The sequence below is a fragment of the Dendropsophus ebraccatus genome, chromosome 8 (assembly GCF_027789765.1).
Source record: "Dendropsophus ebraccatus isolate aDenEbr1 chromosome 8, aDenEbr1.pat, whole genome shotgun sequence".
Classification (NCBI taxonomy): Eukaryota; Metazoa; Chordata; class Amphibia; order Anura; family Hylidae; genus Dendropsophus; species Dendropsophus ebraccatus.
In genome coordinates this window covers 121,600,905-121,663,157 of record NC_091461.1, presented here as the reverse complement: position 1 = coordinate 121,663,157, position 62,253 = coordinate 121,600,905, and the positions used below count along the sequence as shown (strand labels likewise).

The 62,253-nt window shown below is 47.1% G+C and overlaps 1 protein-coding gene and 1 long non-coding RNA gene across 2 annotated transcripts; one reads left to right on the top strand and one right to left on the bottom strand.

Moving 5' to 3' along the window:
- The first annotated feature begins 2,490 nt into the window (after positions 1 to 2,490).
- NRDC (nardilysin convertase) lies at positions 2,491 to 33,385 on the top strand. Its single transcript, XM_069981605.1, has 31 exons — positions 2,491 to 2,728; positions 5,791 to 6,022; positions 8,573 to 8,654; positions 8,747 to 8,900; positions 9,506 to 9,579; positions 9,775 to 9,870; positions 12,904 to 13,026; positions 13,106 to 13,163; positions 13,279 to 13,352; positions 14,285 to 14,354; positions 14,762 to 14,839; positions 16,670 to 16,790; positions 17,031 to 17,089; positions 17,189 to 17,243; positions 18,006 to 18,110; positions 18,515 to 18,638; positions 18,858 to 18,944; positions 19,616 to 19,735; positions 19,883 to 19,934; positions 22,854 to 23,004; positions 23,533 to 23,660; positions 23,825 to 23,987; positions 24,298 to 24,329; positions 25,773 to 25,911; positions 26,580 to 26,627; positions 26,842 to 26,894; positions 26,992 to 27,075; positions 30,295 to 30,385; positions 30,796 to 30,912; positions 31,617 to 31,706; positions 32,058 to 33,385. The coding sequence occupies exons 1-31, from the start codon at positions 2,583 to 2,585 to the stop codon at positions 32,256 to 32,258; spliced, it is 3,207 nt and encodes a 1,068-aa protein (XP_069837706.1). The 5' UTR covers positions 2,491 to 2,582; the 3' UTR covers positions 32,259 to 33,385.
- An 8,656-nt stretch (positions 33,386 to 42,041) lies between these two features.
- On the bottom strand, positions 42,042 to 58,486 carry LOC138798877 (uncharacterized). Its single transcript, XR_011364196.1, has 4 exons — positions 58,420 to 58,486; positions 58,108 to 58,210; positions 49,108 to 49,169; positions 42,042 to 42,265 (listed from the first exon to the last, which is right to left on the bottom strand). It is a non-coding gene; the product is annotated as an uncharacterized lncRNA (long non-coding RNA).
- Positions 58,487 to 62,253: the final 3,767 nt, after the last annotated feature.

Sequence of the window (62,253 nt, the reverse complement as noted above, 5' to 3'; positions counted from 1 at the left end):
GAATCAGCGCTGTATACTGTATCATCTACTGTTAAGTTTAGCAAGTGTTTTAGAGGTGACAGAGTCCCTTTAATGTTCCCCAACCTTATGTAAAGAACTAGAACTGCAGCTGTCAGGGCATGATGGGAGATGTAGTTGGAGAGCCCTGTCCTGGGTCCTTGCCCTCCTCCGCCCTCCTCTGCCCCCCGGCTCCAGTCCTCACCCTCCTCTGCCCCCCGGCTCCAGTCCTCACCCTCCTCTGCCCCCCGGCTCCTCGCCCTCCTCCGCCCCCCGGCTCCAGTCCTCGCCCTCCTCCGCCCCCCGGCTCCTCGCCCTCCTCCGCCCCCCGGCTCCAGTCCTCGCCCTCCTCCGCCCCCCGGCTCCAGTCCTCGCCCTCCTCCGCCCCCCGGCTCCTCGCCCTCCTCCGCCCCCCGGCTCCAGTCCTCGCCCTCCTCTGCCCCCCGGCTCCTCGCCCTCCTCCGCCCCCCGGCTCCTCACCCTCCTCCGCCCCCCGGCTCCTCACCCTCCTCCGCCCCCCGGCTCCAGTCCTCACCCTCCTCCGCCCCCGGCTCCAGTCCTCACCCTCCTCCGCCCCCGGCTCCAGTCCTCACCCTCCTCCGCCCCCCGGCTCCAGTCCTCGCCCTCCTCCGCCCCCGGCTCCAGTCCTCGCCCTCCTCCGCCCCCCGGCTCCAGTCCTCACCCTCCTCTGCCCCCCGGCTCCTCGCCCTCCTCAGCCCCCCGGCTCCAGTCCTCACCCTCCTCCGCCCCCCGGCTCCAGTCCTCACCCTCCTCCGCCCCCCGGCTCCTCACCCTCCTCCGCCCCCCGGCTCCAGTCCTCACCCTCCTCCGCCCCCCGGCTCCAGTCCTCGCCCTCCTCCGCCCCCCGGCTCCAGTCCTCGCCCTCCTCCGCCCCCCGGCTCCAGTCCTCGCCCTCCTCCGCCCCCCGGCTCCAGTCCTCGCCCTCCTCCGCCCCCCGGCTCCAGTCCTCGCCCTCCTCCGCCCCCCGGCTCCAGTCCTCGCCCTCCTCCGCCCCCCGGCTCCAGTCCTCGCCCTCCTCCGCCCCCCGGCTCCAGTCCTCACCCTCCTCCGCCCTCCTCACCCTCCTCCGCCCCCCGGCTCCAGTCCTCACCCTCCTCCGCCCCCCGGCTCCAGTCCTCGCCCTCCTCCGCCCCCCGGCTCCAGTCCTCACCCTCCTCCGCCCCCCGGCTCCAGTCCTCGCCCTTCTCCGCCCCCCGGCTCCAGTCCTCGCCCTCCTCCGCCCCCCGGCTCCAGTCCTCACCCTCCTCTGCCCCCCGGCTCCTCGCCCTCCTCAGCCCCCCGGCTCCAGTCCTCACCCTCCTCCGCCCCCCGGCTCCAGTCCTCACCCTCCTCTGCCCCCCGGCTCCTCACCCTCCTCCGCCCCCCGGCTCCAGTCCTCACCCTCCTCCGCCCCCCGGCTCCAGTCCTCGCCCTCCTCCGCCCCCCGGCTCCAGTCCTCACCCTCCTCTGCCCCCCGGCTCCTCACCCTCCTCCGCCCCCCGGCTCCAGTCCTCACCCTCCTCCGCCCCCCGGCTCCTCACCCTCCTCCGTCCCCCGGCTCCTCACCCTCCTCTGCCCCCCGGCTCCTCACCCTCCTCCGTCCCCCGGCTCCTCACCCTCCTCAGCCCCCCGACTTCAGTCCTCGCCCTCCTCAGCCCCCCGGCTCCAGTCCTCACCCTCCTCCGCCCTCCTCCGCCCCCCGGCTCCAGTCTTCACCCTCCTCCGCCCCCCGGCTCCAGTCCTCGTCCTCCTCCGTCCCCCGGCTCCTCACCCTCCTCAGCCCCCCGACTTCAGTCCTCGCCCTCCTCAGCCCCCCGGCTCCAGTCCTCACCCTCCTCCGCCCTCCTCACCCTCCTCTGCCCCCCGGCTCCAGTCTTCACCCTCCTCCGCCCCCCGGCTCCAGTCCTCGTCCTCCTCCGCCCCCCGGCTCCAGTCCTCGCCCTCCTCCGCCCCCCGGCTCCAGTCCTCGCCCTCCTCCGCCCCCCGGCTCCAGTCCTCGCCCTCCTCCGCCCCCCGGCTCCAGTCATCGCCCTCCTCCGCCCCCCGGCTCCAGTCATCGCCCTCCTCTGCCCCCCGGCTCCAGTCATCGCCCTCCTCTGCCCCCCGGCTCCAGTCCTCGCCCTCCTCTGCCCCCCGGCTCCAGTCATCGCCCTCCTCTGCCCCCCGGCTCCTCACCCTCCTCCGCCCCCCGGCTCCTCACCCTCCTCCGCCCCCCGGCTCCTCGCCCTCCTCTGCCCCCCGGCTCCTCACCCTCCTCTGTCCCACGGCTCCAGTCCTCACCCTCCTCTGCCCCCCGGCTCCAGTCCTCACCCTCCTCCACCTCCCTCATCTCATTCCCACGTGTTCCCCCTTCCACAGCCACAAACTTCCTGCAAAAACTTCACAACGTAGCAACATAGGTCGCTCTGATTGGTCGGCTACAGAAAACTCCGCCCCGCGGCTGTTTTCTCACACTTGGCAGACTGCCTGCTGTCCACGTGATCGCCGCTGTAGCTCCTGATTGGTTGGGCTGTTGATCCCCGGCTCCTGCGAGGCCTGGCACACCGGGCGGCTGGTGACTGAGTGCACCGTGTCATCTGTGCGACATGCCCGCAAGAAACCCTCACAAAGCCGCCTGCCCGTGCCCGGCCGTCCATGGCGAGAACACCGGGGGCAGGGAGGAGCCAGACACCGGGGGCAACGCTGAGGACATAGACATCATCAAGTCTCCCAGTGACCCGAAGAAATACCGGTCAGTACTGCTGCTCCCCCATACCGGCTGCCTGCCGGCTGTCACTGGGCTGTCACTGTGCTGCTGCTGTGCCTGTCTGATCCGTGCTGCCCTCTTCTGCCCCCTATCTGTGCCAGGTGCTGCCCCCTATCTGTGCCAGGTGCTGCCCCCTATCTGTGCCAGGTGCTTCCCCCTATCTGTGCCAGGTGCTGCCCCCTATCTGTGCCAGGTGCTGTCCTCTGCTGCCCCCTATCTGTGCCAGGTGCTGCCCTCTGCTTCCCCCTATCTGTGCCAGGTGCTGCCCCCTATCTGTGCCAGGAGCTGCCCTCTTCTGCCCCCTATCTGCCAGGTGCTGCCCCCTATCTGCCAGGTGCTGCCCCCTATCTGTGCCAGGAGCTGCCCTCTTCTGCCCCCTATCTGCCAGGTGCTGCCCCCTATCTGTGCCAGGTGCTGCCCCCTGCTGCCCCCTATCTGTGCCAGGTGCTGCCCCCTGCTGCCCCCTATCTGTGCCAGGTGCTGCCCCCTGCTGCCCCCTATCTGTGCCAGGTGCTGCCCCCTATCTGTGCCAGGTGCTGCCCCCTGCTGCCCCCTATCTGTGCCAGGTGCTGCCCTCTGCTTCCCCCTATCTGTGCGAGGTGCTGCCCTCTGTTGCCCCCTACCCCCTATCTGTGCCAGGTCCTGCCCTCTGCTGACCCCTATCTGTGCCAGGTGCTGTCCTCTGCTGCCCCCTATCTGTGCCAGGTGCTGCCCCCTATCTGTGCCAGGTGCTGTCCTCTGCTGCCCCCTATCTGTGCCAGGTGCTGTCCTCTGCTGCCCCCTATCTGTGCCAGGTGCTGCCCTCTGCTGACCCCTATCTGTGCCAGATGCTGCCCTTTGCTGCCCCCTATCTGTGCCAGGTGCTGTCCTCTGCTGCCCCCTATCTGTGCCAGGTGCTGCCCTCTGCCTGTGCCAGGTGCTGCCCTCTGCCTCCCCTATCTGTGCCAGGTGCTGCCCCCTATCTGTGCCAGGTGCTGCCCTCTGCTGCCCCCTATCTGTGCCAGGTGCTGCCCTCTGCTTCCCCCTATCTGTGCCAGGTGCTGCCCTCTGCTGCCCCCTATCTGTGCCAGGTGCTGCCCTCTGCTGCCCCCTATCTGTGCCAGGTGCTGCCCTCTGCTGCCCCCTATCTGTGCCAGGTGCTGCCCTCTGCTGCCCCCTATCTGTGCCAGGTGCTGCCCTCTGCTGCCCCCTATCTGTGCCAGGTGCTGCCCTCTGCTGCCCCCTATCTGTGCCAGGTGCTGCCCTCTGATGCCCCCTATCCGTGCCAGGTGCTGCCCCCTATCTGTGCCAGGTGCTGCTCTCTTTGCCCCATCGTGTCCTGATCTTCTGTGCAGGATGACTCTATATGTGCACACTCACTGACCCTCTTAGCCTGTGTTCACACCAGTATAATGCAGGAGTGGTTTTGTGCCAGTATTACAGATGTAAGTGCCGGCCCACACGGGCGTCCTGTGTCTGCATGGCACTAGTGTGACCTCAGCCTTACTGCAGCCCTGGAATCCCTATGTTAGGGGTAGGGAACCTTGGCCCTCACAACTACAACTCTCATCATGCCTGGACGCTTAAGCTTTAGATGAAGAGCCAAGGTGCCCTACCGTGCCCTATGAGCTGTTAGGGTATGTGTACACTACCGAATGGTGACGGATAACCCGTTGCGCATTCCGCAGTTTGCACCCACTCTGGACTGCGGCGGGCATGCGTGTCTCCGCCTGTGTCATAGACTCCATTTTATGCACGGGCGGATTCCGTTGCCGGTCCAGAGAATGAACATGTTCCGCTCGTGCATAGAATGGAGTGTATGACATGGGCGGAGACGTGCACGCCCGCTGCAGTCCGCAGTGCAGTTTCTGTTACTTGAGTGCACACTAGTATAGGCAGCGTGCGCTACTTTCATCTGTTTCGTGAGTGTGCAAACCCCAACATCGCAATAAGCACGTCCTCTCCCGACTCTGTGTCATGTGACCGATACAGACTCGGAATGTAAGTTTACCAGAGAGCAGGGAAAGAAGAGCTCGGCGGTGTGCTTCTCTCCCCACTTGTTCTACTGATCTGTCAGGGGAGTCGCCGCTTCTGCTCTTCTTTCTGTTCCCTCCTGTGTTTGACTCTGCTGCATTGGGATTCCAGCCTTATTCATGTAAATCTCTGCTTGCTAATTAGTCAAGTGGGCGGTCCTATTTAGTAACCGTGACAGCTATTGGGGTATTAGAGCCGTGTTACCGGGGGAATTATTGGACGTACAATCTCTATACAATGGGAGCAGTGATCAGCAAACACTCACTCATTCATTGGCTCTTCAGGTTGTCGCTGATCGTTGGCCGCATGTCACCCATGTACTGCCATGCAGATGACGGGTGATGGCAGGAAAAGACTGTTCTAGTGATGGTTCAGGCACATTTATGAACTGTGTGATAGGTTGTTTACATTGCGTCTCAGCTCCCATCTATATAGAGAGAGAAATCAATCACTGAGTAGGACCGCCCACTTGACTATTAATATTTGACAGGTTATCCTAGTAAGGGGGAGTCTCAATGTTTACAGGGGATGTGCAATGTGCTTGAGGGGAAGCTGGCTGTGTGACCCGGTACATTAGCTAAGCCAGCCGCCATCTGTATTTTTTTTTTTTTTTTTAACTCCTTTAGCCGCCATCTTTATTACTGGTAATACAGAGACGAGGGCTGGTAAGTCACACAGCCGCCCCCTTCAGTGATGTCGCTAATCAGCTGTCTCACCGGATAGGAGGCTTCTGTTCTGTCTCTGTGTTTGGGAAGAACAGACAACACCTACAGCGATCACCTGATCACCATGATGAGAAGCAGGAAGCCTCATGGCCTCCGAGCTGTGTATACAACCCTCATACAGTACTGAGTATACAGCCAGCAGGAAGGCAGGGGTTGTAAGGACTGTATTACACCATCTCTCTACTGCTGACGTCCGGCTCTCCTCTCCTGTAGACTCTTACAGGGGGATCTGCGTCCAGGCCGAGAGACCTATCCTGTGATCCATCATCTTCACCATTCCTGATCTTTTCTTTCCCTCTATCCCTATAGATTTATTCAGCTGGACAATGGCCTCCGAGCCCTGCTAATCTCTGATATGGTCTCCTTGGGTCGCACTGCCAGTGAGTCCTCCGACGAAGAAGAAGATGACGACGACGATGGTGATGAGGAGTGGGACTCTGAAGAAGAGAGCGAGGATGAGTCTGAAGAAGATGAGGAGGAGGAGGATGGAGACTCTGATAGCCAGTGCGCCAAAGACAAGAAGGGCTGCACCGAGAAGCTGGTATAGGACCCTCTGCTGTAGTGATAACATCTGTGTCCCCCAAAAAACTACAACTCCCAGCATGCCCGGACAGCTGTTGGTTGTCTAGACATACTGGGAGTTGCAGCTTTGCCACAGGTGGTTGACAACTGTATTACACATAGTCAGAAGAACATTATAGGGAGTTCTCATGTCTTAAAGGGCTACTCCAGTGAAAATGGTTTTCTTTCAAATCCATTGATTTCAGAAAGTTATACAGATTTGTGATTTACTTCTATTTAAAAATCTCCAGTCTTCCAGTACTTATCAGCTGCTGTATGTCCTGCAGAAAGTGGTGTATTCTCTCCAGTCTGACACAGTGCTCTCTGCTGCCACCTCTGTCCATGTCAGGAACTGTCCAGAGCAGCAGCAAATCCCCATAGAAAACCTCTCCTGCTCTGGACAGTTCCTGACATGGACAGAGGTGGCAGCAGAGAGCACTGTGTCAGACTGGAGAGAATACACCACTTCCTGCAGGACATACAGCAGCTGATAAGTACTGGTAGACTGGAGATTTTTAAATAGAAGTAAATTACAAATCTATATAACTTTCAGAAACCAGTTAATTTGAAAGAAAAAAAAAAGTTTGTTGGAGTACCCCTTAAAGAATGTTAAAGGTGTCCTCTAGAGGAGTATGTGACCATAACATCCATCCACTTCCTCTATAGGAAGGTTCTGCGTACTAGAAACAAGCACAGGAGCAGTGGAGGAGGCTGGGGGAGGTTTGTGGTCCATAGGGGGCGATCATATAGAGGAGCAGCCGCCGGCCCAGCAGAATGAATATATAAAATAGGGCAGCACAGTATATATCGTTATATATTGGGAACTGTCACTGTTTACTGAAATTCATAAGAAGTGGCCAACGTGTCTAAGTCATTGTGAAATAGGAATCATCTGTTCTTGTTGGGAATCATGTGATTAGTCATGACAACTTGTGTAAGGGTACATTTACACAGAGATTATCTGCCAAAGATTTGAAGCCAAAGCCAGGACTGGATTTGAAAAGAGGAGAAATCTCAGGCTTTTCTTTATGACCTGATCTCTGTTTATAGTCTGTTCCTGGCTTTGGCTTCAAATCTTTGGCAGATAATCTGTCAGATAATCTTTCTGTGTAAATGGACCCTAAGGCTGCATTCTCACATTCCATGTTCCTCACGGAACACTGACGTGGATTGCCTGTAACGGACTCTCCCCTGCCCGGGCAGCATCTGTGATAAGATGCTGGGAGCGGGGGGAACTGTACAGATATGTACCACCAATGAATCAGCTGTGGGGCGCATATCTGTACAGTTCCCCCGCTCTCAGCATCTGACAGATGCTGCCCGGGCTGGGGAGAGTCCGTTACAGGCTGGTGCGTTTACACAGAGAGATTTATCTGACAGATCTTAGAAGCCAAAGCCAGGAACAGACTCGAAACAGAAAACAGGTAATAAAGGAAAGACTGAGATTTCTCCTTTTTTAAAAAATCCATTCCTGGCTTTGGCTTCAAAAATCTGTCAGATAAATCTCTCTGTGTAAAGGCACCCTAATGGTGCGTTTACACAGAGAGATTTATCTGACAGATTTTTAGGCCAAAGCCAGGAACAGACTATAAACAGGGAACTGGTCATGTCTCTTCTACTTAAATACATTCCTGGCTTTGGCTTAAAAAATCTGCACTAAACGTGCATTAGGGTGCCTTTACACAGAGAGATTTATCTGACAGATTTTTGAAGCCAAAGCCAAGAATGGATTTTAAAAAAGGAAAAATCTCAGTCTTTTCTTTATTACCTGTTTTCTGTTTCGATTGCTGTTTGCATTAGTGCTCTCCCAACTATACACTCCCCATCTGGGGTCCATGCACTGGATACCACCATACACTCCCCATCTGGGGTCCATGCACTGGATACCACCATACACTCCCCATCTGGGGTCCATGCACTGGATACCACCATACACTCCCCATCTGGGGTCCATGCACTGGATACCACCATACACTCCCCATCTGGGGTCCATGCACTGGATACCACCATACACTCCCCATCTGGGGTCCATGCACTGGATACAACCATACTCTCCCCATCTGGGGTCCATGCACTGGATACCACCATACACTCCCCATCTGGGGTCCATGCACTGGATACAACCATACTCTCCCCATCTGGGGTCCATGCACTGGATACCACCATACACTCCCCATCTGGGGTCCATGCATTGGATACCACCATACACTCCCCATCTGGGGTCCATGCGCTGGATACCACCATACTCTCCCCATCTGGGGTCCATGCACTGGATACCACCATACACTCCCCATCTGGGGTCCATGCACTGGATACCACCATACTCTCCCCATCTGGGGTCCATGCACTGGATACAACCATACTCTCCCCATCTGGGGTCCATGCACTGGATACAACCATACTCTCCCCATCTGGGGTCCATGCACTGGATACAACCATACACTCCCCATCTGGGGTCCATGCACTGGATACCACCATACACTCCTTATTGCACTGAATACCTTTTAATTGCTTGTTCTTTCCTCTACAGTCTGCGGCCGCACTTTGCATCGGAGTAGGAAGTTTCAGTGACCCCGAGGATCTGCCCGGATTAGCGCACTTCTTGGAGCACAGTGAGTATCACAGACCGAGGCGCTGAAAAAGTTTGTGCAAATTGTAAAGTATCTGAGGCCGGTGACCATATCCTCATGTCCGTCTCTTACAGTGGTGTTCATGGGCAGCGAAAAATACCCTGATGAGAACGGCTTTGATGTTTTCCTTAAGAAACATGGAGGCAGCGATAACGCCTCTACGGACTGCGAGCGCACTATCTTCCAGTTTGATGTACAGAGGAAGCATTTCAAGGAGGCGCTGGACCGGTAAGATGTCACCAACACATGTACCAGACAGGTCTGACACCACTAAAAGACTCTGTATATATATCAGGGGTTAGTGAACTCATCAGATACTTGGATATCATACTTCCCCTGGTGCTTTATATAGAATAGATTATGATATAGACATCTGTAGTAGAAAAAGATGCAATACTCGCCCCGTGGTAGTATCTTCTTATTTGCACAGTGATTAATTCGCATAAAACGGGTGATAGAAAGCTTTTAGCGCCACAGCAACAACTGTTTTGTGCTGAAGCACTTCCTCCGGCTGCAGAAGACGATACTACCACAGGGTGAGAGCCACATCTTTTTCTATTACAGATGTCCACTGGTAAGATGTCAGCTGTTAGAGAACAGCTGATCCAATGCTGCGGCCTGGTAGACGTCTCCCCCAGTCCTCAGCTTAGTGCAGGGACGTCCATAGACACCGGACCCGCACATGTTAAAGAAAGGTTGTACGAATTAGCAATTTCTGACCTCCTAAAACTCACCTGATTGACGAGGAGGAGAATGAGCAGAATGAGGTAGGAAGATGATGATGATGGGTGGGGTATGGTGGGTTTCAGCACTGCGTTCTGCTCTCTCCTCAGGTGGGCGCAGTTCTTTATCTCCCCGCTGATGGTCAGTGATGCCATAGACCGGGAGGTACAGGCTGTGGATAGCGGTAAGCTCTTTTTTTCTCTCGCGCTCTCTCTCTCTCTCTCTCTCTCTCTCTCTCTCATTCTCTCTCTCTCTCTCTCTCTCATTCTCTCTCTCTCTCTCATTCTCTCTCTCTCTCTCATTCTCTCTCTCTCTCATTCTCTCTCTCTCTCTCTGTTCTTTTTCTCACTGTAATTTTTGCCATCTGATAATATTACAGAATACGAGCTCGCTCGGCCCTCCGATTCTAACCGCAAGGAAATGCTTTTTGGGAGCCTGGCCAAACCCGGGCATCCGATGGGGAAGTTTTTCTGGGGTGAGTTTAGATGTTGGATGTTAATAACTGTTTTAGATAAAAAAAAATGTATTGTATAATTATATATATTTAGCTTAAAGTGTCACTGTCGTTTAATTTTTTATTTATTTATTTATTTTTTTGCAGAAATCAATAGTACAGGTGATTTTAAAGGGGTTGTCCGGCGATAAAAAATTATTCACAGAATAACACACATTACAAAGTTATACAACTTTGTAATGTATGTTATGTCTGTGAATGGCCCCCTTCCCCTTGTTTCCCCCCACCCACGCTAGACCCGGAAGTGTGGTGCATTATACTCACCGCATGTCGTGTCGTCCACGGTCTCCGATCGTCAGCAGTGACGTCGTCTTCGTGAGTCCGGCGGATCTTCCCGAGTGCCGGCAACCCTCTGCAGCGTCATCCGAAGCTCAGCCGCGATTGGCTGAGCATAACTGTGCTCAGCCAATCGCGGCTGAGCGGCTGATGACGCGGCCACGTCATCAGCTGCTCAGCCGCGATTGGCTGAGCACAGTTATGCTCAGCCAATCGCGGCTGAGCTTCGGATGACGCTGCAGAGGGCGGCCGGCACTCGGGAAGATCCGCCGGACTCACGAAGAAGACGTCACTGCTGACGATCGGAGACCGTGGTCGGCACGTGAGAGGTAATGTATAGCGCACCACACTTCCGGGTACACGGGTGGGGGTGGTGGGACACGGGGAAGGGGGCCATTCACAGACATAACATACATTACAAAGTTGTATAACTTTGTAATGTGTGTTATTCTGTGAATAATTTTTTATCGCCGGACAACCCCTTTAAGAAACTTTGTGATTGGGTTTATTAGCCGAAAAAATGCATTTTTATAATGAAAAAGCAGTTTGAAGCTCTCCCCCCGTCTTCATGGTTTTCTATGGAGAGGGGAGGGGTGGAGGGAGATGAGGCACCAAAACAGGACAACAAAGAGTTAATTTACAGCTACATCACTGGCTATCTCCTCTGATGTCAGAACTGACCTCTCTGACCTCTGAATACCGCCTTTCACACAGGTCCTGCTGTGTAATCATTTGCTCTCTGCTGCCAACTAATCTCCCTCCTACCCCTCCCCTCTTCATAGGTGACACAGGACTCAAGTGGTGTAAAAGAGTTGAGATTTCCTGATAATGAGCAGTGAATGAGGGGGGGGGGGACCTGGAGAAAGGCTTGTTGAATGCAGATAATGGCATATTTGCCTAATAAACCCAATTACAAAGTTTCTTAAAATCGCCTGGACTATTGAACTCTGCAAAAAAAAAAAAACATATGACAGTGATACTTTAAGGCCTCAAAACACATTAGGAGAAAGGTTTTTCAAACCATCAGATTCCACTGGTGCCGGCCGACAGTCTGTGTACAGGGAAGGGGTCTCTGACTTTTCGGTGATGGGTGTCCTGTTGGATTTCACTGCTCCCTTCTTTTATTTTGAGGGAGATAAGCCACAGCCAGAGGAGTTTGACGGCATCTTACCCCTCCCCTTAACATCCAGAACAAATAAACCCCCAGCTGAGTGTTCATGTCTATTGGGGAATTGGGAGGGATGGGGCTAGCATTCATTTGGCCTATCACTATTGCCTGTGTATAAGAGCTTCATAGAAGGCCATAACATGATCCCTCATCAGGATCAGCCTGCAGAGCAAGAACAGTTAAAATGTTCAATAATCACCTTTAAGGATCAAATTTAGAAGGATGTAATAATAAAACATACAGATATAAAGTACCAAGCATGTATTGTTGCTCTTACAATTACTTTGGATTATTATCTAGTTTATATAGTTGTTTTGAGTGTATACAAAGTATTTTCATTGATTACTGTGGTGAGGAGCTCCCCTTAGTGGCCATACAGTGGTATTACATTGTTACTCTGCTACTTGTTTATGTATAGGACATTGTACGTCTATGGTCAGTTTGGCGCTATTTATTATTGTAAATATTATTGTGATGGTGCTTGCTTACTGAATAAAAGTATCCAAAATATTCTTTATTCACAAAAATACCGCACCATGAAGGGGATGTGTGTGACTGTAATGAGGATCTACAAGCGATTACAATATTACAGCAAAAGGGGTTTACTGGGGGAAACTGTAGACCTGAAAGCACCTTATATATCTGATGCTGATCCTGGTATATCTGATGCTGATCCTGGTATATCTGATGCTGATCCTTGTATATCTGAGGCTGATCCTGGTATATCTGAGGCTGATCCTGGTATATCTGAGGCTGATCCTGGTATATCTGAGGCTGATCCTGGTATATCTGAGGCTGATCCTGGTATATCTGAGGCTGATCCTGCTATATCTGAGGCTGATCCTGCTATATCTGAGGCTGATCCTGCTATATCTGAGGCTGATCCTGCTATATCTGAGGCTGATCCTCGTATATCTGAGGCTGATCCTCGTATATCTGATGTGTGTCCTCGTATATCTGATCTGAGGCTGATCCTGGTATATCTGATGTGTGTCCTCGTATATCTGATCTGAGGCTGATCCTGGTATATGTGATGTGTATCCTTGTATATGTCATACTTATCCTTGTATATCTGATGCTTAAGGCCGTATTCCACGGAACCTTCATAAACTCGCTCCAAGGACCGCTCGTTAACGATAATCGCTTCGTGGAATTGGTGTAAACGAGCGATCGACAAAGGCGAAATCGTTATACTGTCGTTCAAAATTGTTTTTCAGCATGTCGAAAAAAAGTCGTTGATCTTTGAAAGATAATTCGCTAATCGGTTCGTAAAATTAGAAATCTTTCAGTCGTTCGTAAAAAGGTTTAAAAAAAGTAGGTGTGTCGTATGGTCATGATCACCCTGGCGAACGTTTTAAACGACAATGTAACAACCGCAAAATAATCGTTACACTACATATATCGTTCACGTTATGTGTTATCGCTCGCTAAAAAAAAATCGTTTAGTGATCGTTAACGAGCGGGCGTTGGAGCGAGTTTATGAACGATAATCGTTCGTGGAATAGGGGTATTATTCTATGTCGCATCTTATAAATCCCTGTGATTTGCAGGAAATGCTCAGACTTTAAAGTATGAACCTGAAGAGAAGAACATTGACACCCACACCCGGCTGCGAGAGTTCTACAGGACGTATTACTCCGCGCACTACATGACCCTGGCCGTGCAGTCTAACGGTATGGATACACCCCGCACAACGGTCAGTAATGGCTAGTCACAATAGTCGTCTCACTCACTGTCTTCTGATCTGTTCAGAAACTCTGGATACACTGGAAGAATGGGTGAAAGAAATATTTTGCAAGATTCCAAATAAGTAAGTGTTATGGGGGGGGGGGGGGTAGCGTTCATTTACTTACTAAGGGGTCACATGATGGGATGCGTGTTCTTCTCTGAGGCTAAAACACTAACTAAAGTATCTCTTCCCATAGCGGTTTGCAAAAACCTGACTTTAGCCACCTGAGCGACCCCTTCGACACCCCAGGATTCAATTCACTTTATAGAGGTTTGTGTTATGGACGTGAAATGGAAGGATATGGATGGATGGCACCACATGGTCTGTGGTTAAAGGGATAGTCTCATCTGTACAGGACACGGGATAACCTGCTGATCATAGTGCTGGCAGGGAATGGAGCACCAGTCACACTTGTATTCAGCTCCATTCATTCCTGGTTAGTGTTCACATCTGTTCTACATGTCAGTGAGGGTCCCAGGGGGTCAGACTCCACTGATCAGCATGCTATACCCGTCCTGTGGATATGCTGACATGGCAATACTCCTTTAGGCTATGTTCTTACAATGTACTTTTTATGAAAAGAACGGCCGTTGTTTTCAGTTTACACTACAGCCATTCTTTTCATAATGAAATGATTTGCATTCAAGTCAATGCAAACAGCGGCCGTTGTTCACGCAATGTATATGGCCGTCAAATGATTGTGACAATTATTTCCGGGCCGTTGTCCATAGACTTCAGTGCAGTTTTCATTTCAAACAGCGGCCGTTGTTTATACAGCATTTGAGCATAGACTTTAGGTGTTTTTTGTCACTTAAAATCTTTGACCTTTTAAAAGGTTTGATTGGTTGAGGTCTGGGTGTTCAGATCCCGACCGATCGCCAGAATGTGGTGGGAGAAGTGCTCTACTAGGCGCTTCTGTCAGTGGGGTCCATACACCACTAACATCCATGGAGATCAGAGCCAAGCCTATCACAGCCCCTAGCTGATCGCTCCTTTGCTTCAGACATTGGGGGAGGTCTCAGCACCCGGACCACCAACAATCAGACCTCAGATGTCAGAGCATTACTGAAACAATGGCTTCCCTCTAACCAGATAAACCTGAAGTATCGCTGTACTTCTACGCTTTGACGTTCTTTGTGTGTTAGATAAGGAGCAGAAAACACTCCACGTATTGATGTACCATCTCCTGTCTGTTTTTGTAGTTGTCCCCATTAAGAAGGTCCATGCTCTGACTATAACATGGGCGCTTCCTCCCCAGGAAAAATTTTACAAGTAAGTATCCATATAACATGAGCCAGATCAGGGGGGGGTCTGTTTTTGGCATGGGGAACGTGTCATAGGTAGATGTCACCTTACTGAGAGGGGGAAGAGTGTAGGCTGGATTTAGACTACCTGACTCCATTGTTCTCAGAGGCATAAGCCACTGTCAGAGGAGGCTGGCATTGGTTTATCCCTCCTCTTTCCATTGAGAATACATGAACTCTTGGTGAAGCCAATTGTTGACGTGTTTGGAGGGATCAGGAGGGATGGCTGACAGTGCTTAGCTATTGGGGGTGTCTGGCCCCCTTGTTCTTGCAGGTTGTCAGATCTCTGCTCAGGGTCTTGTAATAAATAGTGAGCGTAGTGGGAGAAGCTTTGGTATATCTTCTCTGATGTAAAATATTCTTTCTATTTTAAAGGGTGAAACCTCTTCACTATATTTCGTGGCTGATAGGACATGAGGGTAAAGGCAGCATCCTGTCCCTGCTGCGCAAGAAGTAAGTGCCATATACTGTGGAGGGTTGGGATGCAGCTCTGTGCAGGGAGGAGGCGGTGTTATATCTGCAGGGAGGAGGCGGTGTTATATCTGCAGGGAGGTGGCGGTGTTATATTTTCAGGGAGGTGGCGGTGTTATATCTGCAGGGAGGTGGCGGTGTTATATCTGCAGGGAGGAGGCTGCGTTATATCTGCAGGGAGGAGGCTGCGTTATATCTGCAGGGAGGAGGCTGCGTTATATCTGCAGGGAGGAGGCTGCGTTATATCTGCAGGGAGGAGGCTGCGTTATATCTGCAGGGAGGAGGCTGCGGTGTTATATCTGCAGGGAGGAGGAGGCGGTGTTATATCTGCAGGGAGGTGGCGGCGGTGTTATATCTGCAGGGAGGTGGCGGTGTTATATCTGCAAGGAGGAGGCGGTGTTATATCTGCAAGGAGGAGGCGGTGTTATATCTGCAAGGAGGAGGCGGTGTTATATCTGCAGGGAGGTGGCGGTGTTATATCTGCAAGGAGGAGGCGGTGTTATATCTGCAGGGAGGTGGCGGCATTATATCTGCAGGGAGGTGGCGGGGTTATATCTGCAGGGAGGTGGCGGGGTTATATCTGCAGGGAGGTGGCGGTGTTATATCTGCAGGGAGGTGGCGGCGTTATATCTGCAGGGAGGTGGCGGCATTATATCTGCAGGGAGGTGGCGGGGTTATATCTGCAGGGAGGTGGCGGGGTTATATCTGCAGGGAGGTGGCGGGGTTATATCTGCAGGGAGGTATATACTATTTTATAGACTATATGTGTACTTTCACACCTTGGTCAGCAATGTCATGTGACTTTGTGGAAATGGGTAATTCTTCCCAGGATTGTGGGGAGTCTTGGGTGCAGTGTTTGGGGTACAATAGGACAACAAATAGTATCACTGGGTGCACATCTCTCTGTGTAATACATGATGGGCGGCCACACCTGATTTAAGGGCTGCACAAACAAACAGTGATCGTCCGTGCGCCCCTGGCTAAATGGTAACAGCCATGTGATAGGATCAGTAAAGGCCATCTTGCGGATTTTTGCTTGTTTGCCTCCTTGCACGGCCCCATGACCATCGTGTAAAAGGAGCCCAAGTCTGCACTTTTATACAGCAGTAAACCTGGGCCAGTGAGCTGACAGGGGATGCTGGGAGATTTCTGCAAGTACAAGTTAAATAAATCAATGTATGTAAAAGTTACTCCTCTTATGTATACTACTTCTGTTTCATGTCCAGAGAACATTTGCCTAAATTCAGCAAACGGGCTGGAGCGGTGATGGTGCTGCCCCGATGGATGGTGCCATGGTCCGTACACTGCCCCCATGGGTGGCGCCATGGTCCGTACACTGCCCCCATGGGTGGCGCCATGGTCCCTGCACTGCCCCCATGGGTGGCGCCATGGTCCGTGCACTGCCCCCATGGGTGGTGCCATGGTCCGTGCACTGCCCCGATGGGTGGCGCCATGGTCCGTGCACTGCCCCCATGGGTGGCGCCATGGTCCGTACACTGCCTCCATGGGTGGCGCCATGGTCCGTACACTGCCTCCATGGGTGGCGCCATGGTCCGTACACTGCCTCCATGGGTGGCGCCATGGTCCGTACACTGCCTCCATGGGTGGTGCCATGGTCCGTACACTGCCACCATGGGTGGAGCCATGGTCCGTACACTGCCCCCATGGGTGGCGCCATGGTCCGTACACTTCCCCAGCCTGTGATGCTGCTTCATTGCTCTGTTTTTTCTCTGTTGCCTCTATGGACAGTGATGACTCGCAGATACGTTAATATTTCTGTGACACTGAAGCGTTCCTTGTTCTCCCCCTCAGGTGCTGGGCGCTCGCTCTGTTTGGAGGGAACAGTGAGACCGGCTTTGAGCAGAATACAACGTACTCGGTGTTCAGTATTTCCATCACTCTGACAGATGCCGGATATGAACACTTCTATGAGGTACGATGAGGCAGCAGGAGAAACGTGAAGGAAAACACATGTTCCCTTTAGAGAAGATTAATCTGCCCTTCTATATGCTTTATAGTGGGGGTAGGGAACCTTGGTGTTTACACCTCAGCATATCTGACTAGTCTTTAGGCAATGGCATCAGGTTTTCCCTAGAATAGATGATTGGAGTGGTCCGCCATGTAAGTTACTTACACATTTAGGAGGTAACCTATCTTACCATTTATTTCACAGGTCACTCATCTGGTATTTCAGTATCTGAAAATGTTACAGCAGCTCGGCCCACAGGAGAGGTAGGTGCTGCACCGTATAATCATATACATAGAGATAGATATATACATACAGTATATAGTAGATGATTCTGACCTCCGCTCATCTCTTTCTGTCTTCAGGATCTTCCAGGAAATTCAGAAGATTGAGGCCAATGAATTTCGCTATCAGGAGCAGGTACCAAAATTATGGAGTAATACAGCGATAACTAGTGATGGAGGTCACACAGCGGTCACTAGTGATGGGGTCACACAGCGGTCTCTAGTGATGGGGTCACACAGCAGTCTCTAGTGATGAGGTCACACAGCGGTCTCTAGTGATGAGGTCACACAGCGGTCTCTAGTGATGAGGTCACACAGCGGTCTCTAGTGATGGGGTCACACAGCGGTCTCTAGTGATGGGGTCACACAGCGGTCTCTAGTGATGGGATCACACAGCGGTCTCTAGTGATGGGGTCACACAGCGGTCTCTAGTGATGAGGTCACACAGCGGTCTCTAGTGATGGGGTCACACAGCGGTCTCTAGTGATGGGGTCACACAGCGGTCTCTAGTGATGGGGTCACACAGCGGTCTCTAGTGATGGGATCACACAGCGGTCTCTAGTGATGGGGGCACACAGCGGTCTCTAGTGATGGGGTCACACAGCGGTCTCTAGTGATAAGGGGTCACACAGCGGTCTCTAGTGATAAGGGGTCACACAGCGGTCTCTAGTGATAAGGGGTCACACAGCGGTCTCTAGTGATAAGGGGTCACACAGCGGTTTCTAGTGATAAGGGGTCACACAGCGGTCTCTAGTGATAAGGGGGCACACAGCGGTCTCTAGTGATAAGGGGGCACACAGGTTTCTATATCGGCTCTATAACCGGCTTAAATCTAACATGTCAAAATATTAACGTTTCCCCCCCCCCCCCCCCCCCCCCCCCCCCCCCCTCTTTCTAGACTGATCCTATAGAATTTGTTGAGAATATCTGTGAGAACATGCAGCTGTTCCCCAAAGAAGATTTCCTGACTGGAGATCAGCTTCTCTTCGACTACAACCCTGATGTGAGTGGTTAGCAGCCGTACATACTAGATGTGTCTGATGATTGTGATGGGAGCGGCCGAGCATCTGATGTGTATAGGGGGACTCCCAGCTCTCCCCCTAATACATGATGTCAGGGAGATGAGGATCAGGCATGTTGGGTTTTAGCTGTCCAATCCTTTGTTCTCGGGCAGATAAACCGCTGCCAGAGTAATCTTGACAGCAGCTTTCTGGGACTAGATGTGAGAACTTTGAGATTTTATGTGTGTTGTGTGGTCTGTACTGTCTGCAGGGGATGGAAATATATATAGAAATGAGATGAGATGAGGGGTTTATGAGAATTTGTGAGACTTGTTTTTTTGCATAATCGGTAAGTGACAGCTGAGTGGACCTTGACGTCGACTGATCCACATGCTTCTATGTACAGGTCATTGCTGATGCTCTTCGAGGTCTGACCCCTGAGAGAGCGAACCTACTTCTCCTGTCCCCAGAAAATGAAGGCAAATGTAACCTGAGGGAGAAGTGGTTCGGCACTCAGTATAGCACTGAAGGTAAAACTCTATACACCAGGGATGGGGAACTATCAGCCCTCCAGATGTAGCAAAACTACAATTCCCATCATGTCTGGACAGCCGTCGCTAAAGCTCTCCAGACATGATGGGAGTTGTAGTTTGGCCATAGGTGGAGGGGCGGAAGGTTCTCCATGCCTGCTATATTAGCTCTGCATGTATAACACTATGTGCAATCTATTCTGTTATATTTCTCTGCAGAGATTGATGCAAAATGGAAAGAAGTCTGGGCCACTGATTTTCCTATTAACCCCGATCTCCATCTTCCAGCTGAGAACAAGTTCATTGGTAAGTGATATAGTGAGGAGGGTTCAGTGTAATAGGACAAGCAGTCGGTGTTTAATCGTTTATTGGTTGACCGCTTCATTCATAGACTTCATGTCTCCCTGTGTATTAAAGGATGTGCGGCCAACCGTGATGGGCGCAGAGGGTGGCACAAACAATCTTAAGAGTCTTTTAAAGGGGTACTCTGGCGATTTTATATAAAGTTATACAGATTTGTAATGTACTTCTGTTTAAGAATCTCCAGTCTCCCAGTACTTATCAACTGCTGTATGTCCTGCAGGAAGTGGTGTATTCTCTCCAGTCTGACACAGTGCTCTCTGCTGCCACCTCTGTCCATGTCAGGAACTGTCCAGAGCAGGAGAGGTTTTCTATGGGGATTTGCTGTTGCTCTGGACAGTTCCTGACATGGACAGAGGTGGCAGCAGAGAGCACTGTGTCAGACTGGAGGGAATACACCACTTTCTGCAGGACATACAGCAGCTGATAAGTACTGGAAGACTGGAGATTCTTAAACAGAAGTACATTACAAATCTGTATAACTTTCTGACAACAGTTGATTTAAAAGAATTTTTTTCGCTAGAGTACCCCTTAAACCAAGTGGCAATCTTCAGGTCTGGGACTTGTTCATGTTGTGCAGGTAATAGGGCCCTTACTGTCTTCTTACCCCTTCGCAGCCACTGACTTTACCCTGAAGGCGTCTGACTATCCAGATGCAGAATATCCTGAGAAGATACAAGATGTGGAGCAGGGCTGCCTCTGGTACAAGAAAGACAACAAGTTTAAGATCCCTAAAGGTATGAGAGAGTCCCTAAAGGTACGGGATGGTCATAGAGTTCACGTTCTAGTGGAGCCGTGCTGCTGTCTGATATCTGGCTGGTGTAGTTGGACCTGGAGCTGATGCTGGTTTTGTAACTTTGAACATTTATTTTTTTTCTTTATAGCTTACATTCGCTTCCATCTGATCTCTCCATTAATCCAGCAATCACCAGAAACGTAAGTTCACAAGCTACTGGGTGCGTGGCCTGTAAGGTTCTCGGCACGCAACCTCCCCCGAGCTCATTCTCCATGTGTGTTCTAGCGATTGGTGAGGGTCTCGTCACCCAGACCGACGCATCTCTAGGACATGTGTAACGTTTCCGATGACTGTAATGTTTTGAAGGGGTTAATCGGCACTTATAAAATATTGCTGCATATAAGACAATAAATCCTATACTTACCGGTCCTTGGTGTTGTCCTCTGGTGTCTTCGGTGTCCCCCACTGACTGCAGATCCTCCGCTTCCAAGACGGAACTCGTCTCAGGAGGGACAGCCAGCTCAGCAAATCACTGACAGAGACGAGACAGCCCCATAGCCAGTGATTGGCCTAGCCGGCTGTCTGTCCTGGGATGAGTTCGTCTCGGAAGTGGAGGCTCCACAGTCAGCTGGGGGCACCAGAGGATGACACTGAGGGAGCTCGGAGAGGTAAGTATAACATAGGGCTGGGCGATATTGGCCTAAATCAATATCGCGGTTTATCGCGGTTGTAGCTGCGGTAACGATAATTGAACGATAATTATGACACGCCCCTTTTTTGCAAACCACACCCACTTGCTATGCCAAACGAGCAATATTTTAAATAAAAAAAATAAAAGTAATGTCGTCATTATTAGGGGGTCTCAGCAGAGACCTGGACGTGTATCTACAGGGGGTTACATAGGGAAAGGGGTGTATGACTGTAAAGGGAGGGTCAGATATGGGGTGTATTACTATACAGGGGGGCTGATAGCAGTGTATGTCTATATGGGGGGCTGATAGTGTATGACTATACAGGGGGCACGGACAGGGGTGTATGATATACAGGGAGGACGGACAGGGGTGTATGATATACAGGGGGCACGGACAGGGGTGTATGATATACAGGGGGGTGGATAGGGGTGTATGATATACAAGGGGCACGGACAGGGGTGTATGATATACAGGGGGCACGGACAGGGGTGTATGATATACAGGGGGGTGGATAGGGGTGTATGATATACAGGGGGGATGATAGCAGTGTATGACTATACAGGGGGGACGGACGGGTGTATGATATACGGGGGGCAGCTAGGGGTGTATGTGTATACGGGGGCTGATAGCAGTGTATGACTATACAGGGGGGACGGATGGGTGTATGACTACAGGGGGGCTGATAGTGTATGACTATACAGGGGGCACGGATAGGGGTGTATGACTATACAGGGAGGACGGATAGGGGTGTATGACTACAGGGGGGCTGATAGTGTATGACTATACAGGGAGGACGGACAGGGGTGTATGACTATACAGGGAGGACGGACAGGGGTGTATGACTATACAGGGAGGACGGATAGGGGTGTATGACTACAGGGGGGCTGATAGTGTATGACTATACAGGGAGGACGGACAGGGGTGTATGACTATACAGGGAGGACGGACAGGGGTGTATGACTATACAGGGAGGACGGATAGGGGTGTATGACTACAGGGGGGCTGATAGCAGTGTATGTCTATACGGGGGGCTGATAGCAGTGTAAGTCTATACAGGGGGGGGCTGATAGCAGTATATGACTAAACGGGGGCTGATAGGGGTGTATTACTATACGGGGGGCTGATAGGGGTGTATTACTATACGGGGGGCGGATAGGGGTGTATGACTATACGGGGGCTGATAGAGGTGTATGACTATATAGGGGGCACATAGGGGTGGATAGAGGTGTATGACTATATAGGGGGCACATAGGGGTGGATAGGGGTGTATGACTATATAGGGGGCACATAGGGGTGGATAGGGGTGTATGACTATATAGGGGGCACATAGGGATAGATGGTGGATAGGGGTGTATGACTATAGGGGGGACGATTAGGGCTTTATTACTATATAAGGGGCACATAGGGATGAGGGTATGGGAAGTACAGTGCTGCAGCTTAGGAGGAATGAATGGGCTGCAGCAGGCAGGATGCTACACACATAACTTATAGGAGACATTGCTGTGTGCTGCAGCCCATTCATTCCTCCTAAGCTGCAGCACTGTACTGTTAATGATGCTGATGGAACTACAGTACGGCAGCCTCCCAAATGCTGCTCCTCCATATCCTGCCCGTGTCCTCCCTGCACACACAGGACAACAGGTGCAGCGCTTCCCGGTCATGTGTGTGTGGTGTGAGATCGCTCGTACGGGACAGGACTGATGGGGGGGGGGGGGGGGGGGCGCTCGGACGGGACTGGGGCGGGGGCGTTCGTACGGTACTGATTCGGGAGGGGATACTGGGACGGGTGCAGGCGCATTGGTAACGGGCGGGGGGCGCTTGTACGGGCCGGGTGCAGGAGGATGGGGCACTCACACTCTCACCACTGCTGCTCCTCCTCCACCTCCCGCTCTGATATCAGTGTCCCTGCACATAACGTGCAGCGCTCACGCCGGGCCGCACGTGTGTGTGTGTGTTGGGGGACGCTCTGACAGGGGGAAGGTACTGACAAGCCGGGACTGGAGCGGGGAGGAGGCGCTCCGACAGGTCGGACAGCTCAGACCAGGAGATAAAAATACAAAAATACCGCAGATACCGTCCTGGCCAAGTTGAGGTCGGTTAACCGACGCCAGAGACGGTATCGGTATTTTTGCGGTATACCGCCCAGCCCTAGTATAACATGTTTATTGTTTTATATGCACCAGCAGCAATATATTTTTAAAAAATGCTTAACTCCAGACAACCCCTTTAAAATGTTGTTACATGTGGATTTCGTCTTCTCAATATGCAAATGAGCAGAGAAGAATCCAATGTCCATAGGAAATCACTGGATTTTGTTAATGACTATTGGTGACTTTATAAATTGCTATTAGTATTATTGAGTTGAACGTTGTCTTTTTTGATGCTCCTGTTCTGTTCTGAACGTCTGTTCTGTTCCTGCTGTTTCAGCTTGGTTCTCTTTGACATCTTTGTTAACATTTTGGCTCACACACTGGCAGAGCCGGCCTATGAAGCAGATGTGGCTCAGCTAGAATATAAGCTGGTGGCCGGAGAACATGGACTTGTTATTAAAGTGAAGGGATTCAACCACAAGCTGCCAGTAAGTATACGGCTCCTTTTTGCCACCTCCTCCTTTTCCTAAATTACTTATTAACTCCCTGTCCTGGGAGGGATAACAGACGAGCAGCTTACTGGGGGTCAGCTACATGCTTCTCTCTGCAAGTCTATGGAGAGGGGAGGCGGGAAAAGGAGGGGCTGGGGAAACCGACCGAGAGACTGCAGGAGTATTAGAGCTTGATTCACAGCTTAGACTGCTCATTACTGCTCTATATTGTCCTCCATGCTGCTATTACCTTTTAGGGTGTGTATAGAGACATAGGACAGCAGGATCTGTATGTGCAGGATATGTATGAGCATTCTGTATGTGCACAGGAACAACACAAACTTAGAGGAGAAAACAGGTGAAAAATGTCATATACATGTTATATATAATAGACAAAAATGGTGCTGCTTTTCTTCGTGTGCACACACTGAAAAGCTACTCCTTATTGCCTAATTTACACCAGGGATTGGTTCTTTGCTAAATCACCGACATCTTCCTTTACGTTCTGTTACCTCTGTATTGTAGCTACTTTTCGAGTTGATCATCGATCATCTGGCCGACTTCACGGCTTCTCTTGACGTCTATGAGATGATCACAGAACAGTTGAAGAAGACTTACTTCAACATTCTGATCAAGCCTGAGAAGCTGGGGAAGTAAGTAACAATGAGGAGGTAAATTCATTGCATAACTGCATAGTGTTATGGCCGACGGGTTTCCTGTGCCTGTGACCCATGTCTTACAGAAGGTGGCCATAACTTGCTGTGGGCACTGGCGTTCTAGCTCTGCGTCCTTATACGCTCTATTATGTCTCCTACAGGGATGTTCGGCTCCTGATCCTGGAACATAACCGCTGGTCCATGATAGAAAAGTATCACACTATCCTCAAGGGCCTGACCCTGGAACAACTACTCTCATTTGTTGAGCAGTTCAAGTCTCGGCTGTATGTAGAAGGCCTGGCCCAGGGGAACTTTACCAGCAAGGTGGGTGTATGGCGTCTGTCGTTCTTCTGAAAGCTTCTTCCATCCACCTATATCTGTGCTAAATGGATATTACACTGTGCTGCTGCTTTATATTCTAAGTCTGCAGCACATTGATCGATTCCGAGGTAAAAGAGATGTCGCTGTTCTCGGTGAAGCTGCTGAATACCAATAAGCTGCTGCCTGCGCCTCTGCATGATATGCGGATGTCTCACCCTCCACCTCAGCCCGTTCTGTCTGTGATCATATGATGTCACTGCCAATTTATGTATTTTCAGTAACGTTATTTTTTTCTTTCTTTTATGTCATCAAGGAGTCTGCAGAGTTCCTGAATTATGTTAAAAGGTGAGACCTTATATATAAGAACCTGTTCATTGTCTGGACAGTCCGCGGAATCTGCCCGCGCATAGAATGGAGTCTATTGCATGGGCGGAAATGCGTGTGGCCACGAGCTGCGGAATCCGCAATGGGGTTTAAGTCGGGATTCCGTAGTGTGCACGTACCCTAAGAGACAATGCTTCCTCCTCGGCGTCTCCTGTGCAGTAGGGACATATCAGCAGGTTAGATTCATCTCACCTGCTGATAGCTCCCCTATAACTATGATGTGTCATTCCTCAACATGTGATTTACTGCAGGCGGAAACCTGGGTAGATTAGTAAGATAATCAGGTTGGATAAGTAGATAAAGTTTTCTTGTCATGTTTAAAGGAGGAAAAATCCATAAAGGCAGAAATCCCCATAAGGGACAAAAAGCGGGTTGACAGGAGGGGTCTTCCTATTGATGTCATGCTAGAGTCACTAGTAGAGATGAGTGACCCTGGAGCAGCTGGAGTCCATCTGAACCCGATCGTTTGGCATTTGATTAGCGGTGGCTGCTGAAGTTGGATAAAGCCCTAGGGCTATGTGGAAAACATGGATATAGTCATTGGCTGTATACATGGTTTCCAGACAACCTTAGAGCTTTATCCAACTTCAGCAGCCCCGCTAATCAAATACCGAATGATCGGGTTCAGATGGACCCGAACCCGGTTCACTAATCTCTAGTCACTAGAGAATATCATTAAAAATTACCTCCCTGTAGGATCTGACAAATCCCCTCTCTACTCTTGTTGTTATAACTTGGAATACCCCTTTAAAAAAAAATCTCTTACTCACCCCCAAACTTGAAGGAGGTTATGCAGTTAGACAATCACAGCCACTTTCTTCCAGAGACAGCACTGCTCAGTTGCATTGAAGTGAATGGAGCTTGATGGCAAACCACAGCAGAAATGGGGACAAGAGCGTTTTTGTTTTTTTTTCCTCTAATGCTGGAGAACCCCTTTAACAGCACTGAGTTCAGTGGTAACTAAAAGTAATTTTTATTCTTCACAGGCCCCAGCTGGTTTGTGATCGTAGTCATTATGAAAACATTAGACATGTCCTAGAGGCAAATGAAGAAAAAGTCTGAGTGTTCAGAGCCTGGCAGATCAGTGGGATGAGCAGGGATAGGAAGCCGGCTGTCACCAGATGATGCGGCTGTGCTGCCCGTCTTCCATTAGTCTGATTATTTGTGTTTGAGTGTGATCACTTTCTTGTTCGAAAAGAGCCAAAGGATACGGACAGCTTCCAGGGACTTAAGATCAATAATGGGAGGAGGAGGAGGGGGTAGACGTGTAACGTTGGCTCTAGCTGTTGTGCAGAGTGTATTACAGAATCCATAAGTGCCAGGTAGAAGCAGTAGGTGGCATTGACCATTGTCAGCATCCTCATGTGACCTCTCTCTCTGCTTGACCTTTGTTCTTCTCACCAGTAAGCTGCAGTTTCTGCCACTAAAGGACAAGGTCCCGGTGCAGTTCCAGGTGGTCGAGTTACCAACATCTCATCATCTCTGTAAAGTCAAATCTCTGAATAAAGGCGACTCCAACTCTGAGGTCACCGTGTATTACCAGGTGGGAATATGGGGGAACTTATCACTAAGATGGGAAAGAGGGTTATTAATGTATTTAAAGGGGCTATCCTGAGGTTTAAAAGTTAATCCTTATTCCCAGGAGACTTGTATGGGGTCTGATCTCTGGGACCCCCACCAATCAGGAGAACAGAGGTCATTTGTCTCAGTGAATGGTGTAGCAGAGCACAAGTTCGGTCACCACTCCATTCATTGTTTACTGTATTCCCGTATTCTGCCAAGAACTGAACTTGGTAAATGGGGTGGCCGAGTGTGCATGCTGCTGCTCAGTCCATTCAGGGGACGACAGACCTCTGTGCTGGTGATCAGTGGGGCCCCTATTCTGCGTGTAGGGGATTAGTTTTAATCTTTAGATAACTGCTTTAAACTGTACCTGTCGTATCATAGAGACACGTCAAAAGTTTTGATCGGTCTGAGTGTTCAGACCCCTACTGACCGTGAGAACGAGACGGGAGAAGACTGTACTCGGTGCAGTCCTCTTCCGACTCTTTGTCATGAGATGAGTTATAATGTTAGTCTATGAGCCCGACTCTTTCACTGACACAGAGCAGGGAGCGGACTGTGCTGCAGCGCGCTCCTCTCCCTGCTCAGAACTTTTGACATGTCTCTATGATGTCTCTGTGACTTTTTTTTTTTTTTTTTTTATTGCAGTCTGGGGCTAGGAATCTACACGACTACACATTGATGGAGCTGCTCGTGGTGAGTATTCTAGCTCCTGTCTGTCTAAAGGACAATATAATAGGCTAATGTCAACTATATATTATTATTATTATTATTATTATTATTATTATTATTATTATTATTATATATTTTTATTATTATTATTATTATTATTATTATTATTTATTTTATTTTTTATTTATTTTTTTTTTACTTTTTTTTTATATTTTATTTTATTTTTAAATGTCTCCAGATGCACATGGAGGAACCTTGCTTTGACTTCCTTAGGACCAAGCAGACTCTGGGGTAAGCGGCCACGCCTGCGGTATTATCCCATGTTATGATCCATAGAGTCAGATATCAGAAGTCTGAAGTGTCTCTCCCTATCCCCCCTCGTCTGCAGGTACCACGTGTATCCAACCTGCAGAAATACCTCTGGAATTCTGGGATTTTCTGTCACCGTTGAAACTCAAGCGAATAAATTCAAGTGAGTGAAGTGTGATACGACTACAAAGTGACGAATATGTCCGTACGTCCGTCCCTGAGAGATTGTATGTTATAGAGAAGGACGTTCTGTAACATTTGGAAAACCCTATAAGGCACGGATGGGGAACCTTTGGCCCGCCAGCTGTTTCAAAACTACAACCCTATAGTGAACCCTATAGAAAAAGTTATACAGATTTGTAAATTACTTCTATGTGAAAATCTACAGTCTTCCAGAACTTATCAGCTGCTGTATGTCCTACAGGAAGTGAAGTATTCTCTCCAGTGTGACACAGTGCTCTCTGCTGCCACCTCTGTCCATGTCAGGAACTGTCCAGAGCAGCAGCAAATCCCTATAGAAAACCTCTGCTTCTCTGACAGTTCCTGACATGGACAGAGGTGGCAGCAGAGAGTACGGTGTCAGACTGGAGAGAATAGGCCACTTCCTGCAGGACATACAGCAGTTGATAAGTACTGGAAGAATGGGGGATTTTTGGATAGAAGTAAATTACAAATCCGTATAACTTTCTGACACCAGTTGATTTGAAAGAAAACTCATTTCGGCAGAGTTCCTCTTTAAGTCTTTGTATTCTTTATACTTGGGGCTACTCACTGCGTACACACCTCAGGATGTGGGGTCAGGGTTCCTGTAAGGCAGCTGACACAGATGGATGACGCTGGCTGATGAAGTGTCCGGGCGGCAGTTCTGGTTACGCAGCGGATTCATCTAGGAAAATGTTCTGTCCGGATGTTCTGGAATCCATTAATGATATTGATTCACCCATAAATTATGGCAGAAATGTACAAACCCGTCCAGAGCTGAAATGCTGGGTCAGCGTGGTCACAGGGCGTTGTGGAGAGGGGGCGGACATCACAGGTCTGTACACATATCCCCCAGAATGCACTAGGGGGCAGTAGTTATCCTGCAGGGTATATGGAGCTATATGGATTACTGCAGGGTATATTGAGCTATATCAGGCATGTCCAAAGTCCGGCCGGAGGGCCATTTGCGGCCCGCGTTCCGAACTTTTACGGCCCCCCAGGTATCCAGCTTGCTATTATCTGCCTGTGTTATAAAGCATATAGCATGTAGCATGTAAAATGGTCGGCCCTCGCACATGTTCACTTCATCAAATTTGGCACTCTTCGAAAAAAGTTTGGACATGCCTGAGCTATATGGATTACTGCAGGGTGTATGGAGCTATATGGATTACTGCAGGGTGTATGGAGCTATATGGATTACTGCAGGGTGTATGGAGCTATATGGATTACTGCAGGGTGTATGGAGATATATGGATTACTGCAGGGTATATGGATTACTGCAGGGTGTATGGAGCTATATGGATTACTGCAGGGTATATGGATTACTGCAGGGTGTATGGAGCTATATGGATTACTGCAGGGTATATGGAGCTATATGGATTACTGCAGGGTGTATGGAGATATATGGATTACTGCAGGGTATATGGATTACTGCAGGGTGTATGGAGCTATATGGATTACTGCAGGGTATATGGATTACTGCAGGGTGTATGGAGCTATATGGATTACTGCAGGGTATATGGAGCTATATGGATTACTGCAGGGTGTATGGAGCTATATGGATTACTGCAGGGTATATGGAGCTATATGGATCACTGCAGGGTATATGGAGCTATATGGATTACTGCAGGGTGTATGGAGCTATATGGATTACTGCAGGGTATATGGAGCTATATGGATTACTGCAGGGTATATGGAGCTATATGGATTACTGCAGGGCATATGGAGCTATATGGATTACTGGAGGGTATATGGAGCTATATGGATTACTGCAGGGTATATGGAGCTATATGGATTACTGCAGGGTGTATGGAGCTATATGGATTACTGCAGGGTGTATGGAGCTATATGGATTACTGCAGGGTATATGGAGCTATATGGATTACTGCAGGGTGTATGGATTACTGCAGGGTATATGGAGCTATATGGATTACTGCAGGGTGTATGGAGCTATATGGATTACTGCAGGGTGTATGAAGCTATATGGATTACTGCAGGGTATATGGATTACTGCACGGTGTATGGATTACTGCAGGGTGTATGGAGCTATATGGATTACTGCAGGGTATATGGATTACTGCAGGGTATATGGATTACTGCAGGGTATATGGAGCTATATGGATTACTGCAGGGTGTATGGATTACTGCAGGGTATATGGAGCTATATGGATTACTGCAGGGTATATGGATTACTGCAGGGTATATGAAGCTATATGGATTACTGCAGGGTATATGGAGCTATATGGATTACTGCAGGGTATATACTATAACAAGCTGGTTTTAGGTCGCAGCTAGAAGTGCTTGCACATTATAATATGCAACTCCTATGAAATGTCACCCGTACCTGATCAGTGGGAATTACTGGAAGGGACCCCCACAGTCCTCAGAATGAAGGGGCAGCAATGCTGGTATTCTCTCCAGTCTGACACAGTGCTCTCTGCTGCCACCTCTGTCCATGTCAGGAACTGTCCAGAGCAGGAGAGGTTTTCTATGGGGATTTGCTGCTGCTCTGGACAGTTCCTGACATGGACAAAGGTGGCAGCAGAGAGCACTGTGTCAGTCTGGAGAGAATACACCACTTTCTGCAGGACGTGCAGCAGCTTATAAGTACTGGAAGACCGGAGACAAGTTGATTTAAAAGAAAAAAAATCCACCTTTATAACCCCTTTGTGTCATTTCGCAACTTGCATGGCCGTTTTTATTGTAGTGTTGAATTCCCAAGGAGGAGAGAGAGACCAGAGACATCTTGCAGGGTGTGTAGAGGAGATAAGTGGAGGTGTGTGGAGCAAACACTGATTTGCACTGGTATTTGGAGAATTCCTCTAGGGGCCGGGTAAGGGGATATGTGCACTTGTAATGATGGATGAGCAAGTAGTAAAATGTAATAAAACTTTTGGTGGGTTACAGAGACCTCACTGATAATTATTAGAATGGATGGAGAGAAGTGCACGGATCTGTACTTCACCCCCCAACAATCTGCGATCTCCATGCCACTGCAGGACACGCGCCCCATTCTAAGTGTAAGATGCCTGTCCCCTGCACCTGGATGGAGATCACAGTGAGACAGCATGTAACCTTCCTGTAAGGGGGGGGGGGGGGGGGAGAGTCCTGTGTCCTGTGCCATGTGTCTCTGTTACATTGATGCTTCCCACAGTATGACGTCTTTTCTTATATTCTGCAGCTCTGAATTGGTGGACAAGAAAATAGAAGAATTCCTGGTTTGCTTTGGGGAAAAAATTGATAATTTAACGGATGACGCCTTTAAAACACAGGTACTGGATGGCGGGAACTAAGTCAGCGGCTCAGAATCTCACAGCACATTGTTACTATACTGTGATGGTGTAATAATGAACTCAGAGGCCTAACTAAGAGACTGCATCAGGTCCAGGCGCTGGGGTTCTGCAGGGACCCCAAAATCCCTGCTGTCCTCTGCAGTCGTGTCAATGTCTCATTCATTCTCTATGGAGCTGCCAGAGATGGACAGCAGCCGCCCATTGTCCATCTTCAGCGGCTTCATAGAGAATGGAATGAAACTGCAGCACATCCGCTTCTGGGATTTCAGGGTCCCAATTCTTGGGATGACGGGGAGCCCCAGCAGTCAGCCCCTCCCCCCCCCCCCCCTGCTGATCTGTCCGGCGCTCCTGTTCTATCACTTTACCAGGTCTTGTCCTTCTCTTTGCAGGTTAAGGCTTTAATAAAGCTGAAGGAGTGTGAGGACACTCACCTGGGAGAAGAAGTGGACCGGAACTGGGGAGAAGTCCTCACTCAGCAGTATCTCTTCGACCGCTTGGAGCATGAGGTGAACTCCATGATCTCACCTCTATAATATGTTCTATTAGACGTGAGCCAGAACATACCTGCTACAGTCTGACTTCTGGGCCCCCACTGATACTGAGAATGAAGGGGCCACAATGGTGGATCAGTGCTGTGTCCTGCACCGTCTTTCTGTAGCACAGCCCTGGCTGAATAAGTAGGATTGGCTGCAGATTGTGGCACGACCAAGTAACTGAGAGCGCTGCTCTGGAGGGAAAACATAGAAGAGGCTGCAGCTCTAAACCAGCACATGCAGGATCAGCGGGGTCCCAGAGGTCGGCTCTCCCACCAGTCATAAGGTGATCGCATAGCACTAACAATATACCTTCACCTTATCAAAAAGACCCTCTGACGGTTCTTAATATATGTTTTATCCCAGCACAATGTTCGGGCATATTCACACATCACAGATTTGTCGCAGTTATTTCTGTTCCTTTCCCCTGAAGGGGGTGATTGTAGCAGCAGGATGCAGCCTCCTCCCTCCCCCACCCTGACTGACATACAGAGCTCATACACTGAACCATGTGCTACAATCAGTCAGAGCAGGGAGGGGTGGGGGAGCAAGGAGGCTGCTGCCTGCTCTGTATTGGCAATGGACACCTCTGGAAGGAAGGGGGGGAGAGCACATACGAGGCAGATCTGCCAGGGAGAATCTCTTCCCATCTGACTTCTCATAATTTTATACTTCAGATTGACGTCCTGAAGACATTTAAAAAGGAAGACATGAACAGCTGGTTCCAGAGCCACCGAGGCAGTGACCGCAAGGTCCTGAGTGTCCACGTGAGTTCTCACTCATTACATTGTATTCTGGCCCATTAGACTCCAACCTGTAACGCTTATTCTGCAGTCCTAAGCAATGGCTGCAGGTCTCTTCCATTGGAAAGCTGGATGTTTCCTACAACTAGAAGGATATTCCAGTGTTACACAAGACGTCCGTGCAGGAGCTGCCTGCTCGGCCAATCAGTGGTCACATTGATGTCCCGTCCTGGCCAGTGATTGGCTGATGTCCTGCTCTGATGTCTTGTCTAGTCTCAGAAGCAGTGAGCAGCCGGAGGGATGCTTGAATGAGAGCGTTGCGGGATTGATGTATCTTTATTGTCACTTGTACATAATCCAGACTGTTTCTTACAGGTGGTTGGATTTGGGGAGAAGGAACCGGACACTGTCACCTCTCAGACTCCTTCAGGGGAACCCGAATCCTCATACGGAAACATCAACAATCTGATTTTCCTCCCTGCGTCTCCCCTGATGGCCGACACTGTGCAGATCACGGACATCCGCAGCTTTACCAGCACCTTAAAACTGCTGCCGTATCACAAGATCATCGTCTGATCGCTTCCCCTTTAGCTGATGGAACGTGCAGTGGACTCATTTACACTTTGTATTTTTCAAGGTTTATAGTTTATTTTTCCTGGAAGCTTTTAAAGAGACAGTTCATTAAATAAGTAAGATTACGAAGCTCTGATGTGAGCGCAGGACTGGGCCGAGCGCCCGCGGCCTCTGACTGTTTTAACTTTTCTTGCGTGTGGAGCGCATGAGTTTTAAGCACCTAGATCTATCATGTACACCGATCAGCCGTAATATTAAAACCACTGACAGGTGACGTCAATAACATGGATTATTATATATGGAGAATGGCTCCTGTCACGGGTGGGATATATAAGGCGACATGTGCTGGAAGTATAAGGATCTAAGTGACTGGGTCAGAGCATCTACAGAATAGCCGGTCTCCTGGGTGTCTGTACCGGTCAGTGACTGATGAGCAATCCTGTGGATAGCTTATCAGTCCATTTTCCCCAGAAAAGCCCTTTAAATTGGTTAGCCCACAGCATTGGCAATGATTGTTCTATAGCAGTGGTTACTTCAAGGGGTTATCAGGTTAGGTAAAATATATGTTTAATCACCCCCCCCCCCTTCCTGGAGACAATTAATTCCATACATGTTATTACCTTATCTGTCTCCTTCCCCCAGTTCTGCGCTGCTGCTTTCCACTAAAGACACAGAAAACTGTAGTTGAGCTGTTCAGGCCATCTCTGCTCTCAACCTCCTCTTCTTCTCCCCTTTGTCTCCAAGACTAACCAGCTCCCTGGTTGGCTGTCTCTGCACACTTTCTTCTCTGTGGTTTATATCAGCTGTCTCAGAAGGAAGGGGAGAGACTGACATAAAAGCTGACACACAGTTCTCTGTGTCTTCAGTAGAAAGCAGCGTCTCAGAACTGGGGAAGGAGACAGAAAAGGTAATGACATGTATAAAAGGAATTGTTAGTCTCCAGGAAGAGGGTGTATTTTACCTAACTGGATAATCCCTTTAAATGAGTTGTCACTTTGGTCACGAGGCACACTCCTCTTTCCCAACTATTATATGCGGTCCTGCACAGTATGAACAGGTGGTTTTAATGTTATGGCTGTTCGCTATATTGTTGTTCTTTTAAGAATGGACAATAAAGGATTATGGCTGTGTCTTTTTAGTTACATTCATAAATATAAGAAAATGACGTTGAATTAGTTTTTTTTGTCACATAGATCTTTTTATTTTTTCCAAAGCTGCTCAGAATCGACCGGACAGGGCGAGTATTTACACCCCCAGCAAACAAAACTTTTTACATTTCTCTAGGACACATTCATATTTTTTAAGTGACTGGGACACTTTAAGATTCAAACGGTGCCAAGTAGAGGTACACTGTAAATAAAAGTGGGGGTCTGCTTTAAAGTGATCGATCAGCTGCATACACATGATCGATCCATTTTATAGGCCAAACCTTGTGTTCTTGCTGGAACTCCAGCAAAAAAAGAAAGTGTCAGAGATCTATAATTTAAGAATCTTCAGTCTTCCAGTACTTATCAGCTGCTGTATGTCCTGCAGGAAGTGGTAGATTCTATCCAGTCTGACAGTGCTCTCTGCTGCCACCTCTGTCCATGTCAGGAACTGTCCAGAGCAGCAGCAAATCCTCATAGAAAACCTCTGCTCTGGACAGTTCCTGACATGTTTTTTCTTGACCTATTGTACTTTAGGTTAGTGGTAAATTTTGACCGATATCCGCATAAATATCCACATTTCATGAAAAAAAAAATGCAAAATCAGCATTTTTTTTAACTTTTAATTTTCGGCAGTCACTGCATGGGTTATATTGTAAGCCGTGTACTGGGGTAGGTTCCCCAGGATACAGCGAAGTCACAACCAAGGAACGCGACTCCAACACCAGTTTAAAGGAGAAGTCCGTCGAAAATGTTTATTAAAGTATTGTGTTGTCCCCCAAAAGTTATACAAATCCCCAATATGCACTTATTACGGGGAAATGCACATAGTGTTTTTTTCCCTGCACTTATTACTGCATTAAGGCTTCACTTCCTGGATAACATGGGGATGTCACGTCCCGACTCCCAGAGCTGTGGAGGATGGATGGATGAGAGGATGATTGCAAACACTGAGCATCCCCCTGCCATCATCCTCTCCAGCAGCCACAGCCCGCAAAGCTCTAGGAGTCGGGTCGTGACATCACCATGTTATCCAGGAAGTGACATCCCCACGTTATCCAGGAAGTGACATCCCCACGTTATCCAGGAAGTGACATCGCCACGTTATCCAGGAAGTGACGTCCCCACGTTATCCAGGAAGTGACGTCGCCACGTTATCCAGGAAGTGACATCGCCACGTTATCCAGGAAGTGACGTCGCCACGTTATCCAGGAAGTGACGTCGCCACGTTATCCAGGAAGTGACGTCACCACGTTATCCAGGAAGTGACATCACCACGTTATCCAGGAAGTGACATCATCACGTTATCCAGGAAGTGACATCATCATGTTATCCAGGAAGTGAAGCCTTGATGCAGTAGTAAGTGCAGGAAAAAAAAGCTATAAGCATTTCCCGTAATAAGTGTATATTGAGGATTTGTATAATTTTTGGGGGGGCAATACAATACTTTAAAAGTTTTCTCCGGACTTCTCCTTTAACAAAAACTGCACTTTTCTTATTACCTTTTTATTTTTCCGTACTCAAATATCCCAAAATTACATACTGTCAGGTGTAAGCCGAGACTTCTGTACTATACAGCTTGCCGTTGTGTGTTTTACTCATACACAGAGTAACTTTACCTACTAGCAGGCTGGAATAGACACCTGTTATCAGTGTGTATCTTATAAACTACATACAATTCCCTAAAATACAGGTAATAGTATCGAAGGGCAAACGGCCGCGTATGTTGGTATTACGGTGAAGAAGAAATATGCCCCATGTAGACGGCGTCAGGTCTCAGTCTGTAACTACTACAGCCAGCGCTCTCATCAAAATGGCCGCTCCAGACTTCCCTCATCTCCTCCTTCTTCTTCCCTCTGGTCACATGTTCCAGCTGCCAGGTTCGTCTTTCTTGACAACACCGGCTGTGTACTGCATCTTGTGGCCAAATGCAAAATGTTAATTTGAATCCATAAATCATACATATTTCTATACACAGTTAAATTTCCCTGCTTAACAACAATGCGGCTCTTTTACCATCTCATAATATCGTTTTATAACGTTACTGCCAGCGTTGTTATGCACGCGGTAATACCAAATATATATACTTTATTATTTGCATAATGGGGATTATGGGGGAGATTTATCAAACATGGTGTAAAGTGAGACTGGCTCAGTCGCCCCTGGCAACCAATCAGATTCCACCTTTCATTCCTCAGACTCTTTGGAAAATGAAAGGTGGAATCTGATTGGTTGCCGGGGCGACTGGGCCAGTTTCACTTTACACCATGTTTGATAAATCTCCCCCAATGTGTGAGTGCTGACTGATCAGTTTCCATAGCTATGATACTGGGCTTCCAGTTTAACAGTTGTTTTTTAGGACAATAACTGCATCACCTGCCAAGCGGACCGCAGGGAAGATCTTGGAGGGGGGGGGGGGTCAGATTGACGGTACTTCGTCGATTTTAATTTCAAACACACACACACTTGCTCTTACTGTACTACTTTCAGCGTAAGGGTACAAACACACACGGCATATACGCTGCGTATTTACTGCTGCGATACGCAGCAAATACGCAGCAGATACGCAGCAGATTAGATCTAAGTAACTGAACACAGCATCAAATCTGCTGCGTATCTGCTGCGTATACGCTGTGTGTGTTTGTACCGGCCTAATATCCGGCCCTGGGGATTTTTCATCCAGGTTTATCTATAAATCCAGGGACGTAGACCAGGCCCGGACTGGCCATAGGGCATCTCTGGCAAATGCCAGAGGGGCTAACTGACCCTTTACATGCCCGCCAGACTGCTCCCTCCCCCAACTCTGCACAGCTGCTGCACGCTCGCGGGATTGGCTGTGCTGCAGCATCAGGAGGAGTTTACCAGCTCAGCTGTTGGTCTCCTCTTCTGCTGTGATGTCACGTGTCCGCACTTCCCCTCACGTGAGGGAAAACGCTTGGGACGCGCTGTTTCCTGATTTGGGCTAGCCAGTTTTGTCAGAGCAGGCAACCCAGAACTAACATCCAACCTCATAGATAGGGAATGATGGGAGTTGTAGTTCCCAAACAGCTATAGATCTTCAGGAACTGCTGGGAGTTGTAGTTCTCCCAACAAAATACATTTTTTATTAAGGTAAAATGGACACCCCAGAATTATCTATTTTTTGGGGGAGAACTACAACTCCCAGCAGTTCCTGAAGGTCTATAGCTGTCAGGGCATGATGGGAGTGCTTCCTACAAAATATATATTTTTTTATGTAAAATGAATACCCCAGAATTATGTAATACCCAATCCCATCAGTTGTAAACTACAACTCCCAGCATGCCCTGACAGCTATAGACCTTCAGGAACTGCTGAGAGTTGTGACAGAAAATCCTTAATCTACAAAAGTACATAAATCCTTCTCAGTGGACGTGACTCACCACCATGTATACGGGATCCGAACTTCAGGCAGCACTGCGCACACATCGCCCTGGTGACAATCAGTTGGCGGACGTCATTCATGTGGGTGTATACCGTTACTACGTCCACTGATGAATTGTGTTACAGTAACCATTAGGGCTTTATTGTATGGAGCAGAAAATCTATCAGACCGGGCAGGCTACTGGGATATCCCCCAACTCCAGGGCCTAGACCACATCCCGGTACCAAGTTCTAGGTATCAGGAGAACCAATATCAATAATTACAGCGGCAGGAGGCATTCTGGATGTACAAGCTGAAGACCCTCTTTCCTTGTAGATTAAACAGGAATATTGCACCTAAAAATACATATACTGCACCTTTTTCCCTCCCTATCTCTGGTATTTTAAAGAGAGTGTATATTAAAGGGGAACTCCAGCAAAAATCTTTTCCTTTCAAATCAACTAGTGTCAGAAAGTTATATAAATTTGTATATTACTTCTATTTAAAAATCTCTACTCTTCCCATACTTATCAGCTTCTGTATGCCCTGCAGGAAGTGGTGTATTCTCTACAGTCTGACACAGTGCTCTCTGCTGCCACCTCTGTCCATGTCAGGAACTGTCCAGAGCAGCAGCAAATCCCCATAGAAAACCTCTCCTGCTCTGGACAGTTCCTGGCATGGACAGAGGTGGCAGCAGAGAGCAATGTGTCAGACTGGCAAGAATACACCACTTCCTGCAGGACATACAGCAGCTGATAAGTACTGGAATATTTGACATTTTTAAATAGAAGTAAATTACAAATCTGTATAAAGTTCTGAAACCAGTTGATTTGAAAGAAAAATATTTTCGCTGGAGTGCCCCTTTAAGTTCCCCCATTTCCACTCTTAGATCCAGTTTTATGCATTCACAGCTATATTCAGCATTTTAGTCATATGATTATATATATATCTTTTTATATTGGCCTTAGCTCCTATTCACATTACATGCATTTATAATGCATTTTTGTTTTTTTGTTTTTTATTCGATCGTGCTATTTGATGCAGACTTCCGCATTTAACCTCAGTGTTGTATTTTTCCTCTTCTGAAGGGTATATTTTAGTATTTATGCGTATTTGCACCTTGCACATAGGCTCATATGTCAGTACAAACCGAATGCCTACGTCCTTATACTACCACAATGAAGTCACACTGCTCGGTCGTTTAGTTAGGAGTATATATACTGTACACTTTATTTATAGTCTTCATTCTATACTCGCTGTTTTCTGTATTCCCACCCCCTAATATACCCCGGTGTACTGTTGTGTCAGTCTTTTTGACACATGATTCACAGGTCCTCAACCCTACAGTGTAGAGATCAGCCCGACATAGAAGAACAGGGAAAAGACTGAGCTGTAAGTGCTCTGTGTCAGTCAGTCAGTGGCTGTGTGTGTCAGTCAGTCAGTAGCTGTGTGTCAGTCAGTCAGTGGCTGTGTTGTCAGTGTCTGTGTCAGTGCTGTTATTTTAAAACAATCGCTGTTATTTTGAAATAACATCCGTCATTTGCCATGAAATGGCGGCCATCCACTCAACTTCAACAATGCGTGAACAGAGCCTTTCCATGTTTTCAATCCACTCCTGGTTTTGGTTGCAGAATACTGACTTAAAGGGGTGCTCCAGCGTGGGGGCACTTTTTTGGGGGGACCTGGGAGGAGGCGGTTGAAATAAAAGACGTTCACTTACCTCCCCGGTTCCAGCGGCGGGTCCCACATCACGGCGCTCCGGTTTACGGTTCCCGGCCGCTTCCGGGTACCTGACGCCGCCCGAGACGCTCAGCCACTCAGTGAAGGAGGCGTGATCCGAGCGAACTTCAAACGGATCCCGCCTCCTTCACTGAGTGGCTGAGCGGACCTGAGACGTCACGTCTCGGGCCCACGTCAGACACCCGGAAGCAGCCGGGAACCGGGCGCAGTGATGCAGGACCCGCCGCTGGAATCGGGGAGGTAAGTGGACGTCTTTTATTTCAGCCACCTCCTCCCCGGTCCCCAAAAAAAAGTCCCGTCCCCCCCCAGCTGGAGCACCCCTTTAAGTACTGAGCAAAATACTGTGTGGGAACATGGCCATAAAGTGCAAAAGTACAAAATAGGAGACTGGACCTGGATACAGTAAGTACAGCTGTTATATAGCAGCCTTCAGGAGACTGGACCTGGATACAGTAAGTATAGCTGTTATATAGCAGCCTTCAGGAGACTGGACCTGGATACAGTAAGTATAGCTGTTATATAGCAGCCTTCAGGAGACTGGACCTGGATACAGTAAGTACAGCTGTTATATAGCAGCCTTCAGGAGACTGGACCTGGATACAGTAAGTATAGCTGTTATATAGCTGCCATCAGGAGACTGGACCTGGATACAGTAAGTATAGCTGTTATATAGCAGCCTTCAGGAGACTGGACCTGGATACAGTAAGTATAGCTGTTATATAGCTGCCTTCAGGAGACTGGACCTGGATACAGTAAGTATAGCTGTTATATAGCTGCCATCAGGAGACCGGACCTGGATACAGTAAGTATAGCTGTTATATAGCTGCCTTCAGGAGACTGGACCTGGATACAGTGAGTATAGCTGTTATATAGCTGCCATCAGGAGGCTGGACCTGGATACAGTAAGTATAGCTGTTATATAGCAGCCTTCAGGAGACTGGACCTGGATACAGTAAGTATAGCTGTTATATAGCTGCCTTCAGGAGGCTGGACCTTAATACGGTAAGTATAGCTGTTATATAGGATAATGGATTGTCCACCGCTCCAGTTAAATAAAAGTAGAATCTTTATTTCACATCTTTAAAATGGATGACAAAACAATAAAAACATGCGCCATGTTGGCACCAGGTGTTTTCATCTACCTGCTCCTTCCCAGGATCCCGCCACACAAACAGAGGACTAAGCACAAGATACAAGGGTGAGCTGACTGCAACTTGTTTTCTACTATAGCTGTTATATAGCCGCCTTCAGGAGACTGGACCTGGATACAGTAAGTATAGCTGTTATATAGCCGCCTTCAGGAGACTGGACCTGGATACAGTAAGTATAGCTGTTATATAGCCGCATTCAGGAGACTGGACCTGGATACAGTAAGTATAGCTGTTATATAGCAGCCTTCAGGAGACTGGACCTGGATACAGTAAGTATAGCTGTTATATAGCAGCCTTCAGGAGACTGGACCTGGATACAGTAAGTATAGCTGTTATATAGCTGCCTTCAGGAGACTGGACCTGGATACAGTAAGTATAGCTGTTATACAGCTGCCCTCAGGAGACTGGACCTGGATACAATAAGTATAGCTGTTATATAGCAGCCTTCAGGAGACTGGACCTGGATACAGTAAGTATAGCTGTTATATAGCTGCCTTCAGGAGACTGGACCTGGATACAGTAAGTATAGCTGTTATACAGCTGCCCTCAGGAGACTGGACCTGGATACAATAAGTATAGCTGTTATATAGCAGCCTTCAGGAGACTGGACCTGGATACAGTAAGTATAGCTGTTATATAGCTGCCTTCAGGAGACTGGACCTGGATACAGTAAGTATAGCTGTTATATAGCTGCCTTCAGGAGACTGGACCTGGATACAGTAAGTATAGCTGTTATATAGTTGCCTTCAGGAGACTGGACCTGGATACAGTTAGTATAGCTGTTATATAGCAGCCTTCAGGAGACTGGACCTGGATACAGTAAGTATAGCTGTTATATAGCAGCCTTCAGGAGACTGGACCTGGATACAGTAAGTATAGCTGTTATATAGTTGCCTTCAGGAGACTGGACCTGGATACAGTTAGTATAGCTGTTATATAGCAGCCTTCAGGAGACTGGACCTGGATACAGTAAGTATAGCTGTTATATAGCAGCCTTCAGGAGACTGGACCTGGATACAGTAAGTATAGCTGTTATATAGTTGCCTTCAGGAGACTGGACCTGGATACAGTTAGTATAGCTGTTATATAGCAGCCTTCAGGAGACTGGACCTGGATACAGTAAGTATAGCTGGTATATAGCAGCCTTCAGGAGACTGGACCTGGATATAGTAAGTATAGCTGTTATATAGCAGCCTTCAGGAGACTGGACCTGGATACAGTAAGTATAGCTGTTATATAGCTGCCTTCAGGAGACTGGACCTGGATACAGTAAGTATAGCTGTAATATAGCTGCCTTCAGGAGACTGGACCTGGATACAGTAAGTATAGCTGTTATATAGCTGCCTTCAGGAGACTGGACCTGGATACAGTAAGTATAGCTGTTATATAGCTGCCTTCAGGAGACTGGACCTGGATACAGTAAGTATAGCTGTTATATAGCAGCCTTCAGGAGACTGGACCTGGATACAGTAAGTATAGCTGTTATATAGCTGCCTTCAGGAGACTGGACCTGGATACAGTAAGTATAGCTGTTATATAGCAGCCTTCAGGAGACTGGACCTGGATACAGTGAGTATAGCTGTTATATAGCTGCCTTCAGGAGACTGGGCCTGGATACAGTAAGTATAGCTGTTATATAGCTGCCTTTAGGAGACTGGGCCTGGATACAGTAAGTATAGCTGTTATATAGCAGCCTTTAGGAGACTGGACCTGGATACAGTAAGTATAGCTGTTATATAACAGCCTTCAGGATTCTGGCCCTGGATACGGTAAGTATAGATTTGTTTTAAAGTGTGAAATCAGAGGCAGTGGGCGAGTGGGTGGAACGGTGCTCTAAGGGGTCGAGGAAAGACCACATTGCACCACAGGAAATAATTTACAGATGTGGAATATGCTTAAAAAACATCGGTATAGAAAATGATGATTTAGCATTTATGGCAAAAACAAAATCACTTTGTAACTCCATTCATCCATTCAGGACAGTAAAATAAGTGCAGATGGCTGCTATGAATTTAGAATAGGCGAAATTCAAAGAGAGGTGTAGAAAAACTTAGCTGAGGTCCAATGGTGACCCCATGACCTAGAAATTTTGCTTCTACACCATTGATCCCTGCACTGACACCAGTATCTACATTTGGCCCCACTTTTACTTTAAGCGGACCGGCAGCAGCTGAAAGACTCTTTAGTTCTGCTGTGGCCTTGGCTTCAACTTTACACAGACTTGCTTCAGCTTTGGCGCTGGCATTCGGCCCCCTGGCTTCAGCCTCAAACACTCCGTACTCGGCTCTCACACTTCCCGCACCGACTTCAGCACAAACTCCGGCCTTAGGGATTCTCCTTCCAGGTTTAGATCCATGGGTGTAGGCTCCACCACGAGCATATGGGCCTTCAGCATATACCCTGCCCGGTCTGTCAGACCTGTCAATCATGTCAGAGATACCAGGTACAGATTCTTTCAGCTTCATTTTGAAGTCCGTTTTTTCCATGAAACGTTGTTTCTAAAGTTGACTTTTTCTCCAGTCGTCACCAGCAGTTTTTATAACTTGTTCAGACGTTTCTACAAATGTCGTCTCCCAAGATGATTCCTTCTCTCTGGAACCAATAAGTCAGAGTTAGTATTTCCGGTATGTATATACATGTACTACCAATCTTCCATCAGCTTCAAGATTTCTTCCATATTGTGACCTGTTCCTGTGATAAATCCTTGCTGGAGGAATCATACAGTCTAAGGGGGCACAGAGAGGGGTCACACCTGACCCTGTGCTGCATCAGCAGACAGGCGGAGGTCAGGACAGGTAGAGGTCGGGCAGGCAGCAGACAGGCGGAGGTCAGGACAGGTAGAGGTCGGGCAGGCAGCAGACAGGCGGAGGTCAGGACAGGTAGAAGTCGGGCAGGCAGCAGACAGGTGGAGGTCAGGGAAGGCAGCAGACAGGTGGAGGTCAGGACAGGCAGCAGACGGGTGGAGGTCAGAGCAGGCAGCAGACAGGTGGAGGTCAGGGCAGGCAGCAGACAGGTGGAGGTCAGGACAGGCAGCAGACAGGTGGAGGTCAGGGCAGGCAGCAGACTGGTGGAAGTCAGGACAGGCAGCAGACAGGTGGAGGTCAGGACAGGCAGCAGACAGGTGGAGGTCAGGACAGACAGCAGACAGGTGGAGGTCAGGGCAGGTAGCAGACCGGAGGGTGGGGGGAAAGAGGGGGGCCATCTATGAGGGTGGGGGGAAAGAGGGGGGCCATCTATGAGGGTGGGGGGAAATCTATGAGGGTGGGGGAAAGAGGGGGGCCATCTATGAGGGTGGGGGGAAAGAGGGGGCATCTATGAGGGTGGGGGGAAAGAGGGGGGCATCTATGAGGGTGGGGGGAAAGAGGGGGGCCATCTATGAGGGTGGGGGGAAAGAGGGGGGCCATCTATGAGGGTGGGGGGAAAGAGGGGGGCATCTATGAGGGTGGGGGGAAAGAGGGGGGCATCTATGAGGGTGAGGGGAAAGAGGGGGCATCTATGAGGGTGGGGGGAAGAGGGGGGGCATCTATGAGGGAGGGGGGCATCTATAGGGGAGCGTGGGGGGAGAGGGGGCCATCTATAAGGAGGGCAACATGGAGGGAGAGGGGCCATCTATTTGGGGGGCAACATAGGGGGAGAGGGAATACACAGAGGGGGGCATATATTATTAGGGGGTCACATAGAGTCAGGGCTACCCACTAAATGATGGTGTAAAGGGGCCAATACAGATGTGCAGTGTGTATAGAGAGAAGGATGGTGCCGGAGTGAGGAATCTAATATGTCTGTCTGGCAGATTCTGTGGATTTGTGGCTCAGAGAAGTTCTCATAACGGCCCAGGACAGATGGAGAAGATGAAAAGGAAAGAACTCCGATCAGAGAAGACGTCCCCTGTGAGTCACCTGATATAACTGCACTGTAATGTATATGGTGTATAGAGCCTGTGTAGAGCTGGGGCCACCTCTATATGACTGGATGAGGTGATTTAGTATACTGGATTTGGTTAGTAACAATATGGTGGTGGTGGTTGTGGTGTGGCAGTAATGTTTCCTTCCTATATACTGTCTCACAGAAGAAGCGGTACCACCGTTAGTCTAATGACACTAAAAAATAACTTTTATTATAAACCATCTAAAAGAGGGATACGCCTCACCAAAAAATATATCTATGTTCATAGGTGTTTAAATAAACAAAAAAAGTGCTGTACATATAGAGCAGGGTAGCAGTTTTATGATTATGCAATGGATGCTGATGTGTAAGGGGGAGACACAGGTAAGGTGAACCCTGCCTTCCTTGATACAGTCTTTCCCTACCTTTTGGGGGTGCCCACCTCCTTAACAGGGTGGCCCCAACCACGATGGCAGTCCCTACTCTATCCAAGTGCCCAGGAAAACATAATAAACGGACGAACAAAAATTTGTGTATAGTGATATGTGATTAACAACACAAATATATACATATGTACAAAGACGTATAAATGTCACGTCTATTACACCATAATTACGTTTTTTACTTGTTCCAATTCTGTCAAAGTAGGGTATAAACAACTTTTTTAGATTTATTCTATATATATATTTTTATACCTTGTTCCAAAAAAAAAAAAAAAAAATATATATATATAGAATAAATCTAAAAAAGTTGTTTATACCCTACTTTGACAGAATTGGAACAAGTAAAAAACGTAATTATGGTGTAATAGACGTGACATTTATACGTCTTTGTACATATGTATATATTTGTGTTGTTAATCACATATCACTATACACAAATTTTTGTTCGTCCGTTTATTATGTTTTCCTGGGCACTTGGATAGAGTAGGGACTGCCATCGTGGTTGGGGCCACCCTGTTAAGGAGGTGGGCACCCCCAAAAGGTAGGGAAAGACTGTATCAAGGAAGGCAGGGTTCACCTTACCTATGTCTCCCCCTTACACATCAGCATCCATTGCATAATCATAAAACTGCTACCCTGCTCTATATGTACAGCACTTTTTTTGTTTATTTAAACACCTATGAACATAGATATATTTTTTTGTGAGGCGTATCCCTCTTTTAGATGGTTTATAATAAAAGTTATTTTTTAGTGTCATTAGACTAACGGTGGTACCGCTTCTTCTGTGAGACTATAATTATATATACCACTGGGTCGATCCTACCTTAGGTAACAGACCTTCAGATTTTTTCTGTGTTTTGGAATATTCTTCCTATATACTGGTATTACTGGTAATATTGATCTCAGTATACAGGATTTGGTCGGTAACAGTATGGCGGTAATATTTACGGTGATAATACTTTCTCTTCCAATATGCTGGTGTTATTGGTAATATCTGTCTTAGTGTGTGTGTGTATATATATATATATATATATATATATATATATATATACACACACCAATAGCATCACTTGGTCGTGAAAGTAAGGGGGGGGCCCAAGTTGGCCTCTCGCACCAGGGCCCAGGAGACATTAGCTACGCCTCTGTTAAGAACTATATAAGAGCAGTCAGGAACCGGTCCTAATCCTCCTATACTTACCATATAGCAGCAGTCAGTAGCCGGCACTTGTCATTGTCTGAGCTGAGGACAGGAGACTGATGGTCGCGCCGTATATAGTGAAAGTTTTTCAATGTTCACTTCTAACCGCCATAGTTAATATACAACGATCACCTAACAAACCATATCTGCAGTATACACCCGCCAAAGATATTGTATCAGATTTGAGCCGACGCCTTGTTGGTCCAAGAAAGTTTTTTTTTTTTTTTAAATAATAGATAATTTTAATGCATGAGGAAGAATAATGATTAGAATGAGGGCAGATTATCTCTGGGGATTTCATTTCTGTATCTAATCAGTAAATTATTCCAATGTGTTTCAGGTCCATTCAGGGCAACTAAAAGTCAGGGAATGGCAAAGCAATCTGATGGTTAAATACAAAGGAAATCACAAAAAAGAGAAATGCTTTTTTTGTTGGTTTTTAAAGGGATTGTTCACCATTTTTTTTTTTCTTTCAAATCAATTGGTGCCAGAAAATGACAGACATTTGTAGTTTACTTCTATAAAAAAAAAAAAATCTCCAATCTTATCAGCTGCTGTATGTCCTGCAGGAAGTGGTGCATTCTCTCCAGTCTGACACAGTGCTCTCTGCTGCCACCTCTGTCCATGTCAGGAACTGTCCAGAGCAGCAGCAAATCCCCATAGAAAACCTCTCCTGCTCTGGACAGTTCCTGACATGGACAGAGGTGGCAGCAGAGAGCGCTGTGTCAGACTGGGGAGAATACACCACTTCCTGCAGGACGTACAGCAGCTGATAAGTACTGGAAGATTTTTTCATAGTACGGCACTTTCTGACACCAGTTGATTTGAAAGAATTTGTTGGGGGGTGAACAACCCCTTTAAAGGTATGTACAGAAATTTTTCTTGGAAAGATTTGTAATTTATTAAGGTATTAATTATTTTAGGATGCACATGAAAGGAAATAAAGATGAAGGAAATCCCACTCACTAGTAACACTCAGTGCCAATAAATCCTGCTGTGGAAAATGGAGCTCTTCTTCAGTGGTTTGCACACCAGGATGTTCTGTGGGTGACTGGCTATGACTTGCCGCGACTGGCTAAGACTGGCTGTTACTAGCTGTGACTGGCTGTGACTGGCTGTGACTGGCTGTGACTGGCTGTGACTGGCTGCGACTAGCTGTAGTACTGACAATCCCTCGCCAAGGCTTCAATCTAATCAGCTGCTGACGCTCCAGTTATGTGACTCACGTTGACTAAAGGAGTTCAGACAGTTTAGCTCCAGATAAAGCGTACCGGGAATATTCTTTGTACGTCACAGTAACATTTTTATAAAACAATGGCAGATGTGATACTATTATGCGTCTTGGAAAAGTTCTACAAGAGGCCGGAAGTAATTTTCAGTAAGTGGTGCTATAGAAAAAAATTAATTGTGGCCGAGAGGAAGCGTTGAGGGCTATGAACGATAGTAGCCTTATCTGTTTGTATCCTAAACCATGTGATGGAATAAACCCGGATTTGCATCAAGTTGGTGAGTGCCGCAGCATTCTCTTTTCTGCATTCGTCTTATACGAACACTATCTTTGGGTCTGCAGAGCACCACATATGCGAGAAACCAGCTGAGAGCTGAGCTGATTGCTACCATATGTTGCCACAGTTAAAGGGGTTATCTAGCGCTACAAAAACATGGCCACTATTGCTTTGTGCTGACCATATATTACTGATGCTTCGAAATCCGTTGGTCTCGGTTCCCAGCCTGCTCACCCAGCCTGAACACGTACAGCTCCATATCTGGTTATAAAATGGATACTAGGGATGGTCCGAACCTGCCGAGGTTCGGGTTCGTATGAACCCGAACCTCGGCAGGTTCGGACCATCCCTAGTATCCAGGGGGTTCAGACCATCCTTAATGGATTCCCATAAAACTGAAGCTCTAGCTGTGAATCTCCACCCTACAAGCCTCCTACCCTCCGGGTGCTCCCCCTAGATCCACTCTTTTACATTATTAAAGGGAATCTGTCACTAGGTTTATGCTGCCATAAATGAGGGCAGAAATGCTGAACAGATCGGTGTATTACTTACATCATTGTGTTCAGCAGTTCTCCTAATATGCAGGAGATTAGGATTCTTGCCACACCCTTCCCCCCGCCCTCCAGCTGCTGATTGACAGCTGACTGCCTATACACAGCATGGATAGATAACTGCCAATCAGCAGCGGGTGGGTGGAACTTTCTGCTTCTCATGAATATCCAGGACTGCTGGGCTCATGCACATAATGGAGAGGACTACTTATTGTCCATGTTATTCAGGAGGAGATCTCTGGATCAGCTGCACAGAACAATGTAACTGATGCATCATTTTGTATAGTCACAGCGACTACAGAAGCCTAGCAAAATATCCCCCCCCCCCCACCCCGACTGGTAGTCGTTAGTTACCATTGTTTGCTGCAAAAGAGCGAACAATGTGGAATTACACTGAACGATTAGTGGATGAATGCAGAATTATAGCGAACGAATAACAATGACTTTAGAGTCAGATCTACATCAATGATCAACAACACACGATTTTTCGATCGTTGCTTGCAATTACACAGGACGATTATTGTTTAAATTTGAACAATAGAGCAATTTTCCGCCCGATAATCGTCCTGTGTAATAGGGCCCCGAGTATTTTACAGGATTAGCAGAATTAAACTTCCAAGTCAGACGGAAATCAGACACCAGACACATCCCAGGAAGAGATCACTGTCTATTACATGAAAAAAAAGTTGTACAAAGAGTCAATGATAGCGCTGCAGCGATGCAAATCAGGCTATAAATGGGTAATACGTCCCTCTTTGGCTTTTAACCCTCTCCATTCATAAAACTAATGTCTTCCACTGCTGAATTGAGCGTTCAGACTCCGACTCATCAGAAGAAGCCGGGAGAAGTGCGCGCTCAGAGCGTTCTGTCCCATCACCGTATCATGTGATCAAGAGTAACGCATAACGTAAGTCTATGGGGCTGTGATAGGGAGAGAGGGGTACAGCAGTGCGCTTCTCTCCCTGCCCTGCCCATTCTACTGACTAATCGGGATCTGAACTCTCACACCCTGACTAATCCAATCTAGAACATGTCCAAAGTATTTAGGAATGGCAGGGATTATTGAATATTAGAAAAACCATAAACCGCGCCACTCTTGTCCCTTCAGGTTATGTGCGATTTTGCAGTTCAGATACATTGAAGTGAACGGAGCCCAGCTGTAATACTACACACAACCTGAGGACAGGGGTGGCGCTGTGTTTAGACACAAGACACAGAAATTTTGGCTAAAGCAAGTTAGGCTTGTATCACACTGCGTTTTGTCCGTCATAGGTGTCCATCTGCATCCCGATAAGATAAGGCTGCCAATGTAGACTGTGGCGGACAGCAGCAGGTCCCGATACATAAAGGTATATTGCTAAAAACATCAATGTGGCCGCCGGCTGTGAGTCTAAACAAGGCAAAATTCAAAGAGGGATGTAGATAAACTTGGTTGGGGTCCAATTTTGATCCCAACTTCTACACCATCAATTCCTGTATCTACATTTGGCCCCACTTGTACCAGCACCAGCAGAAAGACTTCCTAGCCCTGCTGTGGCCCTGGTACCAGCTCTATATGGCGTTACTTATGCCCTGGCACCAACATTAGGACCCCTGGCACCAGCTCTATCTGGCGGTACACCTGTTGTGGCCCCAGTATTAGGACCCCTGGCACCAGCTCTATCTGGCGGTACTCCTATTCTGGCCCCAGCATTAGGACCCCTGGCACCAGCTCCAGACACGCTGGGCCCGGCTCTTGTTCTTCCTTTACCAAATTCAACATTGGCTGCAGCCCTAAAGATACTGAGTCTATCTCCTCCATCATTTATTCTGTCCCGTCTGTCATAAATTTCCAGCTCAAGACCAGAGACGCTACCCAGTGAGCTTGACATGATCCCCATTCTGATGTTTCTCCGCTTGCTGTGCCGATTCTTCTCCCTGAAACCAATAAGTCAGAGTTAGTATTTCCGGCACGTATATACATTTACTACCAATCTTCCATCAGCTTCACGGTTTCTTCTATATTCCGACCTGTTCCCGGGATAAATCCTTGCTGGATGCATTATAATATAAATCCCCATCCCAGCCTCCCCATGCAGCGCTGCAATTGTTCCACATCTTATACCAAACTATATAAGAAAGATCAGGTCTCAGACACAAAATCCGATTTAATACGGAGTTAATGGATGACCCTATTTCCTTAGAAGTCCTTGGAGAAATGAAGGGTCCGTTATTATTTCTAGCCGTTATTATAAGACATTCATTCAGACATCTTTGCCTGGCATCTTGTACATATGTTTAAAGGGGTACTCTAGTGAAAACCTTTTCTTTCAAATCAACTGGTGTCAGAAAGTTATATAGATTTGTAATTCACTTTTATTTAAAAATCTCGAGTCTTCCAGTACTTATCAGCTGCTGTATGTCCTGCAGGAAGTGGTGTATTTTCTCCAGTCTGACACAGTGCTCTCTGCTGCCACCTCTGTCCATGTCAGGAACTGTCCAGAGCAGGAGAGGTTTTCTATGGGGATTTGCTGCTGCTCTGGACAGTTCCTGACATGGACAGAGGTGGCAGCAGAGAGCACTGTGTCAGACTGGAGAGAATACACCACTTCCTGCAGGACATATGTAGTGTCCCAGTACTGGTGATCCACTAAGCTTTATACCACCTGGGTAAAGCACCTCTGTCAGGTATATTTGTATGTACAGTAATACCTCGGTTTTCGAACGCTTTGGAACTCGAACTGCTTGGTATTCGAACTAAAATTTACCCAGAAGTAGTGTTTGGAATTCGAACTTTGCTCGGTTTTCGAACGTTTTTCGAACGTTTTTGCGAGCGTGGATGGTGGGTTGTACCTGGCGAGTTAAGCAGTGGTGATGCTTCACATACAGTACAGTGCTGTATAAGACTGCTGGAGTGCATATACAGTGCAGTAGTAGTACAGGCAGTGCACCACCATCTCCCATACATTACAGTGCTTGGGTGGGGGGGACACTATACAGTAAAGGATGGGTGAGGAGTTGGTGACTACTGTACTATAATTGCTGGTTCTGATGAACATTTCTTATGTTTAATGTCCTGTATAGTATAGTGCTGTCCTGTACTGTACTGTAGTGATTATACTGAGCACTTATCAGTGTAATAAATGAGGATTGTAGGAAATTATTGGTGGCTGCTGGAACCAATTCATCACATTTACATTATTTCCTATGGGAAGACACTGCATGGTTCTCAAACTGCTTGGTTTTCAAACTGCCTTCCGGAACCAATTAAGTTCGAGAACCGAGGTACCACTGTATTTTGATGTTGGAAACCAAATTCTGCACCACTACTTTTCTACCACTTGGTGTCCCTCTGTGATGTTCTGTATTCTCTATGCACAGCTGAAGGAAAAAGGCTAACTTGTGTGTATTCTGTGTTATGTTTTGACCAATCACTCCTGCCCCCCCTCCCATTAGAGGTGGAGAGAGACAGACACATGGAGCACAGATCGTGCTGCAGTGAGGCCAGGGCCTGGCTTAGGCCAGGACCCTTGTCAGGGACCTAGAGACTTATCTTTTCTTATGCAAGTGACTGCCGCTAGCATGCAGTGCTAGAAAACTTAGGAGGGAGTAACTTCTTCTGAGGAAAACCTTGTCCATGCCAGGGATACCTTCTACAAGACACAGGACTGTAACAACAGCTAGGTACTGACCCCAGCAGGACAAATAGCGTTAAGGAAGCTGACGTATCCTACTGTAATGCATGGCTCTTCCAGCTGTCTCTATGAGAAGATCGCCGAGCTGACTGCACGGAGGTGAGTTAAAACGATTGGGACCCCAGCAATCACACTGTGGGGGTCTAAATCAGACAGTCACAGGAGCTCAGCTCACTGACATTTAAATGCCACAACATTGAGAGGGTTAATGGTGGATGGCGGCCTGTCATTAACGGTGAAGGCCCACGATCCTGAGCTTGCTTCATAGTTTTTCACCCCTGGAGGGCGTACATGTTCGTCTGTTTGTGTTAAAGCCCAGGCTGCAAGAGCGTACATGTGCACCCCCGGTCATAAAGGGCATGAATGGAGGACCTTAATGCCGCCCCCCGCAGCTTATTGGTGCGACCTCCTGGAAACACCCCATCTCCACAGGGGCAGAACATATGTCACTCTAGACGCCTCTCAGAGAATGTCTCTCTGGGTGGGGTTGCAAGGTGGAGGCAGAGGGGGCGGCTGCTCCCGGGCCCACACAGGCAGGGGGTCCACTGAAGGCTCTGCCAGTTAATGCGGTCTGCAAAACCTACAGTCAGGGCCGGCCTTAAGGTAATTGGCGCCCTGTGCGAAACTTTTTTCGGCGCCCCCCCCCACACACACACACACACACACGGGGTCTGCTGAGACCCCCTCAAGGTGTTATAAAGCTCCTACTCCTCCAGACAATATCCAGCACCCATCACCCGACCCTCCCAAATATTACCTCCACACTACAACCACTACCATCACGATCATATTGTTACTGACCAAATCAGTATACTAAATCCAATAAAACACAGTACCAGATTACAAGTAACAAATATTACCACCGCATACTGACTAATACCACCGCATACTGACTAATACCACCGCATACTAACACCACCACATACTGACTAATACCACTGCTGCTACTGAATAACACCACCACTGATACTGACTTACACCACCACATACTGACTAATACCACCGCATACTGACTAATACCACCACATACTAACACCACCACATACTGACTAACACCGCAGCTGCTACTGACTAACACCACCACTGATACTGAATAACACCACCACATACTGACTAATACCACTGCTGCTACTGAATAACACCACCACATACTGACTAACACCACCACTGATACTGACTTACACCACCACATACTGACTAATACCACGGCCACTACTGAATAAAATCCTCTGTACACAGATCACTATAGAGGTAGAGCCAGCCCTACACAGGTTCTATACACCATATACATTACAGTGGAGTTATATCCAGTGACTCACAGGAGACGTCTTCTCTGATCGGAGTTCTTCCCTTTTCATCTTCTTCTCCATCTGTCCTGGGTCATCATGAGAACTTCTCCGAGCCACGAATCCACAGAATCTGCCAGACAGACATATTAGACTCCACACTCTGGCATCATCCTCATCTCTATACTAACTGCACATCTGTATTGGCCCCTTTACACCCTCATTTAGTGGGTAGGCTGACTCTATGTGACCCCCTTATAGTATATGCCCCCCCTGTTTAGCCTCCTTACAGATGGCCCCTTATTTAGACTTTAATATATATGGCCCTATGTGGATCTCCTTAAGAATCACCCTCTGTGTAGTCCCCCTATGGTATATGGCCCCCCTCTCTGTAGCCCTCCCTTATAAATGGTCCCCTCTTTGTAGTCTCCCTTACAGATGCCCCCCATGTTGTCCCCTCTGCCACTCTTACAGATGCCCCCCCCCTGTGTTGTCCCCTCTGCCCCTCTTACAGATTCCCCCCATGTTGTCCCCTCTGCCCCTCTTACAGATGGCCCCTGTGTTGTACCCCTTATAAATGGCCCCCGTGTTGTCCATCCCCTTATAGATGGCCCCCGTATTGTCCCCCTTATAGATGGTTCCCCTGTGTTGTCCATCCCTCTTACAGATGGCCCCCTTATGTTGTATCTTCTTATAGATTGCCCCCTTATAGATCGCCCCCCCCTTGTTGTCCCCCTTATAGATAGCCCCCTTATGTTGTCCCCCCTTATAGCTTGCCCCCCCTTATAGCTTGCCCCCTTATGTTGTCTCCCCCCTTACAGATTGCCCCCCCTTATGTTGTCTCCCCCCTTATAGATGCCTCCCCTATTGATTGCCCCCTTATGTTGTCTACCCCCTTACAGATGCCTCCCCTATAGATTTCCCCCTTGTTGTCTCCCTTACTTATAGATGCCCCCCTATAGATTGCCCTCTTGTTGTCTCCCCCCTATATATTGCCCCTTGTTGTCTCCCCCCTTATAGATGCCTCCCCTATAGATTGCCCCCTTGTTGTCTCCTCCCTTATAGATGCCTCCCTATAGATTGCCCCCTTGTTGTGTACCCCCTTATAGATTGCCCCCTTGTGGTCTCCCCCTTATAGATGCCCCCCCTATAGAATGCCCCCTTGTTGTTTTCCCCTTTATAGATGCCCCCCTATTGATTGTCCCCTTATGTTGTCTCCCCCCTTTTAAAAAAAATAAAAATACACACACACAACTCACCTATTCCTCGTTCCCCCGCCGCGGCTCTGGTCTCTGCATCGTCGCCCTGGCCGATGCGCGCTCTCTGGGCAAGTCACCAGCACCGCACACACCAGTGACTTCAGCGCGCGCTGGGGCCGGTACTTCCTCCCTATGCCGGAAGTACAAGGCCGACGGCTGACGCAGAGGTCACTGATGCGTGCTCTGATGGGGAATTCCCAGGGAGCGCGCATCAGCCGGGGGAGCACTGTCCTATCAATCTTGTGACCGCAAGCAGTCACAAGATTGATAGGACACAGTACGCGGCGCCTGTGGGGAGGGGTGGCTGGGGGAAGCCACCACAGGAGGGGGGCGCCGGGCGGCCAGCTAGAGGAGCGTTCGGGCACAAAGACAGCTGCACAACTGTCTCTCTGCCTCAGCGCCCCCCCAGCTAGACGAGAGTGATGCGCCCTGTACAGGCTCTCTCCCTGTCAGTCATCCTTGTGGCCGCAGGCAGTGCTTTGCCTGCGGTCACAAGAGGCCGCTCTTCGGTAGTGGTATCGGCGCTGAGTGACGTCACTCAGCGCCGATACCGCGAGAGGGGAGAGCGGCCTCTTGTGACCGCAGGCAAAGCACTGCCTGCAGCCACAGGGATGAAGGGATGAGAAGAGGAACGCGCGGATCCGGGTGAGTATAAAGTGTTTTTTTATTTTTTATTTACCATATGGGAAGGGGGAGCACAAAGGGGGCTATATAACGGGGGCAGCACACAGCGGGGGTCTATACTACTAGGGGTGCCACGGGGAGGAGGGTATAGGGCACAAATATAACTGGGGGGGGGCACTCAGGGGGTATATATAACTGGGGGAGTGCAGAGGGGGGCTATACACTACTGGGGCGCACAGGGGATATGTATATACAACTGGGAGGTGCACGGGGGTATATATAACTGGGGGGCGCACAGGGGGTATATATAACTGGGGCACACAGGGGGTATATATAACTGGTATATATAACGGGGAGTGCACATGGGGGCTATATACTACTCGGGGGTGCACAGGGGATATATATATATATAACTGGGGGGAGCACACTGGATATATATACTACTGGGGGGTGCACAGGGGATAAATATACTACTGGAGGGTGCACAGGGGGGTATATATACTACTGGGGAATGCACAGGGGGACTATATACTACTGGGGGAGCACAGGGGATATACATACTACTGTGGGTGCACAGGGGGAGTATATACTACTGGGGAATGCACAGGGGGACTATATACTACTGGGGACTGCACGGGGGGTATATATACTACTGGGGAATGCACAAGGGGTATATATAACTGGGGGAGCACAGAGGGGGCTATATACTACTGGGGGCAGCACCTAGTGGTCTATAGTACTGGGGGCAGCACACAGGTGTCTATATACTACTGGGGGCAGCACACAGCTGTCTTTACTACTGGGGGCAGCACACAGCTGTGGGGGAGCACAAAGGGGTGTAACTACTATATAGGGGGAAAGAGGGGGTAACTACTATATAGGGGTACATAGGGGGCTAACTACTGTATAGGGGTACAGGGGACCTTACTACTGTATGTGTTGGAGCCTAAAATGTTTCTCTGGCAGATTCTGGAGAGAAGATTCACAGCTGGGAGAAGACTTCAAGGTGGCCCATGCTGGACGGAGTGAAAGAAAAGGTGAAAGACTCTGATGAGAGAAGATGCCCCCTGTGAGTAAATGGATGTAACTGTTATAGGGCTATAGTGATAGTGGTCATGGTTACATAGTTACATAGTTACATAGTTACATAGTTAATACGGTTGAAAAAAGACACATGTCCATCAAGTTCAACCAAGGAGGGGATGGATACAGGGAAGGGGGAGGGGTGATAGGTTCTATACATATGCATTTATATTATTTTGGTCTAAGAACTTGTCTAGCCCTGTTTTGAAGCCCTCTACTGTTTTTGCTGTGACCAGATCCTGTGGTGACTGTTCCACAGATTCACAGTTCTCATGGTAAAGAAGGCTTGTCGCCTCCGGAGATTGAACCTTTTTTTCTCCAGGCGGAGGCAGTGCCCCCTTGTCTCTCCAGGCGGAGGCAGTGCCCTCTTGTCTCTCCAGGCGGAGGCAGTGACCTCTTGTCTCTCCAGGCGGAGGCAGTGCCCTCTTGTCTCTCCAGGCGGAGGCAGTGCCCCCTTGTCTCTCCAGGCGGAGGCAGTGCCCTCTTGTCTCTCCAGGCGGAGGCAGTGCCCTCTTGTCTCTCCAGGCGGAGGCAGTGCCCTCTTGTCTCTCCAGGCGGAGGCAGCGCCCCCTTGTCTCTCCAGGCGGAGGCAGTGCCCCCTTGTCTCTCCAGGCGGAGGCAGTGCCCCCTTGTCCTTTGAGGGGGTTTTACCTGGAAGATCTTTTCCCCATATCTCTTGTAGGGGCCATTTATATATTTAAATAAATTAATCATATCTCCCCTTAAACGTCTCTTCTCCAGACTAAACAAATGTAATTCTTTTAATCTCTCCTCATAACTAAGATGCTCCATTCCCCTTATTAGTTTAGTTGCCCGTCTTTGTACCCTCTCCAGCTCTAGAACATCTTTTTTATGAATCGGGTTCCAAAACTGGACGGCATACTCCAGATGGGGCCGCACCAAAGCTTTATAAAGCGGTAATATTATATCCCTGTCCCGAGAGTCCATGCCTGTTTTAATGCATGACAATATCCTGCTGGCCTTAGAAGCAGCTGACTGACATTGTGCTGTTCTGTAGTCTATTATCTACAAGTATACCCAGATCCTTCTCTATCAGTGACTCTCCCAGAGTAACTCCCCCCAGGACATATGATGCATGCGGGTTATTAGTACCCAGGTGCATAACTTTACATTTATCCACATTAAACCTCATTTGCCAAGTGGACGCCCAAACACTCAGTGTGTCTAAGTCATCCTGTAACATCTGCACATCCTCCATAGACTGTACTGTACTACAAAGCTTGGTGTCATCTGCAAAGATAGAAACATTGCTGTTATTTCCATTCTCAATATCATTAATAAACAAGTTAAACAGAAGAGGGCCCAGTACTGACCCTTGGGGTACACCACTTATTACCGGGGACCATTCGGAGTAGGAATCATTGACCACCACTCTCTGGGTACGATTATTAAGCCAGTTTTCAATCCAGTTACACATTAAATTTTCCAAACCGATAGAATTTAACTTACCCATCAGACGTCCATGAGGAACTGTGTCAAACGCTTTTGCAAAATCCAGGTACACTATATCCACAGCCGCACCGCCATCCAGGCTTCTACTTACCTCTTCATAGAAACATATCAGGTTGGTTTGACAGCTTCTGTCCTTAGTAAAACCATGCTGGTTATCACTTATAATACTATTAGCCACTACATATTCCTGGATGTAGTCCCTTATAAGCCCCTCAAATAGTTTCCCCACAATGGACGTTAAGCTTACGGGTCTATAGTTACCTGGGGAAGTTCGAGAGCCCTTTTTGAAGATCGGGCGGTGTGTGATGGTGTGGCGGTATTATATAATGGTATCATTGGTGATATCGTTATGAGGTAACTACCGTATGTATTGGGGCTCTTAATACAGTGTGGGGACATTTTCAGGGGATTATACTGTGTGTGGAGCTCCGATTCTGATAACGCTGGGTTGGGGGGGGGGGGGGGGGGGGGGGGGGGGGCGGGGGCCACTCTTGAGGCCTGTGCACTGGGCCCACCAATGTAATAAAACGGCCCTGCTGTGTACTATATGAGAGCTAAATACTACATGGGGGCTTAAAGTGGGCACTGTTACAAAGGCAGGTGCTGTAGCGAGGAGCCTAATATGGTTAGTCTGCAGGGACAAGGTATTGCCAGGAGAAGTCTTCGTAATGGCCAAGACAGATGGAGCAAAAGGAAAAGTAAACAACTTCGATTAGCAAAAACATCACTTGCTATTCATGCAAATAAGACGTCCCCTGTGAGTCTCTGGATCTAACTGCACTTTAATCACTTAAAAAATCTACAGAACCTGTATACAGCTGGATCTACCTCTATATAGTCATAAATTAGGGAGAATAGAATAAAACATAGAATAAAATCTTCCTAAAATGCTTCCTTTGTTGTAATACGGGTAAATGCACTGGCAAAAGTACCAATGGTTTACTAACCGCAGTATCACTGTGCTTCATTGACCAGCAAATTCGCATTTTCTAAGGTAGAAAATAGGTAGGAAACTATGGAGTATTGTTCAAGGGAAGATGAGAGACCCATCAATGCAGATGAGCTGAAGGCGGCTATCAAAGTAACCTGGGCTTCCATAACCCCCCTGCAGTGCCACATGCTGATCGCCTCCATGCCGCGCCGTATTGATGAAGTCATTCATGCAGGAGGAGTCCCGACCAAGTATTCACTGCATTTACTGTACAGACTTTTCATTCCGCCAACATTTCTGTGCCAATTTTTTTTTTTACGGCTGGTCTTATATAACATTCTAATTTTCTGAGACAATGAGATTTGTGTTTTCCTTGGCTGAAACCATCATCAAACACTGGAAAAAGTTCCCTCTGTTAGTAATGACTCTATATAATATAGGGGTTTCATTTTTTGAATTACTGATTTAAAAAAAACAACAACTTTTTGACGATATTCTAATTGATTGAGATGCAGTTGTACTTACCTGCAGTGAGTGGCAGCGGATATCCTGGCTGGGCCTGAGTGGCTGCAGATCCTGAGTGTTTACAGTAATAGAATTTCCCTCTTTCCTCTCTTACAGGGGTTTTCTGGGAAATAATAGATAGCTGATAAACAATGACCGTGTGACATCACAGATCCTAAAGTCTATTGTAATGAACAGAAATATCCATCAACCCATCCATAGACCTGTCTATTGTAGTGAGTAGAGGATCATAGATGGGAAAGTAGTTATAAGAGCTATGAGCGCAGTCAGGACCCGGTCCTTACGTTCTGCAGAATATCGTCCTATACTTACCAGCAGTCAGTAGCCGGGATGAGTTGCTGCCTCGTCTGAGGTGAGTACGTTGTCATGATGGTTAGGCTTTATATAGGAAAAGTTTTTTCAACTTTCACTTTCATCTGTGAAAGAATTGTACATAGTTGATAGACAACAACCACCTAACAACCCTTATCTGAAATATCCAAACCAGGAATTGTAAGTGAAACCTTAGGACTACAAACATAATTGCTTCTGGGAACGCGATTGTCATTTAAATCACTTTAAATAAAGAGAGGACGTGATTGTGGTTGCTATAGATGGGGGTAACATTCAGTTACAAAGGACTGGCGCATAGCTAATGTGGTACCAATATGCAAGAAGTATTTGAAAGTATTTGATGGGTTTGTAAGAGATGCTATACAGGAGTATATTATATAAGAGATGCTATACTGGAGTATAATATATGAGATGTATACTGGAGTATATTATATATGAGATGCTATACAGGAGTATATTATATAAGAGATGCTATACAGGAGTATATTATATAAGAGATGCTATACAGGAGTATATTATATAAGAGATGCTATACAGGAGTATATTATATAAGAGATGCTATACAGGAGTATAATATATAAGAGATGCTATACAGGAGTATATTATATAAGAGATGCTATACAGGAGTATATTATATAAGAGATGCTATACAGGAGTATATTATATAAGAGATGCTATACTGGGGTATAATATATAAGAGATGTATACTGGGGTATAATATATAAGAGATGTATACTGGAGTATATTATATAAGAGATGTATACTGGGGTATAATATATAAGAGATGTATACTGGGGTATAATATATAAGAGATGTATACTGGGGTATAATATATAAGAGATGTATACTGGGGTATAATATATAAGAGATGTATACTGGGGTATAATATATAAGAGATGTATACTGGGGTATAATATATAAGAGATGTATACTGGGGTATAATATATAAGAGATGTATACTGGGGTATAATATATAAGAGATGTATACTGGGGTATAATATATAAGAGATGTATGCTGGGGTATAATATATAAGAGATGCTATACTGGAGTATATTATATATGAGATGCTATACTGGAGTATATTATATAAGAGATGCTATACAGGAGTATATTATATAAGAGATGCTATACAGGAGTATAATATATAAGAGATGCTATACAGGAGTATATTATATAAGAGATGCTATACAGGAGTATATTATATAAGAGATGCTATACTGGGGTATACTATATAAGAGATGTATACTGGGGTATAATATATAAGAGATGTATACTGGAGTATATTATATAAGAGATGTATACTGGGGTATAATATATAAGAGATGTATACTGGGGTATAATATATAAGAGATGTATACTGGGGTATAATATATAAGAGATGTATACTGGGGTATAATATATAAGAGATGTATACTGGGGTATAATATATAAGAGATGTATACTGGGGTATAATATATAAGAGATGTATACTGGGGTATAATATATAAGAGATGTATACTGGGGTATAATATATAAGAGATGCTATACTGGGGTATAATATATAAGAGATGTATACTGGGGTATAATATATAAGAGATGTATACTGGGGTATAATATATAAGAGATGTATACTGGGGTATAATATATAAGAGATGTATACTGGGGTATAATATATAAGAGATGTATACTGGGGTATAATATATAAGAGATGTATACTGGGGTATAATATATAAGAGATGTATACTGGGGTATAATATATAAGAGATGTATACTGGGGTATAATATATAAGAGATGTATGCTGGGGTATAATATATAAGAGATGCTATACTGGAGTATAATATATGAGATGTATACTGGGGTATAATATATAAGAGATGCTATACTGGAGTATATTATATAAGAGATGTATACTGGGGTATAATATATAAGAGATGTATACTGGGGTATAATATATAAGAGATGTATACTGGGGTATAATATATAAGAGATGTATACTGGGGTATAATATATAAGAGATGTATACTGGGGTATAATATATAAGAGATGTATACTGGGGTATAATATATAAGAGATGTATACTGGGGTATAATATATAAGAGATGTATACTGGAGTATAATAAATAAGAGATGTATACTGAAGTATAATATATAAGAGATGCTATACTGGGGTATAATATATAAGAGATGTATACTGGGGTATAATATATAAGAGATGTATACTGGGGTATAATATATAAGAGATGTATACTGGGGTATAATATATAAGAGATGTATACTGGGGTATAATATATAAGAGATGCTATACTGGGGTATAATATATAAGAGATGTATACTGGGGTATAATATATAAGAGATGTATACTGGGGTATAATATATAAGAGATGTATACTGGGGTATAATATATAAGAGATGCTATACTGGGGTATAATATATAAGAGATGTATACTGGGGTATAATATATAAGAGATGTATACTGGGGTATAATATATAAGAGATGTATACTGGGGTATAATATATAAGAGATGTATACTGGGGTATAATATATAAGAGATGTATACTGGGGTATAATATATAAGAGATGTATACTGGAGTATAATAAATAAGAGATGTATACTGAAGTATAATATATAAGAGATGCTATACTGGGGTATAATATATAAGAGATGTATACTGGGGTATAATATATAAGAGATGTATACTGGGGTATAATATATAAGAGATGTATACTGGGGTATAATATATAAGAGATGTATACTGGGGTATAATATATAAGAGATGCTATACTGGGGTATAATATATAAGAGATGTATACTGGGGTATAATATATAAGAGATGTATACTGGGGTATAATATATAAGAGATGCTATACTGGGGTATAATATATAAGAGATGTATACTGGAGTATAATATATAAGAGATGCTATACTGGGGTATAATATATAAGAGATGTATACTGGAGTATAATATATAAGAGATGTATAGTGGGGTATATTATATAAGAGATGCTATACTGGGGTATAATATATAAGAGATGTATAGTGGGGTATAATATATAAGAGATGTATACTGGGGTATAATATATAAGAGATGTATAGTGGGGTATAATATATAAGAGATGCTATACTGGGGTATAATATATAAGAGATGTATACTGGAGTATAATATATAAGAGATGTATAGTGGGGTATATTATATATGAGATGCTATACTGGAGTATATTATATAAGAGATGCTATACTGGGGTATAATATATAAGAGATGTATACTGGAGTATATTATATAAGAGATGCTATACTGGGGTATAATATATAAGAGATGTATACTGGGGTATAATATATAAGAGATGTATACTGGGGTATAATATATAAGAGATGCTATACTGGAGTATATTATATAAGAGATGCTATACTGGGGTATAATATATAAGAGATGTATACTGGGGTATAATATATAAGAGATGCTATACTGGGGTATAATATATAAGAGATGTATACTGGGGTATAATATATAAGAGATGTATAGTGGGGTATAATATATAAGAGATGCATACTGGGGTATAATATATAAGAGATGTATACTGGGGTATAATATATAAGAAATGCTATACTGGGGTATAATATATAAGAGATGCTATACTGGGGTATAATATATAAGAGATGTATACTGGGGTATAATATATAAGAGATGCTATACTGGAGTATATTATATAAGAGATGCTATACTGGGGTATAATATATAAGAGATGTATACTGGGGTATAATATATAAGAGATGCTATACTGGAGTATAATATATAAGAGATGTATACTGGAGTATATTATATAAGAGATGCA

Excerpts from the sequence above, each read along its gene's own strand:
- NRDC (XM_069981605.1), top strand. The coding sequence starts at position 2,583 with ATGCCCGCAAGAAACCCTCACAAAGCCGCCTGCCCGTGCCCGGCCGTC. Across the intron at positions 27,076-30,294 it reads ACTCAAGCGAATAAATTCAA|CTCTGAATTGGTGGACAAGA; the intron begins GTGAGTGAAGTG and ends TATATTCTGCAG. Across the intron at positions 30,913-31,616 it reads TCGACCGCTTGGAGCATGAG|ATTGACGTCCTGAAGACATT; the intron begins GTGAACTCCATG and ends TTTATACTTCAG.